The 60,948-nt window shown below is 34.4% G+C and overlaps 2 protein-coding genes, 2 non-coding genes and 1 pseudogene across 4 annotated transcripts; 2 read left to right on the plus strand and 3 right to left on the minus strand.

Annotated features, from left to right (window-relative positions):
* Positions 1 to 5,523: 5,523 nt before the first annotated feature.
* TRNAM-CAU (transfer RNA methionine (anticodon CAU)) lies at positions 5,524 to 5,608 on the plus strand. The gene is given in 2 exon segments: positions 5,524 to 5,561; positions 5,573 to 5,608. It is a non-coding gene; the product is annotated as a tRNA-Met (tRNA).
* Positions 5,609 to 9,548: 3,940 nt separating this feature from the next.
* TRNAM-CAU (transfer RNA methionine (anticodon CAU)) lies at positions 9,549 to 9,633 on the plus strand. The gene is given in 2 exon segments: positions 9,549 to 9,586; positions 9,598 to 9,633. It is a non-coding gene; the product is annotated as a tRNA-Met (tRNA).
* A 34,011-nt stretch (positions 9,634 to 43,644) lies between these two features.
* Positions 43,645 to 45,485, minus strand: LOC148205176 (uncharacterized; annotated as a pseudogene).
* Positions 45,486 to 48,950: 3,465 nt separating this feature from the next.
* On the minus strand, positions 48,951 to 50,491 carry LOC148205177 (uncharacterized). The gene is made up of 2 exons (XM_088110029.1): positions 49,335 to 50,491; positions 48,951 to 49,257 (listed from the first exon to the last, which is right to left on the minus strand). The coding sequence occupies exons 1-2, from the start codon at positions 50,489 to 50,491 to the stop codon at positions 48,951 to 48,953; spliced, it is 1,464 nt and encodes a 487-aa protein (XP_087966155.1).
* A 7-nt stretch (positions 50,492 to 50,498) lies between these two features.
* Positions 50,499 to 51,632, minus strand: LOC148205178 (uncharacterized). Its single transcript, XM_088103520.1, has one exon. The coding sequence runs from the start codon at positions 51,630 to 51,632 to the stop codon at positions 50,499 to 50,501; it is 1,134 nt and encodes a 377-aa protein (XP_087959646.1).
* Positions 51,633 to 60,948: the final 9,316 nt, after the last annotated feature.

Below are 60,948 nucleotides of genomic sequence, written 5' to 3' on the forward strand. Positions count from 1 at the left end.
ATTCCTTCATCAATCATCATTAGCAGTTGTTAACACCAAGCTAATATTCCTCTTATTTTATAGCTAATGGTAGACCATTATCTTGTCCACAACCCACCATCCTCAAAGTCACACCTCCTGCCACCAAATTAACTACTTTATTCAATTCAACTATGAATTTCTTTTACCTTATATTTTATATAAATATCCCTCCTCCCACTTCCAAAGTCTAGTTGGACCTTACATCAAAATATTGTGGAATTGAATTTCATCTTTTAAATAGTATATGTCACAATCTATGTGAATGAAACTATTAACTAACTACTGATCTCTTCTGCAGATATCTGATATTGCACACTTCATTCAATCAGGAACGTGAAGGTGTGTTAGAAATTGGTTAAGGTTGAATTATACATAAAGATTTAAGTTTTGAGTGTTGATCTAGTGTTTAAGATACTCTAGTTCATCCAAAATGATCAGGTATAATGTTTTTATTGCAGTGAAGGAAGACAACTAGGAAGACACGCAGCACCCCCACAAACAACAGAGTAACAAACACATACACACACATAGAGAAAGAAAGAGGCAGAAGGAGTCATTATCTTGCTTGTTGCCAGCGTTAGGGACGAGGAGACAGCTATAAGGACCCTGTGGTTTATATGTTAAAAAAACCCTGCAAAACAAACGAGTCCGTGAACTGGCAGTCCTCTCCACGTGGGGTCATATCAGTGTTGAAGAACTATGAGCTGGATTTCCATCTACTCTCTTTTATACTCAAGGGATTTTGAGAAGAACTTTCACATTATTTATACATGACCCCCCAACCTGCCTTCATCAACCAACTCCCACCAATCAATCTTCATTTTTAACCCTTCCAATATCATCTCTTCTTTTCTTTCTCATACACAAGGTTTTATCACAAACACCTTGCATGCATTTATATTCTCCTCTTAATTCCTCCTCATGCTTTCTTCTTTTGCCCAGCATTCACTCCACAATGTTCAATCACCCAGTCTTCATCATACCACCAAATCACCAATTGTCAACTTCACTCTACTTCATATACATAACTTATAAATAAAAATGCATATATTCTCTCCCCTTTCAAACACTTAACATCGTTACCTTTTTGTCACAAACTAAGATAAAGACCTTTCTCAATCTAATCAGCTAAAGATAGAAGCTTCCCTAATAATACCTAAAATTGATTATACCTAATGACAAATTTTGCTAAGAGATTCAGCTAGAGAGAGGAGACAGATTCTGGGCACAGTAGAATTTAAGGGTGGGAAGTTAGTAGGGCTCATAGCAATTGGGGTTGTCATTTGCATGATTGGAACTGTAACTAACAAATGTGAAGAGGGTTTTAATTATTGCAAAGTTTTTATGTGGTGCACAACTCAATATTCAACCTCACAGTTGTCCCTTAAGTACAGTGACTTGTATAGTGTAATGCTGCAACATCAACATCACAATGCAATTTAAATGAATAGCAGGGGATTCAGATACACTTTTGATGTGTCTCAATCTCATTTACCTATGAAAAACAAAAATTAACAGGACCTTGTAGGAAATGGGACTGTGAAAATCTATTTTACCCTCTTTTGTGTATTTGGTCATGAAAATGTGAAGATGTGGAAGTTATATTCTTTGCAATTATAAAGCCATGGCAAACATATTCCTTGTTTCTTTTGGCAGACCAAAAGTAAAAGGAAATAAATGAAAGCTTGAATTATATACTGAGACATGATCCACCTTACCAACTTACTATGGTCCTCTAATGAAGTGAGCCTGACTAAGAGTTCTTCCTAGTCCTCCTACTACTTTTCTAGCTCAAAAAGGAAAAGGGCCAAACAAAGATGTTATATGATTCTATACTTACATATATACTTATATACTGTTCTTTCTAACAAAGTTTTGATGGGTTAAGGATGATTAATAATAAAAGCAATTATCATATAGTAGAATAAGCTTAAGTTGAAATTGATCAAATCAACTGTGTTTATAGTTATACACATTTCAATGCATAGAGAAGAGACTATTGTGTTTTACTATAAGGAAAGTAAGTTATGTGAAATGTACCTTCTATATGAACATAAACACATACGTTGCTCTATTTGTATGAAGATTAAAAAAAATTATTGGGTTGTTCTTTGTTTTACAGCTTTGGCTTTGAAATCTAAAGTCAAGGTATGGTATATGTGTTATACATATATAGGATGAGAGAAAAAGAGATACTAAAATTGTTTATATTTTGTGAAAATTTTCTTGTAAATATATTTTGTTGAATTTTGATAAATATACAGGAAAATCAATAGGAAAATAATTCTTGTGAATGTAAAAAAAAGTTATTCTGCTTGGAGAATATATTTTCATTTGATACTAGACTCAAAATTTGATGTCCCATGCCCAAATTACCTTTTTTGGGCATGATTGATTTCGAAAAGAAAAAGTATATAGTTTTGTTTTCTATTATGATTAATAATTACAAAAATAGTATATTGTTTTTCTTTTATTTTTTCCGAATTTGTTCAACAGATAATGAAACAGCTGTAGATTTCATAAATACATGCAAGTCTTTCAAATTATATCAAATTTAAAAATATAAAAAACCTTTTTTTAAATTTATATGTATCTTAAGAAATTAAGAACGAAATGAGATGTTTTTATTGTAAAATAAATGAATTAATGATTTTATACTAAAATGAAAAGAGGGAAAAGTTGAAGAATATGAGATGGCTGATGTAGACAAAGTCATGTGACCCATTGAACATAGCTAAATAAAAAGTCTTCTCCCAAAGTCATTTGGCACACTGAACCAAAAAAGCATATGAAGAAAGATTTTGGTGTTCGAGTAGATAAAGAAAGTTACTCACTTTTAAGAGTGATTATTTGAAAGCTGAGATATTTAATGTCAAGAATTCAATATTATGGCATCTTCACCATTATTATATATTTTTTAAGGAAAAAATATGTAATAAAATTTACAGTGTGGGATTTCAAAAAGAATAAAATATGTTTTTATTTTAAATTAATTAAAAATATTGATTTTAGTCTTTCTAAAAATGTATGCGTTTTTAATCTCTATAATCTAACAAAAACGTGTGCCTTTCTTTCTTAATAAGACACTAAAATTAAATTAGGTTTCAGGAATATAAAGAGTAACGATACATAAAATATTAAAATCAATTATTCAAAATATTGTTGGAGATAATAATATATTTTTATTTTTTTTAAAGAAAAAAATAAAATAATATTTTTTGTATCATTGGATGAACAAAATACGCTAAATGTATATACTAAAAAGACAAATAAATAGTCATTAAAATATCATTTATTCTGTTTTTAGTTTTTGTTTTCCTATGGAGTAAAATATGATGACCTTTTGAAAATGAGTCTGTATTGTGATATGAGCCAAAATAGTTCTTATAAGAAGGCTATATGGGTTTCTTTCAATAGATATATTCTTCTGAACCATGCATGAAACTTTTTTCGTCTCCATATTTTCTTTGTGCATTTCATAAATAAGAAATTTTTTATTTTATTTTTAAATTATATAATTTCAAAGTATTTTTTTAATAAATACAAATATTTTGAATTATACAATTTTAAAATTATTTTTATTTCCAACATGTGTAATTTAATTTCCTTTACTTTTAAATTGTATAATAAAAGTTACTTTTAACTTTTGTAATCTTGAAACTTTTATATTTCTATATTATACCATCTGAAAGTTAATTTTTGAATAAAAACCTTTTAGATTACAGAATTTAAAAATTATTTTTTCCTATAAAATTTTTTTAGTGTAATATGAATTTTTTTTGAACTGTATAATTTAATTTTTTTTTTATGTCTGGATTATGTAACATGAATTTCAAGTTACACAATCTAAAAATTTCATGAAAAAATACTTTTGAATTATTGAATTTATTTTTTTTCCTTGAATCCATTCATGATACAGCACATGTATACAACACATGTCCAAGGGTGACAACGGTGACAGTTTGATCTTTTAATCACCCTTATGGTAGGAGTGTGCACATGGAAAGTATGGAGTGTATAAAGAAATGGCAACATGATGGATAATTTATTGGGACATTTCGTCCCGTAGCACCATGATTTCAATCTGCACCTCCATATAAATGATTTCAATCATTCAACCACTGCATCTTGACCATTTATTTAATCTAACAGTTACTGGGATATAAATTTGCATACCAGATTATAGAATTTACAAGGCAATGTGTATTTCAAAATATAAATTTTGTATTTCTGTATATTTCGTAATATATTATTTTATGTTTTTTAATGTAAATTTTACACTTCACACTACACTTTTTGATACATAAAATTTTAGATGTTTAATAATTTTTTTATTGTATAATTCGAAACATTTTTGAGTTACGGACAGCAGAACTGAAATTTTAAATTTTTATAAATTGGAGGGTAATTTAGAGTTTTTAAATTTAGGAAGGTGCAGGAGGAAATTATGAGACTGCATGAAGAATTTGCCCATTTGTTGTGGAACCAATAAGAACATTTCAAAATGGACATGTCTACAAATTCGGTTTGCCCAGTGTTTTACGAATTCTCCATTTTACTCAATGTTTTGCATATTTGAAAAATGAAAAGTATTTTATAAGTTACACAAATACAATAATATCTGAGCTAATTATATAAGGGATCAATACCATTTTTTATTTAAAGTCTTTTTGTCTTTATATATTATTTTATTTTTTCATTTCTATCTAATGTGGGACTTGAACTTTCAAGTTTGGATTCTCAACGCTTACTACGAGAATGAAAAAAGGTTGGTGTGTTATTATTGGCATGTAAATCTTGATATAGGCATAGACATAATTGTCGATTATCACCAAGACATAATAATTTTTTTTGTTTACTTTTTCAAGATGAAAGAGTTTGAATAAGGAAAATGGATAATTACTTATTAACTTTTTTTCCTGTATTTTGTTTTCAACGTTTGAGTGTGTGGAAAATTTATCTTAGCCCCTCAACTTATTAGAAAGTGGGTTTTTTAAGCCTAACTCAACCCCACTAAACCGGCTTGTAAGGTGAGGTTTGCACCTCACTTATATATTATAAATTGGCCTTATCTCTAGTCGATGTGGGACTTCCAACACACCCCCTTCACGCCGAGGTATAGACATCTCGTGCGTGATAGTAGAAATTGGGTGGTCCAATAGCGGCCCGATTGCGGGTGGAATAGAAGAATAGAATGTCCACTTAGAACTCGCTAGGATAGGCTCTAACCATGGCTCTGATACCATATTAGAAAGTGGGTTTTGTGGGGTTGAGTTAGGCTTTAAACCCACCTTCTAATACAACTTTCAAAAATCAACATAAATAGAAATCTAGTTTTTTGAAATTCTAAATCTTCTATTTATTTGCACGCCTTGTCTCTAAATTAGCATAAACAAACAAAAGTTGAAAGGTTTCCATAAAATAACATCATTAGAAGAAAAGTATTTGAAAAGGCAGTATTATATATATCTATAAACCTTATAGCAGTGAAGCTTTCAATAAGGGGTGGTGGCGCAGTTGGCTAGCGCGTAGGTCTCATAGCTTCTGAGTTATCCTGAGGTCGAGAGTTCGAGCCTCTCTCACCCCAATTTTGTTTTATATATCTTTATATTTTTAATTTTTATATATTTTCAATTTGTTTCTTTGTACATATTTTTTTTAATTTCTTCCCTTGTTTACTAGTTAATAAATTATAAAAAAAAAATTATATCCTTGTTGGTTTTCTAGTTAATAATTTTCAAATTCCCGTTACATGATAAATTTTTATTTTGACTTTATATTTCTCATTTAGCCACACAATTTTTTTATCACGATAATAAATAAATTAACATAAATAAGTTTTTACATAATATAATAAAGTATCATGTCATTGTAAAAAAATGGAAAGAACTTAATCTTAACTAGTGGTTAACTCATTATTGGATGCATGAACTAATTTTACGAACAAGTGAACTCATGAGTAATAAAAAAAATTTAAACTATTAATTAAAAAAATTTATTTATTATGTATCAAATTTGAGAAAAAATATTTGTTAGTTTTTTTAGTTTATTTACTTTTTATGTATCAAAATTCGGTTACTTATCATCCATATTATGCTTTTAAGAAGCGTGTTTTCGTAATTTGTAGAATGGCCATGATTTTTCAGTATTTGTGGTTACATTTACACTGTTTGGGTTAGTATCTATAATTTAACAGCAACTCAAATCTCAATGTTGATGAACTTTCGAAAACTCTATCTATCACACAAAACTACAATTGTGTAACTAATTTGATAGATTTTGACTTGAAATAAAAGTCTTTGATTACTCATTCAACTTTATGCGTAGAGAGTTTGACTTTCTAAGATATAATCTATCTACAATTTTGTATCACACAAACTTTTTGACAATAAGAGACGAAGTGATGAATTTAATGAAAATGCACCAAATCTTAAGGTCGAATGTTGTCCAACCAATGAAACAATGACTTAAAAGAATTTGGTGTATGTGATTATCTAATTTGAGATGTCAAAAGTAAGTTCTTGGTAACACCAAGATCTTTTTATTTTTGTTTGTTATTTTTATAAATAGATTTAAACTTTGTCTCCATTTATGTTCTTTTTATCCCAATATAAAAATGTGATTAAAAGGTATCTATTTGTTGGATGTTAGTTTATTTGATGTGTTATTTGATTTGCTTTTCACTTTTGTTATTATTATTAACAAAAATATCACCATTCTACATTAAAATGTAGTTTTTTTTAAAGGAATGATGGGCTTTATTAGAAAAAAATAAATCAAATATAAAATTTATAAATAATTTTAAAAATAATAAATTAATTTTGACAAATAACTAAAAGATTGGTAATACTTTGCCGCGTATCACAAATATACGAACTTGTATACTTTAAATAAAACATACAATATTTTAGGTAAGTAGTTTTGTTGGAGCAAATATACAACAGAGTATAAGTATTACATTTGAAAAAAATTAGTATATCTAAAACAAAAGATGCAATATTTTTATTAAGTAGATTTATTGCAGCAAATTTATAATAAAAGGTATTTAAATATCATGTTTGAATTTTTGAAGCAAGATTTAAATTTAATAATAATGTATAATAATAATAATAATAATAATACATTTTTATTGAAATCAAGAAAATAATGTTTTTAAAGTTTTTTTATCAAAGAACTATAAAACACAAGAACACATTAGATGTTGCTATGTGTTTTTAAAACATATTCAAAAACATTTTCAAAATAAGTGGTTTCCTGTTAACATGATGCAAACCACATGTTAAAAATCAAATAAGATATGCAACTAGACACTTTAATGTTTTAGAGAGGAATTCAAGTTTTGGCACTTTAAGTTAAGGTAAGAAAGTTGAATGAATTTTTAGAAAAATCTATTCAAATTAGTCTAAGCCTTAAAATCATTGTTCAATCTTAAAGACAAATATTTTTTAAATTGAGAAAATTTAGAAGGATAATTTATTTATTTGAAGAATTTATTTTTTTTAAAATTATTAGGATAAATTAATTTGAAAAGGAAATTAAAATTTAAAAAATTTTGTTTAAGGTATTTCAAATTAATATAGTAGAAATATTTCAAATACCTTAAAAATCATAAGAAATTCTATTGTTTTTCACATCACTCACAAAGGTTGAGCCAATTCGGTTTAAATTGAATACTCAATTGAGTTAGCTTAAATAAAATGCTCAATCAAGTCAAGTTAGATCGAAAGTTGAATTGAGTCGGTCCTAGATTAATGTTAAGACACGTCAACCGAAATGAAAGTTAATACACAGGTCAATATCTAGTACCGAAATTCGAGTTGGGTTGGCTAAGACGAAGGTCTTGTAAGGTTTTCTCACGCCAAAGGTCTTGTTAGGATGAAAGTCAAGACTAGTCGAGCCGAGACTTGATCTGAATGTCGAAAAAATTCAACCTAAATAGGGGAAGAGCTCTCTATTTATAGAGCTAGGGAGGAATCAATTAAATAAAAGAAATTAAAAATCATAAAGATTTTTAACGTTGGAATTAATTCACATTGAATATTTGAATGTTGGCATGTTTAAATTTCGTTTTCCAATTAGAATTCTAACGTTGCAATACAACGTTATGAAATCCAAAATCACAATTAATGCTTTTAACTTATGCAATAATATAATATTATAACATTTGCTTGACCTGAAGGTCAAGATGAATCAGTAAAGAAGAATGTCAAGATATGTTCGTTGGGTCAAGGGTCATGATTAGTTGGTATGGTTGAAGATCATGATGAGTTGATCCGGGTTGAAGTTCGTGATGAGACAACTTGGACCGAATGTCCTGATGAGTACACTTGGTTTAAAGGAAGAGACGAGCTAGCTCAGGTTGTTGATTATGATTACTAAATCCAACATGAAAGTCGAGAAAAATATACCCAAATCAAAGATTAAAATAAGTCATTTGGAGGTAAAATTAAGACGAGTCTACAATCGAGACGACTTGTTTCAATCTCATTATTAAAAATGTTGCAACATCAACCATTTATAGAACACTTTTAGCGTCGGATCAAAGTAACTTAAAGCTGACACTAAACTATATAAATTACTCTCTACAACACAACAACTTGACCTTATCTTAATATTCTTTTAAAAAATTACTTTTCATAAAAATTATATATTTAATAAAATATTATTAAATGATTATAATTTGTTTATATTTAAAAAAAGTGATGAATAAATTAGCATTAAAAACTACAAAATTGTGAAGATATTTATTAAATAAATTGAATTTATTAAATATTTTAATTTCAATAAAAAGGTTTTATTTTCATTTTTTATATAAAAAAGTTGAGAAATTATAATAACTAAAGTTGTATAAAATTATTATAAAAAATTACAAGGATGTAAATTGAGAGTGAAAAATTATTATATAATAACTATAATTTTTTTCGGAAGTGGTTTAAATTTAATTATTCATTTAATGTTATAAGAAACTATCATTTTTTTTAGAAAATTACGTGTCTATTTTGCATGCATTATTATATCGAAAAGGGAATAATCTACTATTTCATGTTGAGTTCATAATACAGTAAATTTAAACAATTGTAAGATAAGTAACTTTATATCACAGTGCTGAAACAAATTCTACTTTGCTAAATAATTAAAATTGTTAAAAATTAAATATCTATATGTAATTATAAAGAGAAAACCTAAATATAACATCATAGATAAAGTTGAGAAATTGAACCAACTCACCTAAATTGTATAAAAAATAAGACAATTTTTTTTATTAATATATGTTTTTATAATTCTTATTTGCAATATGTTTTCTTAATAGTCAAAATCAAGTCCATTTAAAGATAGGAATTGGAAGTAAAGATTATATATATTCTCAATTTTTTACATGTACTAACGTACTTTATTTACATATCTTCTCTCCCATTTCCTTGATTAACTTATGTAAATAAATAATGGCTAAACTTCCAACCGTAGAAAATAAGGAAGATAGAATTTCGAAATATAATCAATAATTATAAAAGTAAAACTTTCCAACAGGGGTGGTGGCGCAGTTGGCTAGCGCGTAGGTCTCATAGCTTCTGAGTTATCCTGAGGTCGAGAGTTCGAGCCTCTCTCACCCCAATTTGTTTTTATATCTTTTCAATTTATTTTCTCGTTCATTTGTAAAATCCTTAAATTTATTGTCTTGTTCATTTTATAGTTAAAGGATTTTCAAATTCCTATTATGTGATAACGTTTTATTTTGACTATCCAAAATTTAAAATTGAATATTTAATAAATTAAAAGTCTTAGTTTAAGTACAAAAATTTAGTATTTAGTTTAGTTTAATGTTTTTAATATTTTAATATTTTTCTTTTAGTTACTCAATTTGTTTATCACAATAATAAATACATTTATATATTTTTACATAATATGATAATGTATTATATCGTTGTAAAAAAATACAGAGCTCAATCTTAACTAGTGGTTAAAAGTAGATTATTTGACGTATGAAGATTTTATAAACAAGATAAGGCAATTTTAAAGCACAATGTGAAAAGTAGGGAATAAGACAATTTTGTATTCACCACAACAGAGTGATGTGGTTGAAAGGAAGAATCAGACCATCCTTGATATGGTTCAAACCATGCTTAAAGGAAGGAAATGTGTTAAAGGAGTTTTAGGCGGAGACTGTGCAATGTGTTATATACGTACAAAACAAGTGCTAACATTTGAAGCTGGATGGAATGACACTATAGGAAGCATAGAGTGGAAGAAAGCATAGCGTCAAACATTTCAAAGTGTCAACATCCAATTTCGTCCGGATAACAAAATAATATAAGTCTTTCTTTTTAATTTTATTTTAACTTATTTTATTTTATATTATTTTACTTTATATCTTTTTATGATTTTAATTTTGTTTTTACTATTATTTTATTTTTGTTTGTTTTTTATTTGATTTGATTTTTTATATGAGTATTTTAAAAAAAAGCAAAAAAAAGCAAAAAAAAAAAACGAAAACAAAAGAAAAAAAAAGGGGAAGAAAAAAAAGAAGCACGACACGTCCTTGATCACGCACACTCACATCCAATTCTCAAAAAGAAAAAAAAGGAAATTGTTCCTCCTTCACGCACACTGACACGCCCCCTTTTTTGGCTCTCCACTCCTCTGCTCCTCAGACCGGTAACCACCCCAATCACTTTTCCTTCTCCACTCCCAACTCCAGTACCTCCAACACCATCCATCATTCACCTCTGACCAAACACCTCTGCCTCCACCACGTTTTCTAACACCACCATCATTCACACACCCGTAACCACCCCAATAACATCACTGACACCACGCCTCAGTGCTAAAAAAAACCACCATTCCCCCAACCTTGATCCTCATTCCCTCATTCTCCATTGCCTCCAACACCTATCATCATCCATCCCCTGCTGCAACTCCCACTCGCCATCACGGGCACACACACAAACTTTCTATTTTTCCATTCACTCAACAGAACCTCATACTCCCACCCAACTTCAACTTCATCTTTCAATTGTCAAAAACCCCAAAGCCATTTTCATTTTTTCACACAAACAAAAAAAACACCTCCTCAGTATCAATTCACCTTCTTCATTTCCCCTACCATCTTCTTCAACAAAAAAAATCATTTCCCAAACCCCATTCGTTCTATACTGAAGCCATCTCCAATCATCAACAAAATGGAATCCTTAAGCAAGAAACACTATCCCTCCAGCCACGATGTCGTGGTCTAGTGATAGTGATCAACGATACCGGTAAGGAGTCGTGTCTGACAGCGATGCTGTAAAGAGGTAAACCCAACCAAGGATTTGGTCTCTCATTGTACAAGGGAAAAGCGACGTCAATGGCACTGACGAAACTTCAGTCAACGACGATGACGGCGGTTGGGCTCTGGTTGGGATGACGATGATGGCACGCTAGCAGTCAGTGTTTGGCGTGATGGAGCTCTAGAAGATTGATATGCGTCTTGATGGTGGTTGGTTCAGTGAAGCGAGGTTCGCGCTGGAGAAGACGAAGTTGCTGATCCGCGGCGACGCTTTTTGCTCGAGGTAGCGTCACAACGAGCACCTGTAGCAGCGAAGGTCCCTAGAATGGCGGAGTGGCGAGCAACGACGATGATGTCTCGTCGTAGTTGAGTCTCGGTCCCACGCGTGAAAGAGAGAGCGCGGAAGGAGGAGGGCCGTGGACGGCGACGACGCTTCCAACATTGGCGTTGTTGCCGACAATGTTCTTGGCCAGTCGCGAGGAACAGGGAGCGCGAAGATAGGAAGGAGGAGATAGACCTAGTGCCGTGGACGGTGGTAGCTCCGGCGGCGGGTGTCGTCACTGGTGACGCCGTGGATCACGATTCGCGGTGGCCGGTTGGAGTGGAGGCTGAGTCATGGCCGTGGGCGGCAGAGATGAGTGTCTCTGTGTTCTTTCATTCAAAGGAGAAGACCTGGGTCTCGCCGTTGCTCACACAAATGAGATGAAGTTGGAGGAACCCCTAATGGGTTTCTGATTAGGGTTAAGAGGCCTTGGGCCTGGTGCGGTTTGCTTCCCTTCTCTTCCTGCCACACGCGCAACTCCATTCGCACCCCCTTTCTTTGGGCTGAAGCCTATTTTGTTTCTGCAAACAAAAATAAAAAAAGGGGAATTGGACCTGAGCACACTATTTCGGGATGCACCTTCAGTTTGATCCTTACACCCATGACAGATACAAAGTTGGAGAAGAGGGTTTTGGCCCAAACAAAAGAGTCTCATGTTTTCTCCGCACCCCTGGTTTATATCCCTGCACCCCTACTCTTATTGTTTTGTTCTCCTGCTTTTATTTTTATGCTTTTATTAGTTGTTTTAAATTTTATTATATATATCTTTTGGACTTTTCGTTTTACATGAAAATTACAACAATAAAAAAAAAGAAGAAAGATAAAATATTAAAATACAAATATTTTAAATTAACAATAATAAAATATTAAAATTACAAATATTTTAAATTAAAAATAATAAAATATTTTAAAGGTTTAGGCACATGTGTGATCGCACGCATCGTCCTTGTGCTAAAACTTTTTCTTCTTCTTTTCTAAAAAAAACTAATAATAAAAGTTATAAAAATATTTTAAAGGTTTAGGCACATGTGTGATCGCACGCATCGTCCTTGTGCTAAAACCTTTTCTTCTTATTTTCTAAAAAATAATAAAATATTTTAAAGGTTTAAGCACATTTGTGATCGCACGCATCGTTCTTGTGCTCAAACCTTTTCTTCTTCTTTTCTAAAAAAAAACTAAAAATAATAATAAAATATTTTAAAGGTTTAGGCACATGTGTGATCGCACGCATCGTCCTTGTGTTAAAACCTTCTATCTTTCTTTTATAAAAAATACCAAAAAAATAATATTTTAAAGGTTAATCACATGTGTGATCGCACGCATCGTCCTTGTGCTAAAAACCTTTTCTGTTTATTTTATAAAAATACCGAAAAAATATTTTAAAGGTTAAGTACATGTGTGATCGCTCGCATCGTCCTTGTGCTAAAAAACCCTTTTCCCTTTCTTAAATAAAAAGACCAAAAATATAAAATCTTCAAAAAACTTAAAACATCAACATTTTCAAACAATAAACAATTTCTGCGCCAGAACTACGTGATCCTTGATTCTCCATCAAGAATGGAGATACGTAGGAGCAAGGCTGGTCCTTGTCAGGTTCACTTCCCCATTATCCAAAATCATTTCAAAACAAATTTTCGAACAATTTCCAAACAAATTTCTCAAACAGATTCAAAAGAACTACGTAACCCTGATTTCTCATTCTGAATGAGAATACGTAGGAGCAAGGTCAATCCTTGTCGGGCCCAAAAAACTAAAAAACATATTTTGTTTCTTTAGAGTTTTATTTTAGGGGATAGTTAAACATTTTGAAAACCACATCATATTCGCGTATTTAGTTAAAGGTACTGCCTTAGGACAGGCGTTGTAGGGTGCTAATACCTTCCCTACACGTAACCGACTCCCGAACCCAGAATCTGGTTTTTCCTAGACCATGCCTTATCATTTTATGGTTTTTCCGTAGTTTTCCAGAATAAACTATGGTGGCGACTCCAAATCTCTTTTTGAAAAACCCGTTTCTTTTTTGGATCGTCGTCCCGTCGCGATTCCGGTTGCGACACAAAGATTTTTGAAAGCATGGCTTATGGACATGTCTTATATCAACTAAGAACAAAGCTTGATGACAAAAACAAAAGGTACATGTTCATTGGCTATGATGAATAGGCAAAAGCCTATAAGTTGTACAACCGAATTTCAAGCAAGACTTTGGTGAATCAAAATGTCCAAGTGGATGAAGAAAGTGAGTGTAGTTGGACTATCTCAAAGGAAAATGCTTTCAAAAAGTGTAAAACTAGAAAAAAATAAAGTATATAATAATGGAAAATAATAATATAAAATAAATTAGTTGCTTTTGTGTTAAAATTTAATTTATAGTTTTATTTATTTATTGTTTAATAATATATGTTGTGGTTTGTAAGAAAATTTTTGGGGGTTTCATTTATAGTCTTGTGTGTATTATTCAATTATAGCAAGTTGATTGAGAATTAGGGAATTCTATGGTTTTGTTTTGAATAAACTATTTTATTTGGAGTGTTATTTTGTAATTAATTGAGATTATGATTTATTTTTTTTAATTGTAAAGATTTATAGAATTTGAATTTTTACAGAGAGCACCACCTTTAGCGTAGAAAACTCGAAAGTGACTAATAGGAGCTTGACTGGCACTAGTAGGAGCCCGGAAATCATAACTAAAGAGGAGAATAAGCATATTGAAGAGGAAGATGAACCTAGGCAGCCCAAAATTCAGAGTTTAAATGATATTTATAACTCCATTGATGAGGTACATGTAATATGTTTGTTAGTAGGTGTAGAAGATGTTAAATTTGAAGAAGTCGTACTTGATGAAAGGTGGAAGAAAGCTATGGACGAGGAGATTAACTCAATTAAAAAAAATGAAATGTGGGAGCTAACAAATTTACCCACAGGTGTTTGGCCAATTAGTGTAAAGTGGATATATAAGAAGAAAACTAATGTAAAAAGGAGAGATGAAGCGTTATAAAGCCCGACTTATGGTGAAGGGCTACAAACAGAAAAAATGAACTGACTATGATGAAGTATTCACTCCAGTGACAAGGATGGAGACAATATGGCTACTATTCTTACTAGCAACTCAACAAGAATGAAAGATTCAACAGATGGGCATGAAATATACATTTCTGAGTGGTATTCTTGAAGAGGAGGTCTATGTAAAGTAACCTCATGGTTACATGAGAAGAGGTGAAGAAAAGAAGGTGTTGAAGCTGAAAAAAGGCATTGTCTGATCTAACGTAGGCTCTTCAAACTTGGAATGAAAGAATTGATACCTATTTCAAGAAGAAGTGTTATGAGCAATGTTCTTATGAACATGTTTTATACCTAAAGAAGCACAAAACAAGTATGTTGTTTGTTGCTTTATATGTAGATGATTTGATTTCATAGGAAGTAAAACCGAGCTAGTCGAAGAATTTAAAGAGGGAGTTCAAAATGACCGATGTAGGCATGACGAGATATTTTTTGGGTTTGGAGGTGAACCAAAGATCAATAGGGATTTTTGTGTCTCAAAAGAGTTATGCTAAAGATATATTGAAAAAGGAAAAGGTGATGAAGTGCAATTCGATTTCCACTCCAATGGAACCTGACACAAAACTATCAAAAAATGGAGAAGGGGAACGTGTTGATTGTTAACACTCGGCAAGCGTAACGAATCGTATCAAGTAATAATAAAATGGTGAGACCAAGTATCATTTTCCAAAGGACTCACGACCTAAACAATTATGTGATTTGTTGATTAAATTAGACTTGTAAACGAAGTCTTGTAGGTTTATATGCAAATACTGAAAAATAAATATGAATGCATGTGTTGATCAATTGGATCAAAAGAAGCAAAAGTGATTGATGTAAAATACGGAATGATGATGTTGTTGGGGTATCCGATTCATCCTATCCACTCTCATGTATTCAAGAATTCAATTTTCTTCATTAATGTTAATGCCACTTTCTAATTTTCCTTAAACCCGATGTCTCGGTGAAGAAAGCCTACTCCTAATCACTAGTTTACAATGTCTTGTCTCCCTAGCAATTATTCATGCATTACATTCGCATAGAAGCTTAAAGGCAACCAATCCTCCTATCGCTATGTCTTGGTAATATTGGTCTTGGGAGAATTTCTTATATGTGTCCATACAAATAACATCAATGATCATGCAATTGAATGAGTTAAGCAAAGCATGCATAGAGTATAGAAGAAAAAACCTAACAATTAATGAAAGAAAGCATATAAATTAAAGAATCAATTCAATACATGAGAGTTTCAAAGGATTACATTGGTTCCCCAACAACAATGAAGGTTTAGTTCACCATAGACATGGTGAAACTAGATGAAAAATAATGAAAGAATGAAAGATAGAACCCTAGAAGTTGAAGAATAGAGCTTGAGCATCCAAAATCCTCCTCCAAGGGGTGAAGAAAGTGTGATTTTGCCTCTTTCTGTCCAAAGATACTAACCCTAATTCGGTTAAAACCTTATATAGTTTCCTAAAGATTACAAAAAATAGGCCCAAGCCCAAATTAATGGCGTTTAGCGGCACTTTTGCCGCTCAATGATAAGTGCGGGCCTTTATAATTGACGCTCAACTGCAGTTTTGGCCCTCAACGGTGACTGCGGGACTTCAGAATTGCGCTCACCGGTAGAATTGCGCTCAACGGTGACTGCAACTCATCTTTTAAGCACTTTCACTTCCTTTCTTGAGTCCAGTTCCTTACTACTTCAACTTCTTTCATCTAAATCATCTTAATTCTTGCAAAATAAGGAAAACCAAGCATAAAACCACCCAACTCTCTTATTTCCAAAACATAAGCAAAAGCATGATTCCAAGCTAGTTTCTAAGTCATAAAGGTTGTTTTTTATGTCAAAATTAAGTATAAAAATAACAGTTTTTCAACTTTATCATTGATGCAAGCATATATCGAATTTGAATTGGAAGTCTCAAGTACTTGACAAACATAAGGCCAACCATTATAATAAAAATAGGAGTCACAAGCCGTTTTATGAACAAGCCACGATTTTCTCATTAGAAAACACTGAAGCAGATAATAAGGTATGCAAAGGGTACTATGTCTTTTGGATTATTGTATACTAAATCAGACAACTACTGACTCAATGGGTATTCAGACAATGAGTAGTATGGAGATATGAATGATCAGAAGAGCACAAATGTTTATGTCTTCATGGGAGATACAACATTTACTTGACTCTCAAAGAAACAACCTATTATGGCGTTATCTACATATGAGGCTGAGTATGTGGCAACATCGTGGAGAGTCTGACATGCAATATGGCTGAGAAACTTGCTGAAAAGTTTGGAGATAATACAAGAAGAAAAGGTGTTGATCTGAGTAGATAATAGATCGATAATTGAACTGGCAAAGAACCTAATCAACCACGAGAGAAGCAAGCATATTGATGTTCATTTTCATTTCATCTGAGAAAAGGTGAAGAAAGGAAGTGTGAAACTTGAACATGTAGAGAAAAAAAGTATATAACTCATATATTCATGAAGTCATTATCAACATCAACATTTCAGGAGTTAACAAAGTTGATCTGAATGAAGGAAGAAAGATTTTAAGTTTATGGAAAAGTTTTGTTAAAGAAACTTAAAATTAAAAAAGGTTTAAATTATAATTTTTCTTCTCCTCTTGTGTTGTGTCATTTCAATTTAGTGTCCAGTCTGTCATGGTTATTTTTATTTTCTCCATTTAGTTTTTATAACAACTTGGTAGTTGTTTTTATTTTCTAAGATAGTTTGTTCGAGTGTTATTATGATGGAAGTTGTTACTTCTCATTTAGTTGTTATTATCTTTTGTAAACATGCGGTCCTATACCTATTTATATGGCTATTTAAAGCCACCACCATAAATGTAAATATTAGTGTCTATGTGCTTATCCAACGACGTTTTCTTTATAGTATTTATCACCATCAGTAGAGCACATATGTGAAGGTCTCCATATATCTATATATATCAATTCAAGAGGTTGAGTGTACATGAAGTAGAGGGGGAAATGGGAGTTTATGAAATTTCGAGACAACACAAGATTCACATAGAAGAGTGTTAAACTGATTTTTTTCGCCTAAAATCAGAACAAACTAAGTTTCCCCACTAATGTAGTAAAGGGACAACCTAGGTATCAATCCTCGGACTCGGTACAATTAAGTTCAGAAATGTTTGGTTAAAATTGTGTTATTCTACTACTACTATTTATTAAAACAAAACAGGGTAGGGAAAAGAAATTAAACAAACAAATTAGAAAGAAAAGAGTAAGGAAACAAATCTGTTTTAAAAAGAAAAGAAGAAAATAAAATGTAAGGAAATAAAACCTAAGCTAAGCTATAGAATCTATGTATACAAGTCTAAACAGTAACTAAACTAACCTATAAATGCTATGAAACAATTATAAAAGGAGAATAGAAATAAACTGGATATGAAAACAAATGATGTATGAATCAATTCAGTGAAAATGAAAGATATATACACATAACAGAGCCAAATGAAAGAATGGAAAATTTCATTATCTAAGTTAAACATCCTAACCACTATTAATAAGAAATACCAAAAATAAAGGGACTAAACAAAAGCATTGGATAAAACAGAAACTAGAATCAAATTCACATAAGATCAATGTAAAGAATGTTTGATCACTTTTCAGGGAGACATCCTGTGAAATTAAGCCCATCACAGGGTCTTAAAGCTCATTTTCAGAACTCAAAATATGTGATATCCAATCTATTCACCAAACCAAAGTGAATCCAACTCTAATTTGTGTTTCTAACCAAGATAAAAAATAAAAGCATAACCTAAACTACTAAACAGAACAAAGTCATTGGATAAAAATCACAAATCTGAACTAAACCTACTTAAAATGGTGTATCAATTGATTAATTATTATTCAGGAAGACATCCTGTTCATAATATGCCCACCTCGAGGTCTTAAGTTCTAATATAGAACTTAAAATGAATAACAATCAATTGATTTACTAAAACAAAACAGATTCAACTCAACTTTATGATTTTTAACCAAATCTAAAACTGAAACACAATTGAACATATTCTAGACATTTAAATTCCTAATTAACACTGACAAAAGCTAAAACAACATAATTTATAATATTTTTTTCATTCATTGAACTCCTATCTAACTCGAGAAGACATCTCGATAATGCACGCCCACCTCGGGGTCGTTTAATTCCATAGAGGAATCATAGATGTGCAAATTTACGAGTTCAAATCATTTTCTCAAAACAAAACAATTGTAGAAATCCTAAACTAAATAAGAACAAAATTTAAAAGCAAGAAAGTGAAAATCGAAACAAGAAACCGAAGATAGCATCAACGATTTATTCGGAATCAAAAACTAACTCTAGAAGCATACCAGAAACCACAGAGGCAGCTCACTTATGTGACTCTCGTGAATTCTTCCGCGAAATCTAGTAACAAAATCCTTACTCTACAAAAGCAAGGAAAAACCCTAAACTAAAGCATGAATGTAAAACTGTAGAGTAGTCTCTGTAGCGAAAAGTTGTGTAGTGTGTATATTTACATGGTGAAGAAGCCCCTTTTTATAGGGTCAGAAAACATAAGGGAAGAAACAAAATGGGAAAGGGGAACCTCATAGCCTTGATTACGCTTCGAACTCATCAGACGACCTCTCTTCTTTGCTTGCTCTCGATGCATCTTGTCCCTCCAATCATCTTGATCTTCCTTGCCGGTTTGAGCTCCCCTGGTTCAACTTCACGCTCCTATGTAAGTAGCATTTGGGCCGTTGGAACTCTCTTCCTCTCGTGTTCTCTTCAGGCGCCCTTCTATCGCAAACCCTAACACCAAACTGCCCCTCCTTTCAAAATGGCGTGCAAGACACAAGACCCCAAGGAAGGCAGCAGTTGCCAATCTCAAAAGGGTGTTACTCCCTCCACCACCATGCCCTGCTCCCAATACCTCCCTATTCCTTTTTTACCCTTTATAATATTTAATTTTTGTTTTCATTTTTTTACCCTACCACTGTAAATGCACCTCTCCAAAGGTCCACTACTTCCGCTTCAATCATGGAAGAAGTTGCAAAGAGTTCCACTGCAACACCCATGTGAAACGAAAGAGCAGCAGTCCACCTATGTGAAATGAAGGAGTAGCAATGGCGCACATATGAAACCATCCAGTAGCATCAGTGAGAAGAAGACTCTGGTCTATGTGATCCAACCTGAGAGGGTGAAACCTTGATCTTCTTTCTTTTCTTATTTTCCCAGTGATACTCAACCCGAGCGTGTTTTTCTTTTAAAAGAGTGAGTTAGGGTTCAAACAAAACATCACAAAAAAATATTGACCCAAACCACCCTACCCATATTGAACCAACAGTCTCGCTAACCCCTGTCGCTGATGCCATTGCTACTGCTTCCGCCTAATCTTCTTCTCCCTTTAATTTTTGTTTGCTGAGAAAACTTCGTCTGGTTGGTGGTGGTTGAAGGTAACAGATGTGAGTATGCCACGAAATATTACACGGATGTGAACATTCGTTGAAGGAGAAACGAATCTGCAATATCCATTGAGTCTGGGCGATTTCCTCTGCACCCATAGAAAACACAGAAAACGCATCAATCTAAGAACAAAGGCCAAACATACAAGACACAGATTATATTCCAGTAAATTCAAATGAAATAAATTTAGTTTGAACTGAGGAAACTGCATAATAGACGCACCGAAGCACCACTAATGAACCACCACAGCACCACCGGACCACCACCGCACCACCGCACAACTAACACGTGACCAAGGCATAAAATGGAGAAGCAAAAATTAAAGAAGTGAAAACGGATGTGAAGAATGGATTGGGAAAAACAAATCTTGAGAGAAAGAGAAAAAGAGAGAAAGTGAGAGTTTGGTAGGGGGGTGTGCAACTGAGTATGAGAGTGAAAATAAGAGGTAAAGATTAGGGTTTTCATAAATTAAAAGGTAAAAAGGTAAAAAATTTAAAGTAAAAAGAGGGTGATTTTGTAATTAAAAATTGTTTGGAGAGATGCAGGGAGCATTTGAGTGGTGGAAGGAGCAACTTCAATCTCAAAACGGCGTAGTTACACTAATTCAACAAGCCCAAAACATGCAATTAAATCAGCCTCTTTTATCTAATGCAGCAACGCAGCAGTGCAGAAAATCAGCCCAGACATCAGCCCAAATCGTGCACAACAAACCTGCTAGCCCAATCTATTATAAGGCCCACATAAGAATCAGCCAAGCAGCAACCCAATTGACCAGTGATCTCTTTAAAGTAAAATTTGTTAAAACAAGGGCCAATCAACAATTATAAAAGGGCATTTTAGCAAAAGAGTAAAAACAAAAAAAAGACAAAAACCTTTTATAAAAAAAAATTCAGAGAAAGATTAAATTTTCTACTTATTTAAAAAATACTAAAAATACACCTAAAAACCTATTTTTAACTAAAATTCTACAAATCTAAAGAATTAATAGAAAAACCTAAAACTAGCCTAATTCTACCCAATTAAAAACTAAAATGATCTAACATGGACTTCTAGACATAGAAAAAGATGCAAAATTGGAGAGTTATCAAAGAGAAGAAGTGCCAAAAGATATATTGTAGTTACAAAGAATATGTTTTATAGTATTATATGATGCGTGACCCATCCTAGCATACTAAGTTTGTAACACAGTTGAATCAATAACCTTGGTGTGATGAATTTGAGGAGAAGAAGCACGTTGGGAGGGAAAAACGTAAATGCCATCTTTAAGCCTTCCTTGTAGCAAAATCTCCTTGGTCTCATGGTGTTTTACATTGCAAATGTTAGGAAGGAAGAAAACAGGACTATGTCTAGCAAATTGTGAAATACTCAAAAGACTTTTCGTAATGTGTACATGAAAAAGATTTCTTAAGATAAAATGTGAAGCTTTAGGAGGATTGTTGGCTGCAAAACCAACGACAAGTGCACCGGTCGCAACGTAGCAAGTGATAAATATCGTTCTCTCGCAAGGAACTTGTGCAACACATGACAATTCTTCTTTTTATAACTCAATTAGACATCAAAGTGCATAAAACAACACAAGAAACTCTTTTTTGTATTTTATCAAACAGTTGGTGTGCAAGAAATTTAACATAGTGTATGTACAATTTTTCAAGACTAGAATTCATCCATTTCATTCTCATGCATTCACAAACATCTCAATTCCATCCAATAGGTATTCAATTTCAATTCTAGGTTCAATCATATTTCTCAATACATCAAGAACCAAAATTCATGCATGGGTGATCAATCCAAATCAAGCATTAAACATAACAATTAAACACTAACATGAATTGGAAAAGCATATATGATTAATATGAAAAAATACATAAGAATTCTATGTTTTACAACTAATCTCAACAAATAGGAAAAACCCTCCATGGTGGAGAACTTAGGGTTCTACAAAATTGAAGAGATAGGGAAGAAATTGGAACCATAGAAGGGTGAATAGCCTTTCCCAAGGTTCTTTGCAACTGCTCCATGCTCTAATTGCGCCTCCCCTTCGCATCTCCATCTCCAATTCGTGACCCATCTTCTTACTCAATCGAAAAGGAGCAAAATCACCATTGATGAAGCTTGAAGACCCAAGGAGGAGTGAGAGAGCTTCCCAACACCCCAAAAAGCCTCCAAGGGCCTCTCCCAATCTCTCTTCATGAAGAATGAAGTGTAGGAGGAGAAGAATGCCCAAAAAATCGCGAGAACCATGCTTAAATAACCTATTTTTACAAGTCATATCGTCACCGCTCAGCTGCACCTCAACTGCAACCCAGCCGTGGCATTCTAGAGGGCTGACGCTCAACTACCGCCCAACTGCAGCCCCGCAACAACATTCCAGAGAGTTGGCACTCAGTTCCACGTCAACTGCACCTCAAATACAACATTCCAGAGACAGGTAATTCAGCTGCCGCTCAACTATAGGCAATTTTGACAACATTCTAAAATTCAAGTTCTTATGCAATTCCAAAGGTGTCCAACATGGGTATTGGCTTCAAATTGATCTTTTATTGTCCCAAAACATGTTCCATTGAGTTAATGCTTGTTTTCCTCCACTAGAATTGTTTTCTATTCATTTATTTCACACACTCAAATAAAGAGATTAAAGGTAAAAACAAGCATAAACTAACTAAAACATAAGAAAACACACTAAACTTGAGGATAAAACAAGGTAAAAGTTATGAAATAGTTGATTTATTCACCAAAATAGGTACACAAAAACACGTAACTCAACCATTATCAAGGAGAAGAAAGAATAACGAAACCACTATTGTTTATTTACAAACCAATACCATTTCCTAAGGTGATATCTTCATTACCTGTATAAGCAGATTTTGAAGAAAAATTGGTTGAATAATTCGTTATGTGAAGAGAAGCCCCACCATTTGGATACCATAAGCGATCAAACAACGTACTGGTGGTGGAAAGGTGATCACTATGATCGAGAACAGGAGACAAAATTTGCGAATTATGAGTCTGAGGTGGAGGTTTGACCATGTCTAAAATAGATTTGACAGTAAGGTCTGGTGGTATTAATTTGAGAACAAGACTACCAATGTTGGTGATTAGTGTTTCTTGAAGAAGAAGATCTACCACCTCGAAATGATTGATTGTTTTTTGCAGAATAGCATTAGCCACGAGTGTTTGATCTCCCACGAGCACTGATGGGAGTGAAGGTGTGAGGGATGTGTGATGACTGATCAGATAGGTTGGATGTGGGTGTGGAAATGACAGAGTTTGCGGAAGCCATGGCAAGAACTTGAGTGATGCTCCCTACACCTCACCTATTTCACCCTACACCCTCAATTTTACATATTTGTCCTTCATTTATTAAAGTCAAAAAAGAGTTAATGATGACTTAATGATCTCTTAACCACCAACAATCTTCCTAATGACCAACTTCTCTCCTGATTGTATAAACCCTAGCCTGTATGCACCTCCTTCCCCTTCCATTTTTTTTACTTGCATCACAATAGCATTTTTTCACTGTTTGATTATTTTTTGAGTTAAGAGTTTAGAGGTTATAGAGTGTGGTGGTTGTGCTCCATGGTGATGGTGTTGTGCTTATTGGAGGAGGAAGAAGGTGGTCACAGAAAGCTTTTCGAGAGAGGTTAGTTTAATATTTGAAGTAAACACCGTAACCAACATTGGAGTTGTCCCAACGCCGGTTGTATATTGCCGAACATCGAATTTCGGCTAACACCAATCACACTTCGAACTGCGATTTAGGGGTGTTGCACTTCCAACTGAGGTTTTATTGTGAAAAGTTTATTTTTAACCCGTGCCTAGTATTTGACATGCTTGGTTATGATTATTTGATGTTCTCGAGATTATTTCAATCTCCCTTTTTTGCACATTGCATGCTGAATCGTGATGTCTCATGATGAATCTGATGTCTCATTTTTGTTGTTCGTTTATGCTGCCAGTGCTATTGTGATAGAATATGAATGGTTGTGGTGCGAAAACCTTTTAGGTTATGTTTGTTATAGACTTTGGATTTGCATTCATAATAAACTTTATCTAATCCTCTCTAAATTGAGAGTGATATATGAGGAGTATATGTTGATAGAATATTATTCATGGTCTCGGGGTATTGCAAAACAAGAAGGAGAAGGGGAGACAAAGTCTCGGTTGCATGAGAGGGCATTGTATAAATGAGTATTTAGGTAGAGAAATAAGTGAGGGGGGTAGGGGGTTGTTCTCAGGTTAGATGGTAGGAGAAAATAAAAGTGAAGGATAAATGTGTTTAAAGGAGTAACAAAAGCAAATAATGTGTATTTTATAGTGGGTGGCCGAAGTGAGTGGACAGAGAAGAGAAGCCTCTGCATGAAGTATTATGGACGTTGGTTACCTTTTTTTGGAGTTGCTACTTGAAGTAGGAAAAGAGAAGAAGAAATAACGTGGTTGTAGAGAAGATATGGGTGTAATAGATTTATAGGTCTGTGTGTATGATTGACATAAATGGAAAAGTTAATGAGAAAAAGAATGTTGATGATGTTGTGTTTATACGTAACTAAGAGAGAGAAAAGGAAGAATGAGGTATTGGGTTTTTAGTTGAAAAAGAAAAAGAAAAAGAATTAAATAAAAGTAAAAAGAAAAGAAAGAAGAAAATTGTATTTTTAGATAAGTTAAGAATGACTGTAGGACCACGATGAGGGTGGCATAAGAGTTTAATCCTTTAAATGGTAGCACATTGAATTTGTATGCAGAGATAATATTCTTCTTTCATTATCTTATTTAAATATATGTATTTAGTTTATATTTTAAATTTTAATATTGTAATGTTTATTGTAGGTCGCATTTAATTATATAAGATGGATAACTTTTCATTTCTCGATTCTCAAATAAATTCTGATTTTATGTCAGAATTTTCTTCTTTTCTAAATGAAGTCGGTGAGGGTGATTACACAGATAAGTTTTCCACTAATCAAATCTTCCCATCACGCGCCGATTTAATTGAATAGGTTCGAAAGGTTACATTCGACCTTGGATTTGTTGTCGTGATTATAAGATCTAACACAACAACTGGTGAAGCTGGAAGAAAGACATTCATTGTTTTAGGCTGGAAAGGAGTGAGAAGTATAGAAAGTATAAGCCAGATGTTCATCCTAGTGTATCTGACACAAGAAAATGTGAGTGTCTGTTTAGGTTGAGGGGTAAACCTAAAGGACACAGTTGGGTGTTAAGGGTTATGTACGGCTATCACAACCATGAATTAGTAGAGACTTTGGTTGGTTATCCTTTCGCGTGGAGGCTAAATGTTGTTAAACAGTCAATTCTTGTTGACATGACTAAGAGTCAAGTTAAGCCCTTAAATATTCTTTTGACTCTTAAAGAACATAATGAAGATAACGTGACAATTATAAAGCAAATATATAACGTGAGATACACTTACAAACGATCTTTGAGAGGGTCAAAGACTGAAATGCAGTAGTTGATGATGTTGTTAGACAAAGACAAATACATACAGAGAAGTAGAGATTTGGACGATTCAGACGTAGTAAGTGACCTATTTTAGACACATCCCGATTCAGTGCACCTACTAAATTCATTTAATTTCTTAATGGATACGACGTACAAGACGAACAAATATTGTCTTCCGTTGCTTGAGATTGTAGGAGTCACATCCACTGGATTGACACTCACAGCCGCCTTTGCATTGCTTTCAAGTGAACGCTAAAATAATTTCACTTGGGCATTGGAAATGTTCAAAGGATTATTATTGACATCAAAGGACGGTCCACGCGTTGTTGTCACTAATAGAGACCTTGCTTTGATAAATGCCATTAGCATTGTCTTTCCTGAGACGTATTAGATGCTTTGTACATTGCACATTATGATGAATGTGAAAGTGAAATGCAAGATGTTAGCGGATAATGTTGAGGCATGGGATGTGTTGATCGAAGTGTGGGAAAATGTGATGGACTGTGACGACTAGTCGATGTTTGATGCTTATGTTCATCGTTTTGAGTATGTTTTTGCATCATGACCTTTATTTTTTGATTATGTGAACCGTACTTTGATAATTCTATACAAGGCATACTTCGTCAAGGCGTGGACGAACAAAGTGATGCATCTAGGGAACACTACAACAAACAAGTAATTTTTATTGTTAATTTGTTTACTTATGTGTTTTGTGACAGGGTTGAGTTTGCGCACTGGAACCTGAAGAGATTATTAGGGTCTAGTATGAGAGACTTATGCTCGTGTTGGGATGCTATGCATAACGTCAATGTCCTACAACATAATAAGATTAGAGCCTCCTTTGAAAAAAAGTCTTAACGTAATGAGTGATGCTTATAAAGGATTGTGATATAGAAGACTTGTTGGACGTGTTTCATAAGACGCTCTAGGACTTATTGTCGATGAAATTGAGCGAGTGAGTCAAATAGGTTTGGACTGTGCTCGTTGTGGATGTATTATGAGGTCAACGTATGGCCTACCATATGCTTGTGTATTAGCACGATATGAGCTTGGAATATTTCCTCTGGGTGAAATACATGTTATGTGGACTTATTTAAGCATTTAAAGTACTGTTTCTACTGAGTCGGTTCTAGAGTTTAGCTTAGATCGTGAAGTTCAACTGGTACAGGAACGATTCAAGAATGTTGACATTGGTTAAAAAGTCAACATCAAGCAGAAGATGCTAGAAATCGCTTGCCAAGAGATGACATCTATAGTTGCTCCTTCGCATAAAGTGAAAACAAAAGGTGCAGAAGACTAAAGTTGCACGTCATGAGAGGTCTACGAAACGTGACCCATCATATTTTAAGCACGTTGACACTTTTCATTCCAGGACAAAGCCTTCATCACGAAAATCACAAGTCAAATCAAAGCCAAAAGAAGTTGTGCGAAGGCCAATACCGATGTTTAATCAATTTCATCTGATCTATCATCCATACATTGTCGATGTTGTTGGCGATGGTCATTGCGGTTATCGATGCATTGCTGCTTTGTTCGGCCTAGGTGAATCGACATGGCCCGTTATACGACATGACCTTTATCAAGAACTAACTTAGTGGCGTGATGAATACGCAAAATTATTAGGAAGCTACAATCGATTGGAAGAACTACGACAGTCATTGGTTGTCCACGATCGATCACAGATATTTGTTATTTACCTCATAAACATTACTTATTTGTTATTTTGTATTTGTTTTCATAAATACTTACCTTCAAGAAATACAGGTTAATGCTAAGAAGTGGATGACTATACCAGACATTGGCTATGCCATTGAAAATAGATACAATGTCATCTTAGTATGTTTGTCCTATGTTCAAAGTTTTACTATATTCCCATTACGCACTTCACTGCCTACTGATATCAGACAACATCGGATCTTATGCATTGGATTTATTAATGGATGTCATTTCGTACTGGTAAACTTCCATTTCTATTATACCATAACCATTACCCATTATTATTCATTTACTAATATTAAGTTTCCAAGTTCAATTACAAGATGGTTGTCCATTACCCATGATGGACATCATTTCCTCAAACCATTGTTACCTAGAGGCGCGATCATGGTCCTCATTTTATACACATAGGATGTAATCATTTATAGAGTTAATGGGACTTAATAGAACTTATGTAGATCTTGGAGAAGATTAGAATTAAGTTTGTTTTGTAGTGATATATTTTTTCAATTGTAAATATCTTTTGTACTAATTCATTGTTTTGAATTGATTGTCATATTAATTGTCTGTTATTTGAATTGTGTCTCGTTATATAATTTGATTGAATGAAGATGAATCATATTAACGCGTTCAATAAATTATAATTAGTCATAGTATGAAAACCATACATAAATATGCATTATGAATACTCAAAGTATAATTAAACGTTACGTAAATAAGCATTAAAAAAGTACATATATAACAATAACCTTTCAAGAAAATGATGCTCGTCCACGCACATGACGAACACCTCTCTAGTACTAGCCTCATACTCCTCAACGAATCTACGAGCAACCTGTAGTGTCTTAGTAGTGCGCTGATAAGCTACAGTGCCCAATGTGACGTCTTGACAGGTTAACATGCTCTGCAACGTCCTGATCGCACGCCTCATACCACCCTGAAATGAATATAACAAAATAATAAATTAACTATGTAAACGAAAATTGATATAATAAACAATCACACTTAGTTTCATTACATACCAACGATCCAGATTCAAGCGACCGTCTACGACGAACTAGGGGCACCAGGATGTCATCTAGAAGGTGTTGCCTCATGCGCGATGCAAGACTAGGTCGATCGTCGTTGTCAGCTGGAGTGATGTATGGGTGGGACACCCGTCTAAACCACACTAAGTATCCATCAAAACACGTAGAGGGCTCATGAGCTTCAGCAACACTACTAATGACATGCTCTACATACCTCAGCCAATTTAGATCAATCGTAGGAATGTTTGGCATCGAAAGGCTCTTAGGCGAACGTGGTATGCTCTGCTGAAAACTAAACTCACGCAACACGCGTTCAGGTAGATGTCGGTGAATCATGTCGCCTAGTCGGATCTATCCTGAAAACATACATATGACCATGAATGATCAGGTACATCTGTGCGAAATGTATGGATGCTAGATGACTGCATCATAAGTGAGCCCATCCAGCCGTTAGACTCCAACCCTGCCTCGGAGCTATATATCATGAAGCCCGTGGATGGAGGTCTGTGTACCTATCTGACACTTGCCTCCTTCCCATGTCAGGAAGGTACTCATATATCCAGCTCTACAAAAAACATTACTTAAATTCTTTTATACATTCCTAAAATATATTAATTTTTTTTTGTAAAACTAAAATGTGCATGTAGAAGAATGGAATATCCAGCTATCTGCTTGACAATAATGAAGCTAGCATCTCCTAGTTGCTCATAAGTATGTGCCAGTGCAACTGCTCTCTAGGAATATCTCGCACAAGCATTCAAGTCTCGCAACAGAAGGAGGTATTATTCGTAAAAATTGTGCATCCAAGCAGATGCGACAAGTAGGCCCGAGCAGCACACTCCCAAAGCTCTTGCTCAATGCACTCCTAATAGACCTCGCGGAGCCAGCTGAGCTTAACTTTTGGACCGCGTGACTGTTTCATCTCGGCTGAAGCTTTGGCGCGGTCAACGCCAAGCAAGTCCATAATATGAGAGCGAGCCTCATCATACTCTAACTCATCCACCTCACAAAAACTGCCCCATGAGAGGAAGGTGGAGCAGATTGTGAAGGTCATCTAATGTGACACTCATCTCTCCTACTAGGAGGTGGAAAGTATTTGTGTCTAGGTGTCACCTCTCCGCAAGGGAAACGATCAATCCATGATCGACATTCTCGTATGATAGGCTGACTAAGGAAGCCAAACCCGACATGGAGATATAAGGCTCAATAGCCTCATGGTATGTTCCAAAATGTTTTAATTTTTTACCATGGGACATCACTTTGATCTCCCCTCGATCCTACATAAAAACACAAAATTATATAACAAAAATAAATAAATAATTAATGAACAATTAACATTTAGGTTGATGACTAACCTGACCTTGCCATATGGTAAATGCAACATGCTGGGTATAATGTGTAAGAAAGGAGGTGTCACATGGACCTCCTGGAAATCCACCATATTCAGCTTCATCTTCATCTTCATCTTCTTCCTCACTATAGTCATTTTGCTGTTGAACATCCTCTTGCTCAACATAGTCGTCCTCACCATATCCCTAATGTATAATTTCGTCCTGCTCCTCAAACTCATCCTTATGAATAACATTCACATGATATTCTTCTACGCATCTTCTATGAGCAAATGTCGTAGGTCATTTCCTTTCATAATGTGATGGAGACGAAGACTCACCACGAGAAGATGAAGCCTCACCACGAGAAGATGATCCACCTCTAGTTCTAACCATTTCTATTAACCAATTATATTATTAACGAATTATATCATTAACAAATTATATACAAAAAAAATTACATAATAATAAATATTGAAACCAATAATAAATAATCATAAAATAAAAAATTAATAATAAAATAATGAAGAAAAAATTAATAACAACAAAAATTACTTAATAAACAATACTTCAATAATTACAAATTATAACAAAAACATTAAAAATAAAAATTAAATTAAGAAAGAAAATAATAAGTCAAAAATAAAAAATTTAGGCAAAATAACTATTATTTAAAGAAATAAATAATTTCATAAAAATTACATATTAAAAACAAATTCAAAAACAAAACAAATAAAATTAAACAAAAAAATATACATAATAAATAATATATACAAAATTTAAAATTATAAAAAAAACAACAAATTTAAAAACAATTAACAAAAAAATAAAAAAAAGTAAAATATACTACGAAATCATATTAACAAAAAAAATTATATAAAATATTAAAAAAAATTATTTCAATATATTAACATAATTTTAAATAAGAAAACCAAAGAAAGAAAACCTAAAAAAATGTTTCACCGTAGTTCCAACTTCTCCCAACATCAATCGCAACTTCAATTTCGGTGAAGCACTAGCGCACCTCCAACTACGGTGCTCCTCAGCCGTACTTCGCGAACTTCAGTCAACAGCACCATCCGGACCTCCAACTAGGGTGCTCCTCAACCGCACTTCCAAGTGTGGCTCTGCGCGAACACTAAGCATAACTCTAATTGCGGCGCGACTCTAAAATGCACTTTCATGTGCGATGGTGCCTTAACCACATTTACAGATGCGGTTAAGGCGTCCCTCTTGTATCCTTGTTCCAGATCCAACATCCCAACCCAGATCAAGCAACCCCAACCCTTGATCAAGCATCCCAACCTGCAAGCGTACCATAATAACAACAGATAACAAAACCAAACAATCATCATGCATTACATACGGGCAACTTAAGGAAATCTCACAACAACTAACTTGTATGCCAAAGCTAAGCTTGAAGAAAAACAACCACTGCTATGCTACACCTCACCACCACAACAACACCACACAACCACCAACATCAACACCACACAACCAGCAAACCAGAAACTAGACAGGAGGGGAGGACGAGATTCAAAATAAATGGTCAAAGTGAGAGAGAGGAGGAGAGGAGGGGAGGACTGTTGGAAGAGAGGAGAAACAAAGGGGTATAGGGTGAAATATGAAATTCGGCACAAAAGAAGAAGGGAGGAAAAAGGGGTGTAGGGTTTTCAAATGTGAAATGCGACACTAGAGTGGAGAAAGGGGTGTAGGGTTTGCTTCTTTTTATTATTCAATGGATGGGTCAGATTTTTATAAAAGTGAAAATATTCCTGATAGGGTTGGAATTGGAAATATCAAAATAATGGGAGGTGCAGGGTGAATGCAAATTGATCAATTGAGGCTAAACACTAGAATGAATGGATGAAGTTTAAAATATGATATGAGTATGTTGTTGGGGTTTAGATTTCACCTAGTTTACTCTCATGCATATAATAATTCATCTTCTTCATTCAATTGTTAACGTCACTTTCTAAATTACTTAAAACCCGATCCCTCGGCGAAGAAAGCCTATCCTTAATTACTAGACCACAATCCCTTGCATACCTAATAATTAATTCTGCATTACGATTAGAAGCTTCAGACAACCAATTCTCCTATCCCTATCCTTAGGCAATATTGCTCTTGGGAGAGATTCTCCAGATCATGGTTTCTAGGTATTTCCCAATAACAAAGAAGACCATAAAATCATGTCATGAATGATCAAAACATAACAAGCATAGAACAAAGGAGAAAATCCCTAACAATTGATGAAAAAAGCAAATATAATTAAAACCAATTCAAATACATGAGAGTTTAAAGGTTACATCTTCCCCAACAACAAATTGAATTTAGTTCCCCCACTAGAAAAAAATTGATCTATTACCGAGCACATTATGCATCGGTTAACCAGAACCCGAAGCATAATATTGCGCGGTGGCATTTTTGAAATTATATCGACAGTATAGGTCTTAGTTGCAACATAACCGCGACCATATACACCTTTAGGCCGCGGTTTTCCAAGGAACCGCGACCTATAGTCCCTGCAAAATTTTGACATTCCCACCCAAGTCAGTCTGAAATCAGACTGTTAGGGAATAGGCCTCGATTCTGGGGGGAACTGCGTCCTATTGTCCCTGCAAAATTCTGACATTCCCACCTAAGTCAGTCTAAAATAAATTTGAAGTCAGACCGTCAGGGAATATACCTCGGTTCTGGGGGCAACCGCGGTCTATTGTCCCTGCAAAATTCTGAAATTCCCGCCAAAGTAGTCCTGAAATAAATTTTGAAGTCAGACCGTTAGGGAATAGGCCTCGGTTCTGGGGGAACCGCGGTCTATTGTCCCTGCAAAATTCTGAAATTCCCGCCAAAACAGTCTTGAAATAAATTTTGAAGTCAGCCATCAGGGAATAGGCCTCGGTTCTTGGGGGAACCGCGGCCTATTCCCTAATCTGAAAATTTTTTAAATATTTAAGAGAATAGGCCTCAGTTGGGCGTGGAACCGGGGCATAAAGGTTGAAAAAAATTTCAAAATTGCCATTTCAGAATAATTTAAAATTTTTTTTTAAGAGAATAGGCCTCGGTTATATTGGGAACCGAGGCGGTATCCCCTCTATTACCGCGATTTTATAATGAACCATGTTAGTAACATTTGATTAGGTTAAAAAAAATATTACAGAGTGAACAATTTCGTCTTCCTCGAGCAGTTTCGAACGCGAAGAGTCTCCAGCCATTTTCTCTGCAACGACGTTCTTGCCGCCACGATCTTCTCCATTCTTTCTTCCGCCACCGTTGCGCCGCCGCCGTCACTGTAGAAGGACTTCCTTCCTCATTTTTCATCACCTATGTTTGTATCCGATCAAATTTGGCTTTGGTCGCTGGAGTTTTTTCATTTTTTTTTTAGTTTTTGGGTTGGTTTGATACGTTTTTTTATTGATTTAGATAATCAAACTTACGTTTTGTTGTATTTTTTTTGTAGGTATTGTGTTTTTTCTTTTAAATTTGTTTCGTTCAGACCGCGGGTTGTTCAATCTTCTTCATTATTGTGTGGTTTTTCACGCTCCCAGGTTCGTATAATTCTGTTTATTAATTTTCATTTTGTGCATTTTTAATTTTTTGTAGGTTGAATATGAATAATATTGTATGATTGAATGTTTGAATTGATAATTTGAATTCTTATTAATTGTTTGATTGTATGACTGTATTATTCTATTTATTAATTTTCACTTTGGTAATTTTTAATTTTTTGTGTGTTGAATATGAATAATTATGTTTGATTGAATGTTTGAATTGATAATTTGAATGTTTATTAATTGTTTGATTGTATAATTGAATTGATTGTATGTTGAATATATTGTATAATTGTATGATTGTAATTTTGTAGAATATTTACGTATGGATCGAAATTGGATTAATTTACCACGCATTAGTGTTGAATACGAGAGAGGGGTAGAGGAATTTATACAATTTGCACAACGTAATGAGGGTAGAAGTGATGATGAAGTGAAGTTTAGATGTTATGCGAAGTGTTTGAATACGAGAAAGTTGAACGCAACCCAAATTTAAGAACATCACAAAAATTACGAAACAAATAAAACACAACACATTTATACATGCAACACGCACACACAAAACAGAACATCACATCACAAGACAAGACAAACACAACACACACTAACACAGCAAAAGACCTAAAACTGAACCGTTGGTCCCCGGCAACGGCGCCATTTTGTTGAGAGGGTCGCACCTCACACAAAAATTGATTGTAGGAAATAATGCAGTATAAACTAGGAAGTGACTCCTTGGTCGTCTCTCAAGGACCGAATGTGGTTCGAGTCTTAGGTCAAACACGAAGTGGGGGGGGGGGTTTGGAAATTTTGTTTTGATACGAAAAAAAAAATTAAATTAAACTGGAAATTAAATAAAATCGTAACCAGAATTGAAAGCATTAAAGTGCATGAAAACATTAAACTGAACACTGCAACAGATAAATATTCAAACACAATTCAAATTATAAAAATGCACGATTAAACTAAAGCATTAAATGCACAATGTTGTCATCTATCCTACGCATTCTCCACCAAAGAGAAGAAAATCAACTCAACATGATATAAAATATTTTAAGGCAAACAAAGTAAAAGAAAATAAAACTTCTCAGGTGTGACCCATTCATTTACCAAAAGAAATTGAAATTGTAAATGCTTCTAAAACACTCCTTAGCCGTGAATGTAAGTATTGAAATACGCCAAATGAAAAACCATTGAAATTAATTTAAAACGTTGCAGGCATTAGTAAAACGAAGACCCGTGTTGCACTTCTCCAGCTCCAATAAAAGAATTGAATCTCCGTGCTTTCTCAATATCACCATGTGCACCATTTCTTCCAGAACGCAACTCAAACAACCCCTTGCTCCACCTTTTCTCCATCAATGAAACATCGTCCTATTCTCTAGAAATAATCCCGTGTGCTGCTGCCCTACTCTTTCTTTCAAACATTGTCCCTATTCTAAGAAAGAAAAATGAAAGCTTCCGTGCTGCTGGAAATAAACTTAAGGAAACGCATATATGCGTCAGCTAGCAAACGAACGCACAAATCAGCAATGCAAAAGTTAGAACCGAAATTGTAAAATCATAAAATCCATCTTCCGTGATGAATAGCAATGAAGATAATATATGAAATCAGCGTGTTGCCCTTTTTTTAAAAAAGCAAAGCAAAGCAAAGAAGATATGAGTGCACCGCTCTAGAAAAATGTGTCGCCGTTTTCCAATTGAAATCAGCGCATGCTCCAAAAGTAAATAGCCTTCATCTTTTCTAAGAAATTAATAAAAATTCCAAGACGTAACCTTGCTAAAGTAAGCTGTGTGCATCACCCAAATTCCATCACCGTGTGAGTCTTTTTTTCTATCTTCTAAAAAAATGTTCTAGTAAAAGCCAAAAAATGAAGGTGGCCTGAAATGTTGATTTTTCTTTTGGAGATATCCGTGTGCTTCCTTCTAGGTGGCGGCTGGACCACGCTAGCCAAGACACCACATGCTGCTGCATTTCAATTTAAAATTCACCCATAACCCTCCATAGCTAAAAAATGTTCGTACTAGGTTGCGGCTACTGGAACTAGTCAAGTCTCATGCTCTCCCTCCAATCCCCTCTTCAAAACAGTGTTCCAATAATCCCTAACCTACTACGCATGCCTCTGGACCATGGTGCCCTTGGTTGTGCGTGATTTGCTAGATGTAACACCTTTCTTTAGTCCAAGCACCTCCCTTGCTGGACGAACGTGCAACTGTGGCAACACCACTTTTAATATAAAGAATGGAACCCTTCTTTGCTGGATGCACCCCTACGCTCTCAATGCCTCTCTTCATTTGAGAATCATATTCTCTTTTCTTAGGTGGCGGCTTCAACATGTCCCAACTCTCCTTCCGTGAAGCCCATTATACTCTCCTCAACGTGGCTGCTGCTCTTTTCTTTTCTTCCTGGACCAACCCGCAGCAGCTGGACGAACATATGAAGATAGCTGGACCTATGTCTACCGGATGCGTGAATCCAAGCCTGTGACGTGCTTGCTCCAACCTGCTGGATGAAGCTCCTCTGCTGGACCAAGCTGCTCTCATTTACACCACCCGCTATTGCTGCTTTTTTTTTTAGACGCTTGCTGGACCGAGGACTCCAAATGCCATCCTCCGTGGGCCTGCTGCTGCCTTGGACGTGTGTGTGGAGTGTGCTGCTGTATGCGTCCCTGATGTGCTGCCAGCGTGGCTTCTTTTGTGCACCTCCTCAATCACCGTGATGAAGCTGGATGGGAGCTGCTATGCAACCTGCTTCGACGTGATTTTGCGCTGCCCGTGAGCTCCAAAATTAATTCCCGCATGTGCTCTTAATTCTGGCCCATCTCCATGTGCACCCCCAAAATAAATCCACACCTCCTCTCTCATCTTAGTTTAAAGTATATTTGATGTGGCATTTTCTTTTGACCTTCAAATGTCCCAAATTGTATTTTCAAAATTTTCCTACAATACAAAATGAAAATAATAAGCTCAAATAATCCAAATTAATTAAAATAACAATTTCTGGTCAAATTAAGCACAATTAGAAAAAAATAGGAAAATACTGGGCATTTAAGCACAATTCCTTGATTAATTCTAGCACAATAGATTAAGTGAAGTGAAGAAAATATTGACTCATCAAAATAGACCACACTTAGTCTTTTGCACTCCTAGGCAAAATCAAGACGCAAATCAAGGAATAATTCAGAGGACATCCAAGGTATGACACAATCTTAGCACACAGAAAACAAAGACTCACAAGAAAACAAACCGAATTACACAGTTCCCAAGAAATCTGGACAAAGAAAAGAAATAGACAATAACCAACACAGAATCAATCAGAGAAAGCAGATACTCATGAAATCATCAAAGCAATGGAAAAATATTGATCAACAATTCCCCCAATTTGGTAAAGAGTGTAGAAATCTTAGGCTTGGTTTAGCCACTGATGGAATGAACCCATTTGGTAATCTAAGTACCAATCATAGTTGTTGGCCAGCTATATTGATAATTTACAACTTATCTCCTGCATTGTGCATGAAGAGGAAGTCTATGATGATATCTGGTCCAAAGCAGTTTGGAAATGACATAGAAGTTTATCTAAGACCACTACTTGAAGTTGTTGTGGGTGGATGGGGTTGAAATATTTGATGCATTCGCTTATGAAACTTTTGTGATGCGTGCAATGTTATTTTGCACCATTAATGACTTTCCACCTTATGGTAATTTGTCAGGATACAGTGTCAAGGGTCATAAAGCATGTTCTATATGTGAAGAAAACACTACAGCTCATCAATTGAAACACGGAAGAAAGACGGTGTATCTGCATCATCAGAGATTTCTAAAATGTAATCATCCATATCGAAGGTTAAAAAAAGCATTCAATGGATATCAAGAGAGGGACAAAGCACCAAATCCACTTACTGGCCTTCAAATTCTTGAAAAGTTTAATAAAATACATCATGTATTTGGGAAAACATCGAAGAGGTCATCTGTAACGACCCCTTGGAAGAAGAAATCAATATTCTTTGATCTTCCATACTGCTCAAAATTAGATGTTAGACATTGCATAGATGTGATGCATGTAGAGAAGAATGTGTGTGATAGCTTGATTGGTACACTACTCAACATTCAGGGAAAGACAAAAGATGGAGTGAATGCTCATTTGGATTTGGTTGACATGAATATCCGAGAAGAGTTGGCACTCAGGGAGATTGGTAAACATACTTATTTGCCTCCTGCATGTTACACAATGTCTAAACAAGAGAAGATAAATTTTTGCCTTTGTTTAAAGAGTATCAAAGTACCACAAGGATACTCTTCAAATATGAAGACTTTAGTGTCGATGCATGACTTAAAGCTTGTTGGCTTGAAGTCTCACGATTATCACGTCTTAATGCAACAATTGTTACCGATGGCTATTCGTGGAATTTTGCCCAAAAATGTTAGGCAGACCATAAACAATTTGTGTTCATTTTTCTCATCAATTTGTAGTAAAGTCATCGATCCTACAAACTTAGATGAACTTCAAGGCGAGATTGTTATCATCTTGTGTCAACTAGAGATGTTTTTCCTTCCATCTTTTTTTGACATCATGGTACATTTACTTGTTCATTTGGTGAGAGAAATCAAGTTGTGCGGACCGGTATACTTAAGATGGATGTATCCTATTGAGCGTTATATGAAGATTTTGAAAGGGTACGTTAAAAATCCATATCGTCCCGAAGGTTCAATGATTGAAAGCTATATTACTGAAGAAAGTATCGAGTTTTGTTCAAACTACATGACATCAGCAAATCCAATAGGAGTTCCTCGCACATCATGGATGAATAAAAGTTCTACAAGTAAAAGCATCCGAGGTGTGAATGTGGTGACAAAGGATCGCGAAGAATTGTTGCAAGCACATCTTTATATATTGAACAACACATATGAGGTGATCCCTTTTTTGCAAGCACACAAAGCCATTGTGAAGAATAAAAATCCAAGAGAATCAGAGAAATGGTAGTTGATGTAGTATAACAAAACATTTATGTCTTGGTTCAAATCTGAAATTGACAAAGAGCCACATTCTTCTCAGACTTTGTTGTGGCTTGCAAATGGTTTAAAGTTTGATGTCGTATGTTGTACAGGTTATGAAGTCAATAATTGCACATTCTATACAAAGACTTTGGATGATAAAAGCACATGTTTTGTTAAATTATATTTTATTAATATTACATGTTGTTATTTATTTTGACAGATATATGGCTGACCATCCACATTCATCAAGGGATGAGGCTCCCTCATCTAGACCTACTAGAGGACCCACTAGAATGAAACAACCTTTGGTCAGAAAAAATAGTGGTGAAAGAACACCCGTGAATGTTAATATGATCACAGGTGTGGCATCTGGCCCAAATGCAGATGACTTCTGATCATACCTTGGAGTAGTGGCGCATTATAAGATTAATATTCTTATTCCATCTTTTGACCATGTGTTTGAGGTTGATCGGAATATTATATGGAACGATATATTGGTAACTTAATTAATATCAATTGAATTAGAGTTTGTTTATATTGATAATTTTGTACTTATACAACTTTATTATGTTTATTTCAGATGACATTTGACATTCCAAATGTCATAACACTTAAAAATAAGTGTTTATCAACTGTTGCTGGAAACTTCCGGGGTTTTAAGAGTATGTTGACCTCGAGATATATATTTGGAAGCAAAAAAAAATAAGTCTCCATGTCAAACATATAAGGCCATTGATGAGGACACTTGGCGCCTCTTTGTACAGAGTCGGACATCAGAGGAATGGAAGGTTAGTATAGTTGATATTATTCAATTCCTCATTAACAAATATATATCATATGAACTAATTAATTAAACATATGTGACAGGCAAAAAGAAGCAAAGCACAAGGAATAAGTGCTCAAAATAAAAACCCCCTCCTATTATCTCGTGGTGGGTATAGGAAGCTTGAGGAGAAAATCCTCAAGAAAAAGGCAGAAGCTAGACCATCATTTGAGGGTGGTAGCCCCCAACCTCCTTATCCACCTTCTCGGCATGAGAAATGGAGTTGGCTCGTTTAAGATCATCGGGCGCTTACTCTTCTGACACTGCACGGGAAATATCTGAAAGAATATTAAGTTATCACTGTTCCTAAAATAATAATAATTTCATTATACATACTACCTTAAACTTTTTTAAGAATAATGGTGTTTTGTTATGTTATAGGACTCCTTGGTTGAGCAGAGCTCCCAAGGTCAATTCACTCCAGAGGGTCGCCAAGATATTCTTACCACTGCAATTGGACAACCTGAGCACCCTGGACATGTGCGTGCTGCTGGAACTGGAGTAGGCATTCGAGATTATTTTGGGAGTTCTTCTCGTCAGACTTCATATGCATACAGCAACGCACAAGAACAAAGGCTGACACAAGAGATCACAAAAAAGCTTCGAGCTAACCTTAAGGAGGAGCTTAGGACGGAGCTTAGGAAAGAGCTTAGGGAGGAATTGTATAATGAGGTCACTACAGAAGTGAGTGACAAAGTTATGTGTCAGTTCCAACAGCAATTTAAGAGTTATGGCATGCGCCCGATGCCATCTCCTGTACAGGAACAATAACATGTTGTGCCTCTCACAGGTAAAATTATTAAACATTTATGTTCAATAAATTCTATGTTTTGTATAATCTAACATTTACTCTAAAAGGAAGAAGCGGGAAAGGAAGTTGTTCAGCACCAACCGTCCTAGGGGATGACATGGACGATGCTAGTCCATGTCTGCTATACATTTTAGATGGTACCGGGATGATGTTGGTAGCTCGTGGAACAGTGTTTCAGGCAACGACTGTTGTTCATGGTATGAAGCTATCAGAGGATGAGTTGAAGGTCTCAGTAGACGACATTATCATACCATATGCCACAGTTCCTCTGCCCATAGATGAGATTTTCACAATAGACGACATTATCATACCAGTTGCCTCAGTTGGTTCAGTTTCTGACCCCCCGGTATGGCATTCTACTTTACACTTCTCAATTTTAAAGTTTACATGTTATTGATTTCAAAACTTATCTTATTTTTCCATGTAACAACAGACGCATGCAAAGGAGAAGATTCGTTTATCTTAGGACGATGCTCTTGGTGCATTGCAACAACTTGCTGACATCATTGGAAATAAGCCTTTGGAGGTTGAATATGATGCTAATGTATTTGGGAGAGGCTCTGAGGTCCTAATATACCTGCATAGCCAAGATGTCAGAGAGCTTGCGTCGGGAACAAAAGAGTTGAATATTACATTAGTTCAACTATGGATAATGTAAGTCTATGAGCAATTATTTATATAAAATTGATTTATATATCAAGTATACTTATATCAAAGGTAATTTTTTATTTCAGGTATATGTTTGGTGTCAATAACAACTTGGGGTACAATGATGTCTATGGGTTCATTGATCCCCATGTCATTCACCAAACAAATGATTTTGATGAGATCACAACATATCTTACAAGAAGATTTGCAAGCGGGAAAAACATACTTTTTATTCCTTATATATCTGGGTAAGTGAACTTTGTTAACATAATAAAGTTCCATATGTGATTTTAATATATAATAATTAAGTTATTATGAATTTCAGGCGCCACTGGCAACTACTTGTTATTTCTGTACAGGAGAGCTATGCTTTGTGGTTTTGCTCATTGCACAAGTCTCCTCCCAAACATCTCAAACAAGCAGTTGATTGGTAAGAACCTCAATGTTTGGACTTTCTTTGTTATATAAATGAATGCTAAAACCTTATTTTTATATATAGTTCTATTTCAGCAAGTATGATGTTGGTTGGGAGATCAATTGCTAACAATAGAAAGCTTGCATGGATTGCTCTCAAGGTTTAACATATGCTAAAGCCATACTTTCTTATAGTTGTTTTGTTTTAATGATTTTCACTAACTATTTACAATTGTGATGGTATATTGTAGTATAACAAACAAAATGGTTCATATGAGTGTGGATACTATGTAATGTATTGGATGACCCACATTATTCATGCCCATATCACAAGAGGCTGGGAAACAGTAATATTTAAATTTAATGAATTTTGATTTTCTCCAACATTTGGAATTCATATACACTAATTAATAACAATTGTCTTGTGCAAAGATTCAAGACTTCTACTCCAATTCCTGAGAAGCCACTTACATTCCTGAGGAAAACAATTGCAAAACATTTAGTTAGATTATATAATAGTTCATAGTTATTAGGTTTAAAATACATTAGAACATGTTGATTTATAGTTATTAGACTTTGTACATTATGTGATGTAAATATTGACTATTATGTTGAATCTGTGTTGTTATGATATTGTTTGATATGCAGGTCTATTTTTGTGATAGTGGATATCACAAAAACATACCTGTTATTAAAAAAAAGGGCAGGAGAATAGGCTGCGGTTGTGGCCAAAACCAAGGTAGAAAGGTTAGACGAAAATTTAAAAAAAAAAGGGTTTTCGCCGCGATTCCAGCGGGAACTGTTGTCATATCCCCACGTTATTACCGCGGTTGGAACCGCGGCCAAAGGTTACACAAAATTTTAAAAAAAACAATAAAGGAGGTTTAGGTCGCGGTTCAAGCAAGAACCGTTGTCATACCCCCAGGTTATTACCGCGATTGTAACCGCGACCTAAAGTCCCAGACTTTTTTACCTCGTCCGTATATGCCGCGGTTCTAAAACCGCGACGTATATTCAAAAACAACCGCGGTCGTTTCCCTTTGCTGCACTAGTTTCCTTGTCATGGGGAAACTAGATGAACAATGGAATGAAAGAGAAGAAAAACCCTGGAAATTGAAGAGGAGAGCTCCCACATCCCCAAATCTGCCTCCAAGGGGTAAAAAGGTTGTTTCTTTTCTCAAGCCATCAAGAGATCCCAACCCTAGGTCGTGCAAATCCTTAAATAGGGCTAAAAAATAACAGAAAAGGGATCCAAGCCCACGTTGCTAGCGCTCAGCACCCTAAGTGGGGCGCCCAGGCGGTGTGTGGGAAAAAACTGGTGCTCAACGCCCTTTCTGGGGCACCCAGGTGCCCAAGGTACAAAGCTGGCACTCAGGCGCCCTGCACCACACAAACTGGCGCCCAACGCCCAAAATGGGGCGCCCTACGTGACCTCTTGTGCTCCTTTTTCTATGTTTTAACTATCCCTCTTGAATTCCAACCCCTTGACACTTTTGCTCTTCTTCCAAATCATACTAATAATCTACAAAATCAAGGAAAATTAGTGATAAAATCATGTATACCCTTTACTCACTTATTCGAAAAACTAAAGCAAAAACATAAGTTCAAGCAAGTTTCTAAGTCAAAAAGGGTGCGTTTAGTATCAAAATTATATAACGATATATTTAATCGTTATTAGAAGTCCTCAAAGAACTACAAGTTTTTGATACCATGTAAAGAAAGCAAATATTAAAGAAAGACATATTATTGAATGAAATGAATTGATTACACAGGAGGAGAAACATAAGGTTTATATACTTGAAGGAAGCACATGCAAACGTATACACTAACGTAACTAACATAACTTATAACTACTCTCTTTAACAGAATGAGGTCAAGGATAACATGGTAGTGGTGGTAAATCCAAATTTAGCCAAGGTTAGGGTACAAAAGTTCAGTGCCAATTGTATGGAAGAATTTATCACAATATATTCAATTGTTGACATTGATTTGATGAGAATCTTTTTGAAACCAATATGAATCAAACCTTGTGATCAATATATAACACTCACCAAACCATTGTTCAAGAAATGCTTTTTGCTATCACCAACTCAAATATAGTGAATGATTATTGGTACTTTTGACACCAAGGCTACCAATCACTTGACACCTGATCTTTCTATTTGGTTATAAAATTTATCACAATGCAATGTATGGTCTACATTGGGGAAACAATAAAATTCTCAGCCACTACAAGAAAAGTCGCATTTATATACGGCCGAAATCCGTATATAACATCAAAAATCCGTATAAAAAGTGGTGTTATATACGGATTATATACGGTCAAAAATCCGTATATAAAAAGGGCGTAGATAAGATTACATACGGATAATTCGTATGTAACTTATATACGGAATATCCGTATATAAATTATATACGGATTATCCGTATGTAAATTATATACGGATATTCCGTATATAACGTATATACGGAATATCCGTATATAAATTACATACAGCTTGACTTGAATAGCAGACCTGGTCATCCAACATCCAAAAAGAGACAATTTACAAGACCTGCCCATACCACACAGACAATTCACAAGACCTGGACATTATATCCATTCACAAATTTGATAAATAAATTAAGTCTTTAAAACCTACAAACATGCATTTCACATTAATCATAATAAGAAAGTTTACATAATTGTTAATCATAATAAGTTCAAATAACATGAAAAAAGTCATTGAGGGAATAAGTGTGAGTCATACACATGTCCTACTTCTAAAAACATAACTAGTAATCTCCATAAACAGTATCATCTTGTGGTTGATCTGTTGGTTGCTGTGGTTGTTGTGGTTGTTGTGGTTGAACATTAGCTTGTGGCTGATTCTGGGATTGAAGAAATTGTTGTGCAATTGCGGCTGCAGGAGGTGGAAGATACTGCATCATGACACCAATAAAGCCTTGCAATTGAGAGTTCATCTGTCGAAGTTGGTCATCATGGGTTGATACTCGTGTGTGGAGGTTAAGAATGTCCTCTGCAATCGGTTGCTGAGAAGAAGATGTTTGTGTCTGTTGTATGTAACTATCGACACAGTCATCTTGAGCACTGACATTTCCAATGCCGTATACGCGTCCCTTGTACCTTCCACCAGCAACATCCAACCAACATTGGTTCCTCAATCTTTCCTCATCTGCAGGGTCTATGGGAGCACATGTTGAAGCCCCAACGGATGCTGTCTCAGATCTTATTTGAGAAAATCTGGCTTCAAACTCTTCCTGTTAAATGAATACATGATTATCGTTAAATAGATAGACCTAAGAATTATATAACCTAATAAAGAATAAGTTAGTAGAAACTAACATGTGTTCGCCTAGACCTTTCATCGACAAATTCTCCTGTTGATGCTCGAATATGTGTCTGCTGAAATATTTCATCAACATGCACTGACCGACCAAGCTCCTGTGACTGCAAGCAAAGAAGATGTAAGTTGTTAACATCAAATATTTTTAAAGTTTATCCGTATAGAAATGTAAAAATAAATTTATATGTACCAGACGAATTGCATGCTCATGCACGCTAATGGATCCCCCAGTGTGCAAACAACCACCCTTGTCAGATGTCCTGTTCTTTTTGGCCGTTTCACATTTTTGTCTATAAAGTGGCATGTTCCACTTCTCCAAAAGACCATTCCAAACAATATCCCCCATCTAATCAGGTTTTTTTCCTTCTGTTCGAGCTTTTTTAAACATCTCAGATAATCTATGAGATGCTTTTGTGTGGAAATTTTTTTTCACCTTTTCTTCATGGTTAGACCTCCATGAAACCTTTCTCTGTTGACAAAAAAGATGAATATTGGATAAGATAATTGAGGACCTTAACATATAAAATTAACTGTAGTACATAATGTAAATGAACACAAGTGTACCCTAAAACGCTCAAAGAAAACATCTCTTCGTGTCTGAGGTATTTGTCCCCATGTCACCCATGGCTCATCAAACTGTGCCTTGATGGTGGCTGTGATTGCTTTGGATGCTGTTTTTGTTGGATAAAAGCTATACCAAAATAAAAGTCAAATATTAGAATAATACAGTATATGCTTGGAACATTAAATTGATGTTTTCTTACCCTCCTCCAATAGGTGTAATGATTGGACGATTGTTGGAAACATCTTCAAAGTCATTGGCTGCTGAACTTGAACGTGGAGGGTTATCCCCTATAGGAGATGGTGATGGCATATTTGTGGGAGTTGTTGGGTTAGAACCAACATGGGGGGAGGGTGATCTCCATTGATCAGCAGCAAATTGTTGTGAACTAGGTGTCAAAGGAGGAACTTCCAACGAAGGTGGAATTGGTGGTGGAGTAGGTGTCAAACCAGGAACTTGTAATGGTGGTGGAACAAATCTAGCAGTGGAGGTAGACGTAGGTGTAGATGGCTGACTACTTGAAGCATTTACGTTATTGAAACGGTTTAACAACTTGACCATATAAGATTTCTTCTTGCCCTTCTCCTTTTCTGATTTTGCTGAAGGTGGAATAGGAGGGTCACAACCATCTGATGCCATATTCTTGAACAAAAAACAAAATTGTACGGTCAATTTATTTTTACAATTGAATGGAAAGGAAAAGTAAGAAAAGAACATTTTGTGTTATTATGATATTACCTATTAAATGTGCAGGGAAAAATTGCAAAACCTATTATTGAAGCCTTGAAAAGGAAAGGTGCTTCTGCTATGGGATTTGTTGGTTTCTATTGGGGTGGTAAGTGGCTTCCACTAAATTGGTGTTGTATTTTGCAATTTCAGGTCACCTAAAGTATAAAATACAGTATGTATTTTATACTTTACTCTTTCTCTTAGCTATAAAATGAAGTTTTTTTTTTTTGCAGTGAAAAAACTTCATTTTATAGTGCAGTAAACTGGAGAGATATTGTTGGTAAGCTGGTCTAGGTGCTGTGAAGAGTAGTGCAGTGGGAAACCTCCACCTGACAGTAATCTGAAGTTACAAGAGAGAAGTCTAATTTGAACATGAATTGATCTGAGATAGGGATGTGTGAACTGTTGGACCAGTCAACTTGTTGCTGCCAGTCAAAAACTCTAATGGACAGTTCAGATTATTCTTATGCAACTTGAGATAGCAAGTCATTACATCTGAAGATGAAGAGCTGGAAAAGAGTTGGACTTATAAACTGGTCACTTGAGTTACTTATAAATATAGCTAGTGTAGGTTTTAAGTCAGATTAGCAATCTCACATTTGTAACCTGTCATAGACAGTTGACCCATTTCTGATTTCCACTCACGGGTATACAAGGCAGAAACACATTCCATTAGATACGGGTATACAAGGCAGAAACACATTCCATTAGATACAGTTCATTCGTTCCAACAACTTTCAGTTTCTTAGTTTTAGTTTTCTGAGTCTTTGGGTTCTTACAAAGCATTGTATGATTACTCATTAGCATGTTTTCTGTGTCACCCTTGCCATGAAAGCAACTGGGTGATCATTATAAATAAAGCACACTTTTCAAACGGATTGCACTACAAGCAAGCTTTCCTTCCTATTTCTCTCAGAGTTGTTGCTGCTTTCAAGCTGTAACATTCCATTCGAGAGTCATGGTAACTATCTGCATATTGCCTGCAATATGCAGTTTTAGACTTTGCCTGTATAAGGGTTCACAGTTTTCTGGTTCATATATATTATACATTATCCACATCCCTTTTGTTATATGTTTATCTTTGGCTCATTCAAATAGTTCAAAAATGATTCTGCATGCTCATTAACAAATCAGATCACTCTTAGATGTTTATTCATTTGGTTAATTGAATGCGATGTTTTACACTGAAGGATTTGAAAGCTGAGGATAAGTTGGGAGATGTTGAGTACCAAGCAGATAAGACTACGAGACAAGGAGGATATACAGCCACAAATTCGAGTGTAGTATATATATATTAGTATGTGTGCATAAAATCAGATTCAATTTACTTTTTTATGTTTTAGTTCTTCTGTTTCCTTTTACTTTTTTAATCAGTTTTAAGTTTTTACTAACATTAATTCTTTACACATCATTCAAGCAAAATTTAGCGAGGATTGACTATTCACAGCAATTAGAAGGAATAATAGAAGATCTAATAGTAAGCAAACATAAGAAACCACAAAATGATCCAAGAAAAAAAAACTATGATTTTGGAGAGTTATGCACAGACTTCAGAAGATTAATAAGATGATCTTCTAAAGGATAGATGGTGACCATGTGAATTCCACGTGACTATGAAACTGAATCTGGTTTATACTTATAATTTAAGCAAATAATCAAAACCCAGTCTCTTCTTACAACCACTGACTTATCTTCTTTCCAAATATTCAAATATCTTCAACTAAGATCTACCCAACTAATGTCAACATCAGATCACCACACGACATAATACCCTCTTAGGACCATAGATTGAAAATTGCTCTATAATCCGTTATTGGATGATCTAACTATTAGTAGTTGATCCAATTCTAAAAGATGCCAAAAGACGATAGACTTCACAATCAAACCAAAGAGCTACTAAAATGAACACAAAACTACACTCCACATTCAACACGTATTACAAACTTAGATAAAAGCAGAGTAATTATGCGAGGGGAAACAACACCCAGATAAAAGCAGAGTAATTATTAATTTTAAAAGTATAAAAGACAACAAAAAAAGATGGATAGATAGATCTACAGTTTGGAAGCAGGAGGTGAATAATCCAATCTTTTATATTCTTGAAGATTAAAATATAAAAGATTTATTTGTAAAAATCATGTGATGTTTAAACCAGTAAAGAGATTAGATTTTCATGAATAAAACAGTTAACTGAATTGTACTGAACTAAAAAATAGTTCAGATCAGTTACTTTGAGCTGTTTTTAAGTACATTACAGTTTTCCTAAACTAGTTTATAGTTAACTATAAAATTTTACAATACAATGTAGTACAGTGTGCTTTGCCCACCCCTAATCAAAATAACACGGAAATTGAAATTACATAAATGAATTCATCACTTCTTCTTTCTCCCCTCTACAAGTATGGGTTTATGATCACCCATGGGTACACCAACACATCGTAACTCTATTCACTGCTAGAACTGTGAAATGAATCTTCATCCTCATCTTCACTTTGTCCCTCTTCACTGCATTCTTCTTCCGATTCACTTGTTTCTTCATCCATATAGCGTTCAACTGATGGTACATTGTTGGGGTCCACTTCTTCAAGACCGGCTTCTATATCTTGCAATCGGATAACTTCTTCAACTTGAATGATGTCATTAACATGTGACATTTCCTCCACTTGGTATGGCTCAATGGCATCTACCTCATTAGAGTCTATACGACCTCTAGGTTTGGTCTTTATTGCAACACACCAACCCCGTTTGTCGGTGCGCGATGCAGGATATGGTACATAATACACTTGTTCTACATTATGTGCAATTATAAAAGGATCAAACAAGATATATCTTTTATCCATTCGAATATCCACAGTGCCATACTTTGAATCCACTCTTGTCCCTATTCTTGATGGATCAAACCAATCACAATAAAATAATACAACATTCTTTTCAATGGTTGAGGTATTATACTCGAGCTCATATATGTGCTTAATGACACCATAGAAATCATCTTCACCCCCTTCTGTAAGGCCTTTAACATGAACCCCACTATTTATAGTCTTCTTGCCCTGGCTCCATGCATGGGTATGAAATTTATATCCATTGACAAAGTAGGTATGCCATTCCTTCACACATCTTAAAGGACCAAGTGATAAATCTCTAAGATGTTGGTTTCTGACACTTAAAGGATCGTTATGAACCTACAAAAATATATGAACCTATTCAATATAATTAAAAATGAATCAATATGTGAATAACAAATTTATGTCGAAGAATTTGATAAGTTGTACTTGATCCCTGAACCACAATGGGAAATTTGCATGTATATGTGTCGAACTGTTTGACTCTGAAAGTTGATAGGTATGTAAGAATGAGCTGTCCATAGGTATGAGAATATTCAGTCAATATCAATTTAATACTTAAAAACAAAATCCATAGACAAATGCAATTTATTTGGAGCCTTACTGAAGATAAGGTTGAACTTCATTGCAATTGATCAAGAGATGAACATGAGCTGATCTCAATTCTTCGTCACTTAGCCAATGAGTTGATTCCCTCCCGGAATGACGACCACCTTCGTCAAACACTGATAATGTTGTCCTTTCAACTTCAGTGTCTACTTCATTTCTTATGCTTTGTGGTGTTAACATAAAGTTCTTGAAGTAGTGTGAACAAAAATGAGTTGTTTCTTTGTGCAAATATGATGCCACTATTGATCCTTCAACCCTAGCTTTATTCTTAACTGAACGTTTAGCATATCCCATGAACCTACAATTTAAGAAAGTGGTATGTTAGTTTCAATATGTGTTGCATCTAAATTCAACAGTTGAATGAGATATTGTCACCTTTCAAATGGGTACATCCACCTATATTGGACCGGTCCACCAAGTCTTGCCTCATATGGAAGATGTACAGGGAGATGTTCCATACAATCAAAGAATGAGGGGGGGAATATTCTCTCCATCTTGCAAATAATGATTGGAATGTTTTCTTCCATCTTCCGAAGGTCGACCTCATTCAATGTTCTACAACATAAATCTCTAAAGAAATGACTTACTTTTGTAATGGGATTGAGAACATGAGTCGGTAAAGAACTAAACGCTATAGGAAGTAAGCATTCCATAAACACATGGCAGTCATGACTTTTCATCCCAATGACCTTTCCCCTATTCACATCAACACACCTTGACAAGTTAGAAGAATATCCGTCTGGCATCCTAAGATCTTTCAACCACTGACAGACCTGTTTTGATTGGTCTACTGAAAGTGTATAATTAGCTTTTGGCTTGTACATCTTTCCATTTGTATGAGTTTTGAGCTCCAAGTCTTTTCGTTTACAATACAAGCCTAAATCCATTCGGGCCTTTTCATTGTCTTTTGACTTTCCACTGACATTCATCACAGTATTAAAAATGTTGTCAAAAAAATTCTTCTCAATATGCATGAAATCAAGATTATGCCTTAACAAATTATCCTTCCAATATGGTAGATCCCAAAAGATGTTTTTTTTCGTCCAATTATGCCACTCACCGTATCCATCTATTCTTGGTGCACCATTTTCAGTTACTTTAGGATAACCATTAACTCTATTCCAAACTTCTGTTCCCGTCAAATATGGTGGCGCGTCTTCCATGTCCACTTCCCCCTTTTTGAAAGCATTCTTATTTCTCCTAAAGGCATGGTCATTTGGTAAAAACCTCCGATGGGAGTCAAACCACGAATTTTTTCGCCCATTATATAATCTAAAAGCCTTTGAATGCTCCATGCAATGTGGACAAGCCAATTTACCATGGGTGCTCCATCCAGACAGCATACCATAAGCAGGAAAATCATTAATTGTCCACATTAGCATTGCCCTCATGATAAAGTTTTGTCGCCTTGAAATATCGTATGTTATGACACCACTCCACAACTTTTTCAAGTCATCTATCAAGGGCTCTAGGTATACATCAATGCGTACTTTTGGATTGAATGGCCCCGGAATGAGACAAGTCAAAAACATGTAGGGTTTAGACATGCACATTTCTGGAGGCAGGTTGTACGGCGTGACAATTACTGGCCAACACGAATATGGTATACATTAGCTTGTATGGATTAAAACCATCGGAGCATAAACCAAGTCGAACATTGCGTGGCTCAATGGAAAAATCACGATGTACTCTATCAAAGTGCCTCCACGCCTCTCCATCACATGGATGACGCAAAACACCATTTGACGACTTGTTGTGATGGTGCCATGTCATTTCTGTTGCAGTTTCTTTTGAGGCATACATTCTTTGAAGTCTTGGAATTATTGGCAAATAGAACATGGATGTAACGGGAACTTTTTTTTTTGAACTTGCTCCTGTCTTGTGTTGTTGATACCTTGGCTTCCCACAAAATTTGCATTCAACTAACGCTCCATCCATCTTACCATATTCATTATCATAGAATAGCATGCAACCATCCACACAACAATCAATCCTCTGCGACTGTAATCCCAGCTTCGACACTATCTTTTTTGCATCGTAGTAAGTTTTCGGTAAACCACATTTGTGTGGTGTTACATCCAAAAGCATTTTTGCAAAAAAATCTATGCATTGGTTAGGAATATTCCAATTCGACTTACAAGCTAAAAGCCTCACACACATTGATAATTTGGAGTCTGATGCTCCTTCATACAAAGGCGTATTTGCCTCCAACAAAAGGTTATAAAACCTTTGAGTTTCTTCATTTGGAGCCTCTTCTATGTTAGAAGAATTTGATGCTTGGAAGGGTTGTCTTTGTATGAGAGCATCATGGACCATGTCTTCCATCGTGATAACTTGTTCATTTGGTTCACCTTCTGTCTCCACACCCCTGAAAGTGACATCATTATCTAAATCAGCTTCTTGCATGGTTTCCCCGTGATCCTCCCAAATGAAATAATTAGGCTTGAAACCGTTTTTATACAGGTGAACCTTCACAACTCTTTCGTTCAAAATCTTTGTACAATCGCACTTTGAACATGGACATCGTAGCCCCCCATCTCTTTGATAACGGTCTTGTTCACAAGCTTTAATTATAAACTCTTCAACACCCAATACAAATGACTCTTTCAACGCACCTCTTCCTCTATAACACCTATCGTACATCCATGAACGATTTGGTGGAACTTGATCCATGTTCTGTATACATATCAATTAACGACAAATTAGCCATTTCTTAATACAAGGCTAAATTAATTGAAAGTTCAACACTAAACAATCAAGTAATTGAATTTCCATCACTGCTCCTTGGAAGGTAATGTTAGGTAAGTACTTAGTCATGTTAGTTTACAAGGTTTGGCATATTACATGGGGTATAGATGTTCATGCTTTATGAAAAGTGATGTTGTTATAAAGAGTACACATGGTTGGATACTTTGGGATGTTGTTTGTGTATGAAAAAGTGTCATGGATACACTTTAAAACCATGTCTATTGTGGATATCTTGTTTTTAGCCTCTTGCATTAAGTATACATTGTTGGGGCACTTATCTATACTCTTTGACCAAGAGTGCGGGTAAGAGAGTATTGAGTATTCTCTTCCATTGTTTGAAGAGAAAAGAACGAGTTTTAAGTATGAGAGGAGTGGAAGTGAGGTTTTAGTGAGTAGGGGTACATGGGTTCATACAAATAATGAAGAAAGGAGAACTTTGGTGTCAATGGTGTGGAAAAAGATCATGAAAGAATAATAGTGTTAGTGGAGTGAGGAGATGGACATGTTACAAATCACCTAGCAAGGCAAGAAGAGAAGATGGAAGTTTTGGAGTTGGAGTTGAGAAGGGGCATACTTTGATTGAGCCTCAACAAAATGAGGAGGAGGATTAGGAAGAGCTGAAAAAAAATTTCAATATTTGAAATGGAAAAAGACTGGCAGAATCATGTGACCATATGTCATTACCAGACAAAGCCAAAAAATGCCAGTGACACCATGGATATTTTGTTATTAAAAAATAAACTGTCAAATTAGGAAATGCTAAGAGGAAAACAAGCATAAATTATGCTTGTAAGAAGGAGGCAAGAGCAAGAAGAACTCAGTATAAGAGGTGATTCCTTCACAGGAATAGAATTGATTTTATTGGAGTGTGCGTGCTCAAAGAACTTCGACTTAATGGATTAGGTTATTAGAAATTGTAGCTGACACCTACAAGGTTCCGAGCTGTGATGAGTGAGTTTATCTCCTCCTTATAAGAAAAGTTGGAGTATGTGAAGAAACTATTGAAGAGTCACTATGTACAGAGAAAATATGTTCAATTATTTCCATATGTAGACAGATAAGAAGAACAGAACCTTGATCAAATTTTGTTAATCATCCAACAGATTCTATGTAGGTGAAGAGCATTTATGTGGAACTCTACTTTTACCTAGATACACTGATCCAGGTGTTTTCTCATATGAATTGACCCCAGATTTTCCCCAGATGCAATAACCGTGATGGGTAACCTAAATGCCCTGGCCCCAACTTTTTCCATAATGCATTGGTCCTGGTTTTTCCCTAAATTCACTGTCCCCAACTAGTTGCTAAATGCACTAGCTCCAACTATTGCCAATTTACCATTGGTCCTAGTAATTCCTGCAATGACCCCAACTATTTTCTAAACTCACAAGTCCCAACTTTATTCCAAATGCAAAGGCCTCAACTTTGTCCCAAATCCCAGAGTTGTTTCTCCAACCATTGTTTTCAGTCAATTTTGATTTTTATGTTTTTAAACATTGAACTTGCAGGGCAGTGAATTATTTTCTTGTAACAAGCTGACACTCAGTAAACATCCTCTTATGGAGGAGTGTAGAAAGACAGTAAATATCTAAAGATATTATCTTGATATTAGAGGGTAGTGGTGAAGTTTGTAAGGTCACTGTTTGTTAGGGAAAGGAAGTTTGTAAGATGGGAAATTGGACTTTAAGGTCATTGTTTCCTATATCACATTATTCAAAAACTAGGCTTCTACTCTACATTTATAAATTGGAAAAGGAATGTTTGGGGTATTGTTTACTAAAGAACCAAAGTAATAAATAAGGATTCCAAAACAAGCAATGGTGCTGCTTGCAGCACTCATTCTAATGTACAAGAAAACAAAATAAAAATATGGCAGAAGGCATGATAGCCAATAGTAGAAAAAAAAATAATAAATATATCTATAAATGCTAAATATAGAAAATAGAATAGAAGATAAATAAATAAATTAAAGAAAACAAACTCATTGACTAAAATCCAAGAAAACATCACAACTCCAACATTAATTTGGGAAAATTAATCCAAATAAAAGGTTAGAACCACTTACTTGAGTTTTGATTTCACTGTTTTACTACAAATTTGGGGGAAATTTTTACCTGATGATTAACATAGTTCACAGTCAAGACAAACAACACATCTTACTGGAGTCCTAAGAAATCAGACCACACACAGGACAACCACACCATACACACAAGGAACAAAGAAACCAACACAGAGCAAAACACAGGAGTAAACATACCTTGCTTCAGTTTCTGATAGATCTTTTGCTTCACTGTACAACACTTTAAGCCTTCCCAATGAGGTTCCCCACAATTCTCAACCACTTCAGCTCCTATATCAAAGTCAGAATAAAATTTCAACAAAAAATAAACACATATTATAGCAGAATAAAATCACAAACATCTAACTATCATTCTCAAAAATGGAACCAGCACCCTAAATGAAATATGTTATGGATGATTCCTTATAGATTTCTAAATATGTGAGTTAATAGTAATATTGAAAGGTGATGTGCAGAATAGATTGAGGTTCATGATGAGTAAAGGTGAAATGAAAAGGTGGTGAAATTTTGCTCAAGTTAAGATGTCCCTCCTAGGTCTTTTGTTTAGCCTATAAAATTACGTAAAGCATTCTAAATTGGTCCCATAGATGTGGGTTGCTCAAGTCCCTAAATTGACACGTGAAATTAATTAAAATGTAACAGGTTTTACAGACATCCCTTCCCCTTCCCTGATTAAGCTCATATTTTGAAATGCTTAAGGTTTATACCACCCTCTTATAGGCTTTCCCTGGTCTAAGGACTTATAATAGCCTTATTCAATACACAATAAAATACACCACAAGATCATTCTTTGATTTCTTATACAGTGTATCTATAGGATATTTGATAGGTCCTCTTTAACTGTGTAATTTCTAAAGGGTTGTAAATATAATTGGGAAAAGAATCAAGGTTAAAATGTAAGGTCTGGGGCAATCAAGAAACAAAAGCTGCCATTTTTTATAAACACCAGAACAACACATTAATTTATTACTGAAAAATGAACATAATATTACAAGATCTTACAAGATAATATATCTTAAATTATAAAAACATGCAATACAGGCCTTTTCTATATTCAGAAAGATGATTATGAGAGATAAGTTACTAAAACACAACCATCATTGACATACAAGATTGAGTAATACCTGTAGGAGTATCGAATACAGCTAACAATCTCCTGCCAAGATCTTCAGCTATGTTTAGTACTTAAAACTTGGTTTGAAGAGGCTGGATAAACATGAATTTCAGAAAATATGTCAATAAATCTCTTCCACAGGTGCACACATCCTAACAGTAAGAAAGATGTTTATGTTTGTATCCAAACTAGTAGAAAACAAATACTTCTACATGTAATCATAAATAAAAAGATCAATCATTTCAAACATTAATCAAATTATACTCTAAATCCTGACCAACTTCTTAAAAAAAATCTTAAACACAACACTTGCCATCAGATAAGATGCTTCAGTTACATATCACATAAAAAGCCAGAATCTGACATCATATATTATATTTACAAAAGAAGAAAATCATATCAAACCAAAGTAACAAGACAAACCAAAACCAACCTTAAACACTTACAGATTCAATATGCCCAGTCAATGAGTATACTAAGCTTTCGTCAAATGCATTCCAAACACAAATTCTGCATCTGCAAGAATATCATGCAACCAGATAAAATAATAATCTTCTAGCTTCAAATCATGAAACAAGATTACAACGGCTACAACATTATTATCCTCACACTTGCACAAGACTTGTATGATAACAAGAACAATGCTTAAGTAATTAAGGGTTTGCTTAGTAAAGAAAATTATTTTACATTTTCATCACTTGTCCTATTACTTATAACAAAAGAAGCTACTTGTTTTCAAACATTTGCACGTTAAAGGATGAAAACACCGAAATGTTGTTTCACTCTTTCCCTTCAAATCAAATATCTAAACAGAAAATAACTTCAAAACAATGTCATAGTTATCAAATCTTTTAATAACCACTTATTTCAGGATGCAGAGGTAAACACATAAATGGAATACACACTTTCATGCATTTTTCGACCTCCTCAACACAAAAACTCATCTCCATCAACATCCCATATCCCGTCCCCTCCCTGAACACCCATTTTCAATAACACTCAAGGTTTAACACAAACCTAAATCTAAACAATTGAAACTTACAAGGTGTAGAAGAGAATGCCAGCTCCAGCTTATATCTTCCACATCGACGAAACCAACCTACGTTTCCTTAATCACAATTTCAAACCTCCAAACAACGACAACCAAAAATAGGTCAATGTGACAACAACTAGAGCAAAAGGAAAAAAATTAACCTCAAAGCTTCAACTACTCACCGGGATTCGAGGATGACGACAACTACGGTTCGACTCAGGGAAAACGATGCCTGCAATGCCACACTACGGTTCGGAGAACGAATGCCAAGTTACCGTTTCAGTGAAAGCGATTTCGGAGAACGAATGCCAACTACGTTCGAGAAGGAGTGTGAGCTCAAGACTAACAGAGTTGCAATCGGACACGGAGAATGAGTGGAGGGAAGAAGACAGTGCAGGGAGAATGTTAGGGATGCATAATGAGAAGAGTAAGGGGGAGAAGGTTAGGGCTGGAGAGTGAGAAGAATCGAAAGTAAGAAAGAATCGAGACTGAGAAGACTTTAAGAACAGTGCACGTGCTAATTTTTTTAATTACATACCGATATTACAGAGGGATAATCCGTATATAAAATTTTCCCCCAATTACATACGGAAAATCCGTATGTATTGCCATTATTCACATCCGTATAAAAATTCCGTATGTAAAATTCACATTATATACGGATAAAAATCCGTATATAAAATTCCGTATATAAATACCATTTTTCTAGTAGTGAGCATGTCGATCACATGTAGGGCATTCTATCCTTGCATAAACATATTTCAAATATATGAAATTTTCTTTGGATAATCTGTTTTGTGTTCCTTTACTTAGAAAAAAGTCCTGTAAGTGTATCTTAATTTGCAAAAATAATCAAATTTTCTTTGAATTTCATCTTGACATTTGTATTATTAAATCTTAGGAAAACAAGAAGGAGCTCCTTCTAGGCTAGTTTAAAGATGATTTATATGTTTTAAAAAAACAAAGAATGCTCTCGCATAAACATGTTCCTTCAATTTTTGTTTTCAATAATATTGTGTCTTGTAATTACAATACACGATATAACTCAACATCTTTTTAATAGCTTTTACGACATCAAAATAAAAATTGAAACGTTAATATGATGATTTGTTTTACTAACTACTTTGTTTTTATAACTTATATATATTCAAATAAGACAGAAAATTGGAATAAAAAATTGGTCACTCGTTTAGTTAATAATTGACTATATATTTTGTCATTAAATATGGTCACCATTTATTAATTTTTTAATAATAGTAACTAATTTAGTTATTGATTTTTTTTAAATTGATAATATAGTCATCAAATTAGTCATTAATTTAAAAAATATATTTCGTCATTGATACTGTTAGTGATTAATATTTTTTTTTAAGATTTGGTCATCATTTATTAGTGTTTTTAATAAATAATGACTGATTTAGTCGTTGATTTTTTTGTGACTGAGAATCTTATCACCAAATTGGTAACTAATTTAAAAAAAAAAATTAGTGATTAATATCCAATCACTAAAATTGATTACTATATATCTTTTTCTTGTAGTGTTTTTTGACTAAATCACGTATATTTTATCATAACTTATTCTAAAAGGATCATATGCAAAACTTATACTCTTGTACACCCAGAACTAACTTAAGAAAAGAAATCAAGATAATCTAAATATTCTATCATAACTTATTCTAGAAGGATCATATGCAAAACTCATACTCTTGTACACCCAAAACTAACTTAAGAAAAGAAAAATAGATTATTAGAGATATATTATGTTTATCTTATATTTATTTCTTATTTGTATTTTGCGCTTAACACATATTTCTTCTATTATAAAAAGAGGATCCTATATGTATATTAAACCAAGGAAAATTAATCTCATACATAGCTTTCACTATATTCAATATGGTATCTAGAGCCAGGTTCTTTTGAGAAAAAAATTATGTTGCCTCTGCCACTACACTCACCGTTGTTGGCAGCGATGCCATGTACCGTTGTCGGCGACGCCATCGTCTATCGTCGTCATCTACTGCAATCACTACTAGAAGTTTCGACTAACAATCACACGACTTTGATTGTCTCATCCAGACAACCACCATGTTGTCAACAACACCTTCAATGTTGCTCCTACGCGCTCTCAGTGCGTTTTGAAGTTGTGGATATGCTCCCTTTTTCGTTGTGCGTGTGACACGTCCCGTCTCCTCCTAGGCTATGATTCAGAGTGTCGAGGTCGCTCTTTTTCCTCTTTCCAGATCGTGATGCATTGTCACATCTTGTCTCTTCTTAGGAAGTTATTCAGAGCATTAAGGTTACTCTTTTTCCTTTTTCGGTTGCCTTGATTGGAGAATCTTAAATTTTTAAGGTTTCTCTCTTCTGTTTAGTCATGGCTTCTTCTGGTGTTGTCTTTTTTGACCTCCCTTTTGTCACCATTACGTTTGACTCATTCATATATGTTCTTTCTCCCGTGACAAAGATGAATTTTGTTGGTTTATTTATAATCGTGGTGACTCTTCAACAATGACGATTTGCAAGAAAAATTTACATGGAGCAACTTCCCAAATTTGTTGCTCAGGGGAGTTGGGTTGATATTTTGTCTTCTATGTCGTCTTTGCAAATCATTAACAATTTAGTGTCATATAAGTGTAAAAGTATATATTTTCACTAAGTCTTTATTAATTATATTAGTAACAAGCTTGACAAATCCTATTTGTATACACCAGCTTGAGAGAGAGTGTTAGATATATTATGTTTATCTTTTATCTTTATTTAGTTTGTTATTATTTTTTATTTGTATTTTGGATTTAATCTATATTTTTCTATTATAAATAGAGGATCATATGTGTATATTTAACACAAGAAATATTAATTTTATACATAATTTTCAATATATTCAATAAAGATAAAAAAAAACTTACTCTAAAAAGAAGTTATGATTAGACAAGCTTGCTCTATTCAGTGTTAAACTCTTATCTACCAAAAAATAAGTATATTTTTTAGAAATCTAGAAAGGAAAAGTAAAAAAAAATAATTTTAGAAAAATAAAAATTTCTATAAAATAAAGTTTGAATAATTAATTTTTTATTTTTAAACTTTAAATTTAAATAATAAAATATTTATATTTTTTAGATATATCAGTTGTACTCTTGAACGATTTACTAAATTCTTATATTATATTATACAGTTAAAATAAAATAAAATTTAATGTAATAATCCGAATCAACCTAAAGAAATATAATTAAGTTAGATTAAATTAAGACAAATTATGTGGAACTTTCCACCACCATTAATAGATTCTGTTATATTCTTGAAGCTATGAAAGTGTATTATGGAAGTGGCCCCTTTAACGTCTGACAAATCATATAAGTTCTACTTCTTTGTTTTTTTGTTCTCGCCCTGCTGGGTCCTTCAATTTTCACGGAGGATGAACATAGACTTGCAGGGTCAGAAGATTACACCATGAAACATGTCTGTCCATACTATGAAAACCTCTTTTTTCGAGTAAGATTAAAATATAATTCTAAGAAAATTTCTAGTAAAATCCCTTTGTTATACAATATCTATCATTACTAAAAATTATTAAAAACTATAACATTATTATACTATCATAAAATCTTTCTAATTGAGAATAATAATTATCGTATCTTAATTAACAATAAAAATAATAAAAAGGGTATTGTTGGTATTTTCGTTAAAACTATGTCTCTATGCTTCTTGCTGAGCATCCATTCATGGACCCATTGTTCCTCCATGAAAACCTTGATATCGTTAACAATAGTCCCAATTGATAAACTGTTCACGGAGCACGATACGATGTAGCATTGAGTTGTGTGATTAATTATGACATACAATAACATATGAATCATATTTCTGTTTCATGAATCATGTGGTCTGATCCAAAGAGGACAACACAGCATTAACTAGCCATCTCTCTCTATGTCGGTCTTCAGAATTTCTCATTTTAACAGTACAAACATCTAAAACCCTATTTGCCACGAAGATAGACCAGGAATCCTTATCCGTTTGTTTAAAACATTTGTGTTCCTAAACTCAATTATTGTTTCAGTCAAATTTACTTCAAACTTCATTATTTAGTATTTTCAAGTACGAATTTTTTGAACCATTTCAGTGAACTAATTAAGCAAACTCACATTGTAATAGAAAAAGTTCCATTTAAACTATGAACTGTAGTTGATTTTCCTAAAGATATTATTTATAAATCAATCCAATTTTTCTAAAATTATTTATAAAGTATCACTCTTGACCACAAAACTAAACTTTTCAACTTTAATATTATTATTTTTCAAAATCAATGATATCAATCGCAATTCTTTCAAATTACAATCACAACAAAATCTAAACATCATGAATTGAATTGCAAGTGGTGATGGTTAAGTCTGTCACATGGAAAGAGGCAATTATGGGACCTGATGGTCTTTGGCAACGAAATTAAGGTGACATATGCTTGTTTCTGGCACAATGATTCATTCGTTGAACAAAGACACACGCAACTCTTATAGTGACGTTTACAGAGCTGCACTCTCTTCTTGAATAATGGAAGTAGTTGAAGGAATTGTTGAGTGGTGGTGTGAAAGTGAATGATTGAATCTTAGGGCAAGGTAGGGTTTGTGTTTGTGTCAATTCTCTATATATGGCCTCCGTTTGGGCCAAACAATAAATGGAAATCATCCACATGTGCTGTAGTAATGTGGTTGACTTTTACCATCAAATTGATATTTTATTCTAGCTTCTGTGTAACATAACAAGCCTTTTTCAGGATAAGATTCTTGGTGTAGGAACATGTAATATTATTCATTAATGCTTATGAGGTTAAGTTGTGTTTAATTCTTCTTATTTTATGTATATTGTTTATGTTCTTCTAAATTAACAAATGTTTTTTTTAGTAGAGTTTGGAAATAGCTATAGTCACTCTTGATCCTCGTATAGCAACCATGTTGCGAACCTTTCTAATGTCACTAAAGGAATAACTCAACATATCACATGTTAAACTGAATCATTTTTAAAATAT

This window comes from Vigna umbellata, chromosome 1, assembly GCF_029865625.1.
Source record: "Vigna umbellata cultivar VRB3 chromosome 1, Vumbellata_1.0, whole genome shotgun sequence".
NCBI lineage: Eukaryota > Viridiplantae > Streptophyta > Magnoliopsida > Fabales > Fabaceae > Vigna > Vigna umbellata.

Bases quoted from the DNA above. Each gene is read 5' to 3' on its own strand.
- LOC148205177 (XM_088110029.1), bottom strand. From the start codon at position 50,491: ATGTTTTTGACTTGTCTCATTCCGGGGCCATTCAATCCAAAAGTACGC. The intron at 49,258-49,334 runs GTGACAATATCT...CTTAAATTGTAG, and splicing joins TGGATGTACCCATTTGAAAG to GTTCATGGGATATGCTAAAC.
- LOC148205178 (XM_088103520.1), bottom strand. From the start codon at position 51,632: ATGGATCAAGTTCCACCAAATCGTTCATGGATGTACGATAGGTGTTAT.